At 34.9% G+C, this 72,089-nt stretch overlaps 2 protein-coding genes across 2 annotated transcripts; one reads left to right on the top strand and one right to left on the bottom strand.

Annotated features, from left to right (window-relative positions):
* Positions 1-26,830: 26,830 nt before the first annotated feature.
* LOC150035693 (uncharacterized) lies at positions 26,831-27,289 on the bottom strand. Its single transcript, XM_090314398.1, has one exon. It carries the CDS (start codon positions 27,287-27,289, stop codon positions 26,831-26,833), a length of 459 nt encoding a protein of 152 aa, XP_090170524.1.
* Positions 27,290-29,240: 1,951 nt separating this feature from the next.
* LOC120079783 (zinc finger (Ran-binding) family protein) lies at positions 29,241-39,875 on the top strand. Its single transcript, XM_039034169.2, has 5 exons — positions 29,241-30,055; positions 34,826-34,943; positions 35,441-35,793; positions 37,442-37,540; positions 38,286-39,875. Exons 1-5 carry the CDS (start codon positions 29,385-29,387, stop codon positions 39,526-39,528), a joined length of 2,484 nt encoding a protein of 827 aa, XP_038890097.1. The 5' UTR covers positions 29,241-29,384; the 3' UTR covers positions 39,529-39,875.
* Positions 39,876-72,089: the final 32,214 nt, after the last annotated feature.

Genomic DNA, 72,089 nt, shown 5'->3' with positions numbered 1-72,089 from the left:
ACTACATTAAATAGCCCCAGAACCTTAGTTTATTGGATTCAAGATTACAATTTCAATAACAACTTTATCGAAAAACAAAACAGAATATGTTTATTAATTTATAAACTACGAGTTTTAGGACATAAAATCCAACAAACTCCCACTTGGACTAAAACTCCTAATGAAGTATCACAATGTTGAATTTAAGTGAGAAATATATGAGTACAATAAACATATGAATACAATAAACTAAGGCATATACCCAAAAGTTCTCCCACTTGTCCTATTTTACAAACTTCGTAGACCTAGACTCTGTAGGTGACCTTCAAACACTTTAGCCATGAGGGCCTTTGTAAAAGGATCAGAAATGTTTTGCTCAGAAGATATTTGGGTTACTACAACGTCTCCATGATGTACAATCTTCCGGATCAGATGGTATTTGCTCTCAATATGCTTGCCGCGCTTGTGACTTCTTGGTTCTCTTGAATTTGCAACTGCACCACTATTATCACAATATAAGGTGATAGGCAGATGCATATTTGGAACGACTTCCAAATTTGTCAAGAATTTCTTCAACCATACTGCTTCCTTTGCTACTTTACATGCAGCTACATATTCAGCTTCCATTGTGGAGTCCGCAATACAGTTTTGCTTCACACTTCTCCACACTACTGCTCCTCCATTCAGAATGAACACTGATCCCGATGTAGATTTTCTTGCAGCTTTATCGTTTGAAAATTAGAGTCAGTGTATCCAGTAAGGATCAAATCCTTAGTACCATACACGAGCATGTAGTTCCTTGTTCTCCTAAGATACTTGAGGATATTTTTAACGGCAGTCCAATGATCATATCCAGGATTGGATTGATACCTACTGACTATCCCTACTGCATAGCATATGTCAGGTCTAGTAGATAACATTGCATACATCAGGCTCCCTATTACGGAAGCATAGGAAATGCGTCTTATATCCTCAACCTCTTGAGGTATCTTAGGACATTGATCCTTTGAAAAATGAATTCCATATCTGTAAGGTAATTCTTTTGGAATTCTGCATCTTATAGCTAGACAACATTTTGTCTATATAAGTTGCTTGAGACATGGCTAGTGTTCTGTTCTTGCAGTTCCGAATAATCTGAATCTCGGGAACATAAGGCACATTTCCCAAATCTTTCATTTAGAACTACGTTGCTAGCCATTTCTTGATGTCAATTAGGTAATCTACATCATTCCCAATGAGTAGAATATCGTCAACATATAAAACTAAGAACGCTATAGTAGAATTGACGATCTTCTTGTAAGCACAAGGCTCGTCAACATTCTGTTCAAAGTCATAAGATTTAATCGTAGTATCAAATCTTATATTCCATGATCTAGAAGCTTGTTTCAACCCATAAATAGATTTTTGAAGCTTACAAACCTTTTGTTCTTGACCCTATGCAATAAACCCCTCTGATTGAGTCATATAGATACTCTTCTCAAGATCACTGTTTAGAATGGTTGTCCTGATATCCATCTGCCAAATTTCATAGTCATAAAAGGTGGCAACGGATAAGAGTATTCTAATCAACTTAAGCATGGCAACGGGAGAGAAAGTTTCTTCATAGTCCACTCCCCCTCTCTGGGTATAACCCTTTGCCACAAGTCGAGCCTTAAAAGTATATACTATACCGGCTTTGTCTCGTTTTCTCTTATAGATCCACTTACAACCAATTATTTTTACATCATTTGGTTGATCTACAAGTTCCCAGATAGAATTTAAGTATATAGACTCCATTTCAAGGTCCATGGCTTTGACCCACTGATCACGGTCCACATCTTTTATCGCCTGTTTATAGGTCGATGGATCCTCTATGCCGTCATCAGGTATGACGACTTGTGTTTCTATTAAACCCAAGTAATGGTCAGGCTGATGAACAACCCTCCCACTACGTCGAGGCATTCTCAACTCTTGAGAAGGATGTGACTGACCAGATGTACTAATTTTATCTACTACTTTAGTAGATGAACTAGCTCTATCTGTAGCGTTTTTGGAAATTTCATTCAATACTAATCTACTGTGAGGTTGATGACTTCTTATGTGGTCTTCCTCTAAGAATGTGGCATTTTTCGAGACAAATACCTTATTCTCTTGAAGATCGTAAAAAAGACCACCTTTTGTTTCTTTTGGATAACCTACAAATATGCATAATTTTGAACGACGTTCCAATTTTTTAGGATTTTGCACCAACACGTGTGCTGGGCATCCTCAAATCTTAAAGTGACGTAAACTGCCTTTACGCCCTTTCCATGGCTCATAAAGTTTTTCTGAAACACTTTTAAAGGGAACGTTATTCAAAATAAGATAGTAGTCTCTAATGCATGTCCCCAAAAGGAATCAGGTAACTCAACAAAGCTCATCATTGAGCGAACCTTGTCCAACAAGGTTCTATTTCTTCTTTCAGATACACCGTTCTGCTGAGGCATATTAGGTGCAGAGAGTTGTGACTTGATTCCGTGTTTTATCATATAGTCCTGGAATCTTAAGTCCATGTATTGCTCACCTCGATCTGATCGTAGTGTCTTAATTGTTTTATCTGCAAGTGAAGAGTTGTATTGCTGACTCCACAATGGAAGTTGAGTACGTAGCTGCAAGTGAAGCAGAAAAGAAGTAGTATGGCTCAGAAAGTTCCTGACAGATCTGGAAGTAGTTTCTAATATGCACCTGCCTGTCATTCTCTATTGTGACAACAGTGGAGTAGTTGCAAATTCAAAGGAACCACGAAGCCATAAAAGAGGAAAGCATATGAGTGGAAGTAACATCTCATCAGGGAGATTGTACACAGAGGAGATGTGATTGTCACTCAGATTGTTTCACAAGACAACTTAGCTGATCCGTTTACAAAGACCCTCTCGGCTAAAGTGTTTTAGGGTCACCTAGTAGGAATAGGTCTACGAGTTTTGTATCACTAAGGCAAGTGGGAGAATTTATGGGTATTGTAATGTCCTAGTTTTGTATTCGACATTTTATTCTTTCCATGTAAACTCAACATTGTATATATTTGTATATATTGATCCACTGGAGTTCTAGTCCAAATGGGAGTATTGTTGGGTTTTATGTCCTAAAAACTCGTAGTTTGTAAAATGATAAACATTTTCTATAATCAATAAACTTATTATTGATTTTAATTGTATACATGAAAGTCTAAATCCAATAAACTAAGACCCATGACTATTACAAGAGTACTTGAACTTTATAGGGAGACATAAGAGTGGATCAGGTTCGAGTAAATAGTCAAAATGATCTATAGTACATGAATAAGGTTGGGTACCTTATTCTGGTAACACTATTGGATACGACCTACTCTGTAGTTGTTACAAAGAGTTCTAAAGTGTTACATACGATGTGATACTAATTCGTACATGTTATGACATGAGGTGTGGGGGCGTCCTATGCAATGAGTTTGCATAAGATCGAACCAAGAATTAAATCACTCTTATTTTTTAATGGGTTTACTGTATAAGACTGACTATTTCACCTAGATGGCCTGGGTAACTCGATATTAATTCTAAACTAACTATGAACTTATGTTTATTTGGGATTATCCTTAGATTTACATAGGTGAGAGTTGACTCAACAGCGCTGGCTCAATAAGGCTCCCATTTCAGGGGTAAGGCCTAATAGATAGTTGGGGACATAGGGTACAAGACGGAGTTCATGCCTACCCAATTTAGGGCCAAGAGAAAGGTTGTTCACTCAAGTACTGAATCTAGGTCTTGAACAAAGAGCCTCACCCTCTCACTAGATTAAGAGAGTTTTGGTTTAGTGATGGGATCACAAACCAGTTGTTCATTAGACGATGAGTAGGAACTTGAAGAACAAGAAGTAATCTAGTGGTAAAATAGATATTTGACCCAACCGTTATTACAAACAACCTGTGAAGGGTCGATTTACTAATTATGGTTAAATCATGTGGATATAATATATCTACAGTGAGGGGAGTGCAAGTATGAGCTTTAGTGGAGTGACCCATTAGTTAACGAATGGGGTTAATTTGGTCTAATGAGTTTAGCCAATTAATCTTGGATCGTTGGAGCCCATGATCTGTAGGTCCGCGAGGTCCCCCTACTAGCTCGTAAATGGATTAGCTCTAGAGTAGCATGATAAGTTAATTTGAAACGTTCAAATTAGAATTAAGGAAATTAGTAATTATATGAGATATAATTACGTTTAATTTTAGAAATGAAACGGAATAGAAGAATTTATATTTAAATATGATTTAAATATATGAAGATGAATATGTATAAAAATTAATTTAATATTTGATATTAAATTAATTAGTATTATTTAAAAATTAATTTATATAATTAATTTTATAATATTAATAAAATCTTCAGTTTTAAAATCAAAGTTAAATTTGAAATTGATTTTGATGGAAATTGAAAAATTAATATAATGCACAAATGGAAAAACAAGATCCATCACCATTGCCTTTAATTACTCTAAGCATGAGCTGCAACTCATGCAGCTCTCTTCCTTACATGATGGTCTGCAATATATTGAAGAGATTGGAGTGAATTTGAGGCATGCAATTGAGAGAATTTTAGTTGAAAATTCATGGTGAAGAAGGTGTTCTTCACTCAGATTGCTGCTGTGAGCATTTCTCAATAATCCCTTGATTCAAGCTCGTTTTAAGTCCCACAACTCAATCTAGAACACTAAGAGAATAGTGGAGAAGATCTTGAGGTGGTCTACAACGAGATTTAGAGAAGATTGCAGCTGGAGATCGAGCTTTGAAGAAGTTTTACAAAGGTATGTCATGAAACTCACTTATTTCTGCAAGAGCATGCTTTATATTTTGCAAAAATTAATGAATTAGAGTGCTTAATGATCCATGTTTCTTCCGTTGTTACTGATACATTCCTACAATTTGTATCAGAGCATCATATAAGCATTCAATACAATTTAATTTTGGTGTGGTGGGTGTTTTATATGAGTTATAGGAAACTTATGTACTGATATGGTTTTTTGAGTTTTGACATTTAATTTCTCTTTTATTTCTCATTTAATTTGTAATTGGCTCTTGGTTGATGAGCTTATATATGTTATCAAGAGTCTGTAATTTATTTGGAGTCATTAGAGTTGAAATTAAGTTGTAATTGTAGAAACAAGTGAAGATGGTCGAGCTGTTGTACCAGTTTTTCATCTTCTGCTCAAAATCGTTGTTGAGGTTCAGTTGCTAAACGATCTTCTAGTTCCAGGCATTATACGATCTGAAGAAAAGCTAGACAATTGTATAGTAATGAGCGTTGGCCGTCGTGATGTTGGAGGCTAGACGATCGTGCACCTGCGGGAGCTAAATGATGCGTTGAAATGCTATACAATAGCACTACTCGATTGTTTAGCTTTGCATGGGAACTAAATGATGCGTTGGAGGTGCTATACGATAGCACTACACGATCGTGTAGTTGCGACGCGTGCTGAGCGATGCTATGAAGTGCTATACGATGGCACTAAGTGATTGTCTAACAGCGGTGCTAAGCGATGCGTTCAAGTTCTATGTGATGGAACTAAACGATCGTGTAGTTATGCGTTGAACGATGCGATGAAGTTCTATGTGATGGAACTAAGCGATCGTGTAGCTGCAACGGACACTAAACGATGACAAAAAGCACTGGGCGATGGTGTTATGCGATTGTGTAGTTCTACCCGAGAGCTAAGCGATTGCACTATGCGATAGATAGAAGACACTAAGCGATCATGTACCTCTGCCCAACACAAGGTGATGGCATTAGACGATAGCCTTCAGCCTTACATGATCGGCCTTAGCGAGATTTTAAGTTTGGACCGAGAGCTGTCGATTCGACCAATTTTCTCGAGGTCCAATCTGGTTCAGCCTCAAAGGATTTTTGGCTTGTCCGGTTCAGACTTTGTTGGTCTGAGTCAGACTTATCCAGTTCGGTTCAAGATGCTTGGGTTCGGTTTGGAGTAGTTTGAGCAGTTCAAAGATGGTTTTGAAATTGTTTGTAATAGTTAGGCTTCTGTTTGCTTGTATATGCCAAAACTAAAATCATATCAGTCTGTGTTTAATTATTTATGCATTTCATATATGTTATAATTAAATAAATCTTGTATGTACATACAGTATGCCATTTAGATTTAAAATCCCACCATAGGAAGCATGTTAAATGCATTGAAAGTATATTATAATCTGTTATAATACATAGTATACATGTAGGGGTTTCTAGTATTCAATATAAGTATTATATTAAATATTGAATGCCTTTATGTATGTTATGGATGTTTAGTATGTCTAAAGTTTTATAAGTTGTTATAAAATTGGGTTAGACGTTTAAAATCCATAAAGAACAGTTGCATGCTTACGTAGGTTGACCACTTATATTAATAGTTAAAACCTATAAAACTCAGGTTACAAACTCAATCGATATATAATCCTGTCTAAGGCTGGGGGTACTTAAGTTAACGGTTTACGGAACAACTCCTACTTGGGGATTATGACCGATTTATTGAGCGTTGGTAACTGGTTTTATGAGCATACGTGAGTGATGTGAGGTAATAAAAGGGTTTATCACCTAGACATCGTATGTTAAAATCCAATTATAAGCGTTATCTTGGATAAACCACATAGAATTAGAGTTGTTTTATTAGCCGAAAAGAACCTAAGTATAAATCTACCCAATAGAACACTTCACTGGCAGTTTAATAACTTCTATATGATAAAGTTATTAGAACACTTCAGTAGGAGATTAGTAACATATATAATACGTTATTTTTAGCTCTCACGTCCCTAAGAATTTACAATCAAGATTTAAGCAGTACTTCGTGTCACCTTGGAAGTGACCTCCATTCGGAAAGTATTTTTTAGCTTAAATCTAGATTGCGGTGAATAAAGGGAAGTTGTTCAAACAAAAGTCTATTATATGATATATAGATTTCAACTACCACGTCTCCACGATAGTTTACACTGTGAGATTCATATGACGCTTCGTGTCACCTTGGAAGTGACCTCCATTCGGGAAGTGTTTTGTATGAGTCAATAACAAGGTAAACAGAGGAAGTTGTTTAGAGTAAGGGGGTGAAGAATATGTGTCAATATATGCTGCGGTCTCTACCATTAGTTTGGATGGTGAGATTCCTATGTTGCGCTTGCTGGTTTGCTTTAGGTGGCCCTTGCTAGTCGTTTAACGATGGCTATTCCCTCGGAGGGTTATAACATAGGATTTAGAACAACTTAAACTCTAGATATGGATAGGATTTCTTAGGTCCATTCCCACCTTGACTCTCCATTTCGGTAGCATAGTTGGGGTCAACCTCTGACGTCTGAAAACGGAGGGTTACACTTACAAAATAATTAAGAGTGTTAGTAATTTCTAACCGAAAACGATAACTAAACGACTATAGGAATAAGAATTATTTCGGAGATAGTGTTTGATCGAAATTGTTTGCTTTAGTAAAAGAGTATCTGACTGCCCCTCGATAGCACGTATTCTGACTCACTAAAGTATCATTGCAAATAAATAATGGTTATGGGTACATTATTACTTTTTGCTAAAACTTAATTTTGGATTTAGTTGCAATTTTCTAATTAGAACTTGTTTGAATTTTATCAGCGTGTAGAATTCTTCTAGAATACTCACTTCCGAATTAAATAACAGTAAAATCAAATCAACAAAGAAATTACTAGCAGTTGATAACACCAAAAGAGTTTTAACAGAGAATTGTCCTCTATCTCTCAATTCATCTGAAATTTTGAATTATATAGATGAAAATGCAGAATTCGAACAACAAGTTAAATATGATTTACTTGTTATCGAAGCATGTTTAGTGGAAAACGATAAAATCTGAATAATTGATTCAGGTGCCGCTAATCATGTTTGTACTATCTCACAGGAAACAAGTTCCTGGAGACAGTTGAAAGAAGGTGAAACAATCTTTAAGATAGGGACCGGGGAGGTTGTTTCAGCTAAAGTAGTGAGAGATATGAAGTTATTTATAGGAGATAAGTACATTTATTTAGAAAATGTATATTATATTTCTTCTATGAAAAGGAATCTAATATCTATCTCTTGTTTCCTAGAACAAAATTATAAAGTTTATTTCGAAAATGATGAAGTGTTCATCAATACAAGAAGTAAACAGATTTGCTCTGCAAAATTAGAAAATAACTTGCATATGTTAAAACCAACTGAGGTTAAAGCCGTATTGAATATAAAGATGTTTAAAACTGCTGAGACTCATAAGAAAAGGAATTTTTCTCCAAATTCCTATCTTTGGCACTTGAGACTCGGTCACATAAATCTCAAAAGAATTGAGAGATTGGTTAAGAACGGTCATCTAAATAAGTTAGAAGACAGTTCATTACCACCTTGTGAGTCCTGTCTTGAGGGTAAAATGACATAAAGATCTTTTTCTGGAAAAGGTCTTAGAGCCAAAAAAACCCTTAGAGATGATTTACTCAGACCTTTGTGGGCCTCTAAATATTAGAGCGAATGGAGGGTATGAATATTTCATCAGTTTTATAGATGATTATTCCAGGTATGGGCATATTTACCTAATGCACTAAAAGTCTGAAACTTTTGAAAAGTTCAAAGAGTATAAGACTGAGGTTGAAAACCAATTAGGGAAAAAGATTAAAACGCTCCGATCGGATCGAGGTGGTGAATATGTGGACTTAGAATTCCAAAACTATTTGATAAAACATGAACTTCAGTCTCAACTCACAGTCCCTGGCATACCTCAGCAAAACGATGTGGCAGAAAGGAGAAATAGAACCTTGTTGGACATGGTTCGTTCCATGATGAGTTACGCTTAGTTACCAAATTCTTTTTGGGGACACGCGGTTGGAACTTCGGTGTATATTTTGAACGTGGTTCCCTCAAAAAGTGTTTATGAAATGCCTTACTAGCTCTTGAGAGGACTTAAAGGAAATTTACGTCACTTCAAGATTTGGGGTTGTCCAGCACATGTGTTAGTGCAAAATCCTAAAAAGTTGGAACACCGTTCAAAACTATGCCTATTTGTAGGCTACAAAAACAAAATGTAGTTTCTTTTACGATCCTCAAGAAGACAAGGTAATTGTATCGACAAATGCAACCTTCTTGGAGGAAGACCATGTGAAGAATCATCAACCTTATTGTAAGCTAGTAATAGAAGAAATGTCCAGAGAAACAACAAATGTATCAACAAAAGTTAGGTACCTTGTCCATAGCTACATTTTATGATTATGAAATATGGCAAATAGATGTCAAGACAGCTTTTCTGAATGACTATCTTGAAGAGAGTATCTATATGTCTCAACTAGAAGGGTTATACAGTAGGATCAAGAGCAAAAGATTTACAAACTTAATCGATCCATTTATGGGTTGAAACAAGCTTCTACATTCTAGAATATGAGATTTGATACTACGATTAAATCTTATGGCTTTGAACAAAATGTTGACGAACCCTATGTATATAAGAAAATCTTTAACAAAACTATCGCTTTTCTGATGTTCTATGTTGATGATATTCTACTCATTGGGAATGAGGTAGAATTTCTAGCTGGCGTTAAAAGATGGTTGACTTCGCAATTCTAAATGAGCACAGTATGTTCTTGTGATCCAAATAGTTCGAAATCACAAGAATAGAACATTCGCATTATCTCAAGCATCTTATATAGACAAGATGTTGTCTAGGTATAAAATGCAAAATTCCAAGAAAGGATTGTTACTTTTCAAACATGGAATTCGTCTGTCTAAGGAACAGAGTTCTAAAACACCTCAAGGGGTTGAACACCATAAGAAAAGATCATTAGCATGAGTACTTGAACTTTATGTGAAGACATAAGAGTGGATTAGGTTCGAGTAAATAGTCAAAATGATCTATAGTATACGAATAAGGTTGGGTACTTTATTCTAGTAACACTATTGGATGCGGCCTACTCTGTAGTTGTTACAAAGAGTTGTAAAGTGCTACATACGAAGTGATCCTAATTCATACATGTTATGACATGAGGAGTGGGGGTGTCCTATGCAATAGTTTGCATAAGATCGAATAAAGAAATAAGTCAGTCATACTTTATAACATTGTTTACTGTATAAGACTGACTATTTCACTTAGATGACCTAGGTAACTCAATCTTAATCCTGAGCTAACTATGAACTCCTGATTATTTGGGATTATCCTTAGATTTCATAGGTGAGGGCTGGCTCAACAGCGCCGGCTCAATAAGCCTCCCATTTCAAGGGTAAGACTGAATAGATAGCTGGGGACATAGGGTGCAAGATGGAATTCACGTCTACCCGATTTAAGGATAGAAGAAAGGTTGTTCTCTCAAGTACTGAATCTAGGTCTTGAACAAGGGACCCCACCCTCTTACTGGGCTGAGAGAGTTTTGGTTTGGTGATTGGATCACAAACCAGTTGTTCATTAGAGGATCAGTAGGAACTTGAGTAACAAGACGTAATCTCGAGGGTAAAATAGATATTTGGCCCAGCCGTTATTACGAACAACTTGTGAAGGGTCGACTTACTAATTATGGTTAAATCATGTGGACATAATATATCTATAGTGAGGGGAGTACAACTATGGGCTTTAGTGGAGTGACCTATTAGTTAACGAATGGGGGTTAATTTGGTCTAATGAGTTTAGCCAATTAATCTTGGATCGTTGGAGCCCATGATCTGTAGGTTCGCAAGGTCTCTCTACTAGCTCGTAAATGGATTAGTTCTAGAGTAGCACGATAAGTTAATTGGAAATGTTCAAATTAGAATTAAGGGAATTAGTAATTATATGAAATATAATTACGTGTTTAATTTTAAGAATTAAACAAAATAAGAGAATTAATATTTAAATAAGGCGAATTTGTGTAAAAATTAATTTAATATTTGACATTAAATTAATTAGAATTATTTATTTATTTTATTAGAAAAAATAATTTATAAAATTAATTTTGTAAAATTAATAATTATTCCAATTTCATAAATGAAATTGATTTTTGAAATCAATTTGAAAAGTTGGAAAAAATGAAAAACACATAAATGGAATTTTTGGTTATTCCATTATCACCTTCGTTAGTTGCTCATACAAAATCCATTCATTTGCCTTCAATTACTCCAAGCATGAATTGCATCTCATGCAACTATCTTCCTTGCATGATGGTCTGCAAATATTGAAGAGATTTGAGTGATTTTGAGACATGCAATCGATAGAATTTTGCTGAAAGTTCGTGGTGAAGAAGGTGTTCTTCAACTGGTTTGTTGTTGTGGGCACTTCTCATAGTTCCGTTGATTCAAGCTTGTTTTGAGTCCCACAACTCAATCTAGAGTACCAAGAGAATAGTGGGGAAGATCTTGAGGTGGTATGCGACGAGATTTGGAGAAGTTTGCAGCTGGAGATTGAGTTTTGAAGAAGTTCTACAAAGGTATGTCATAAAACCCACTTGTTTCTGCAAGAGCATGTTTTATATTTTGCCAAAATTAATGAATTAGAATGCTTAATGATTCTTGTTGCTTCCATTGTTGCTAATACAATCCTTCAATTTTTATGATCCTAAAGAAAACAAAGTGTTTGTATCGACAAATGCTACTTTCTTGAGGAGGATCATATAAAGGAGCACGAACCTAGAAACAAAATCGTGTTGAATGAGCTTTCCAAAGAAACTACTGAATCTTCAACAAGAGTTGTTGAAGAACCTGCTGAAGAAAATCAGACACGAGGATTTCCATGAGCAGCGGAAGGATCTTTCCAAATTTCAATCATATATGAACATACACAATTATAGTCACAAATGGAAACAATAGGCTATGCGCAAAACAGAAATTACAGCATGCTTTATTACATATCAAGGGCTAGAATTGACATACCTTTGAAGACTCATCTTCAAGATCCCTCGATCACGAACGCTCAATCACAGTACGAACTCTACATTGCATGATCACAGCAAACTCCAACACCGCGATCTCCAAGATCACGAACACCTCGAACACTACGAACGGCCTCCACAGATCCTCGACTCTGTCAAGTTGAGTATGACACCACCAAAAAGGTTACCTTGGTATTCTCAGTGTGAGAATCCAGAATGTGGTCTCTGTGTGGACTTGGTTAGAGGCAGAGACTGGAGGAGAATAATCGTGTAACCGATTGAGCATGTGGAAGATGACAAAGCCTATGGTATATGACGATGCCCAATCGTTTAACAAAAGCTATGTGATCGTTTAGCTCATCAGTCAGCTGAGAGTCTTCGTATAGAAACTCTCCACAATCGTCTAGTCTCTCCAAGCTGTCATTTAGTAAATCTGATTTACTTGACAGTCTTTTTCGTGAGAACTTTCGAGGTTGGAAATCTCAAATCAACATTAACTAGATTTAGGAAAACATTTTTCCTTTTATCTCATGGTTACCATGAAACCACCAATAACCTCCCACTCAATTGGTTATTAGAGAAAAAGAGATATTATCCAATAATTAATATTATTATATATATAAATGATAATTAACTTACCATACTATATTTATAACATTTAGTTTTAATATTTCATCTCATGAAATATATAAACCATAGCTCTTTTTCTATTCCATGGCACTTAATGTAAATTTCATTTACATTAACCCTCCACTTGATGTATCTCATACACCATACCGATCAAATCATATATAATCGAATTACCTCTTGTTAATTTGTACATTTCAAATCAACACCAAGAACTAATCCTCAGCTTGAATCCATTGAGCTTCCAAGGGACCTTATGGACATGTAGTTCGAATCTCCAACGGTACAAGAATAACTTATTAAACTCTTTAGTCATGGGATCTACCATCCCTTAACTGCCAGGCACTCCACTAAAGACTGACAGCTGAACTTTTCTTGCTACAGATATATTAAGTGTCCATCTTAACCAATCAACAGTGCGACAACCCTTCATAGATTACTCATAAGTACAGCTCGGCCAATAACCGTTATGCCCTTGTAGTTACATCTAACTCTTTAAGTACCACTGATCCCTCTAATGAACATAAGTCATAGTCCTCTCTTCCAAAGAAAAGTTGTGGTCACTATGTTCAAGCTCCAGAATCAACTCTTAAGGGAGCAATCTATCTACTTACCCTTGCTTCGGGGAAGAAGTGAATTCCATCTTGTGTAATTGAGTTCCCAACTCCTAAATCAGACAAGTCCCCAAAAAGGTAGGCATGTTGAGTTGGCAATCTGGCCACTCTCACCCATATTAATCAAAGGACCGCCCTGAAAGGCAGGAGTTCCCAAAACACTAAGGATTAAGGTCATGTCACCTATGGTCGTTTAGGTGAGATGTAAGTCTCCAGTATCAACAACGTTATATACAGAGATGAACCATCTCGTGGTTCGATCTTATACAAACTCTTTGTATAGGACAGCCCCGCTCGCATGTCTCCACATGAATGGTCAGGATCTACCATCTATAGTGATTTACAACACTTACAAACCTCTACACAGCGGGTCGTATCCTTAATGTCACCAGGATCAGGTATCCCACCTTAATCCTTATACTACAGACCTATTTAGGTTATTACTTAAGGCATGATCCACTTGTATATCTCATATATATGCTTAAGTTTACATACAATAACCATGGAACTTTGTTTATTGGATATGAGTAAATGCCAGAATGAAATAACAATTATTTTATTCATAAACAATGTGTATATTACAAACAACGAGACTCTGAGAGATTGATGTAGGTTCATCTAGTAGGTTAAATCTACCTCAAGTATTGAGGGAACTTCGACATAGTGGGAGGATTACGAACCCACCTATTTGCTATATGGGTTTAATTGAAATCCTGGCTATAGTAGTTGATGGTGAGGTTGAGGATCTGTTGTCTTACAAGAAGGCAATGGAGGATGTTGACTGAGATGAATGGATCAAAGCCATGAATCTGAAATCGAGTCTATGTACTTCAATTCAGTTTGGGATCTTGTAAATCAACCTGATGAGGTTAAACCTACAGGTTGTAAATGGATCTATAAGAGGAAACGGGATGCTGATAGGAAGGTGCAAATCTTCAAGGCTTAACTAGTGGCAAAGGGTTATACCTTGGTAGAAGAAGTGGACTATGAGAAGACTTTCTTGCTTGTTGCCATGCTGAAGTTTATCCGCTTCCTTTTATCCATAGCCTTATATTATGACTACGAGATATGGCAAATGGATGTCAAGACTGCTTTTCTGAATGGTAATCTTAAGGATGCCATTTATATAGTGCAACCCGAAGGATTCATAGTCCAAGGTCAAGAGCAAAAGATTTGCGAACTGAATCGGTCCATTTATGGACTGAAACATACATCTCGATCTTGGAACATAAGGTTTGATAATGCGATTAAATCTTATGGCTTTGACAAAAATGTTGATGAGCCTTGTGTCTACAAGAAAATCATTAATAGTTCAGTAGTTTTTCTAGTGTTATATGTAGACGATATCTTACTCATTGGGAATGATGTAGGCTTACCCACTTCAGTTAAGAACTGGCTAGCGACCCAATTCCAAATGAAAGATTTGGGAGAGGCTCAGTTTGTTCTTGGGATTCAGATCTTTTGGTATCGAAAGAACAATAGGCTAGCACTGTCTCAGGCATCGTACATTGACAAGATGTTGATCAAGTACTCGATGCAAAACTCCAAGAGGGGCCTATTGCCTTTCAGACACATAGTTACATTGTCTAAGGAACAGTGTCCTAAGAAACCTCAAGAGGTTGAGGAAATGAGACGGGTTCCCTATGCATCTACCGTAGGCAGTTTGATGTATGTGATGTTATGTACTAGACCTGACATCTACTACACAGTAGGGATAGTCAATAGATATCAGTTTAATCTAAGATATAATCACTGGACCATCAAGAACATCCTAAAGTATCTTTGGAGAACGAGGGACTACATGTTTGTGTATGTTTCTAAGAATTTGATCATTACAGAATACACGGACTTTGATTTTCAGAATGATAGGGATTTTCAGAAATCCACTTCAAGATCAGTGTTCACTCTTAACAGAGGGGCTGGAATATGGCGAAGCACCAAGCAGGGGTGCATCACGGACTCCACCATGGAGGTCGAGTATGTAGCGGCTTGTAAAGTTGCTCAGGAGGAGGTTTGACTTAGGATGTTCCTGACTGATCTGGAAGGTTTTCCAGACATGTCTAGGCTCATCGCCCTTTATTGTGATAATAGTGGTGCTATGGCGAATTCCCGTGAGCCTCAGAGTCATAAGCACTGCAAGCACATTGAGCGGAAATACCATCTCATCCGAGAGATTATGCGTCGAGGGGACGTGATTGTCACGAAGATAGCATCGGAGCACAACGTTGTTGATCCGTTTACGAAGGCTCTCACGGCTACAGTGTTTGAGGGTCACTTGTAGAGTATAAGTCTATGGGACAGGCCACGGCTGAACTAGGGCAAGTGGAAGATCTTGTACTAGGCATTTGTGCCCTAGTTTATTATTTTGTGTACTCATAATTTGATTATCTTGTACACTCCACTAGTTTTAGGATAAGTGGGAGATTGTTGGGGTTGATGCCCTAAATCTCCTAGGGTTCTGTAGTTTGTAAACACTTGTATGAATAAACATTCTGTGATTTATAATATATGATTTTATTCACTTCAGTATATAAAATATTTGATATTTTAGTTGCATTAACGACAAACCAATAAACTAAGATCCATGGTTATCGTTGTAACTTAAACATGTATGTGGAGACATACAAGTGGATCGGGTTTTAAGTGATAACTTAAATGGTCTGTAGTATATGAATAAGGCTGGATACCTTATCCTGGTGACATAACGACTATGACCCACTTTGTAGGTGTTACAAATGTTGTAAAGTGCTATAAATGATCTGATCCTGATCATTCATGTATTAGACATGCAAGCAGGGATATACTATACAAAGGAGTTTGTATAAAATCGGACTACAAAATGTATAGTCTCGTTATATAACGCCATTCATAATTAAGACTTTCATTTCACTAGAACAACCATAGGTAACATGACCTTAATCTTGAGTGAGTTGGGAATTCCTGCTTATGAGGATGGTCCTTGGATTTGCATGGGTGAGAGTGGTCAAATCATTGACTCAACAAGCCAACTATTTTGGGGATTTGTCTGATTGGGGAGCTGGGAACTCAGCTACACAAGATGAAATTCACTCATTCCCCGAAGCAGGGCTAAGTAGATAGATTGCACCCTTAAGGATTGATTCCGAGTCTTGAACAATATGGTGCCACACCCTCTCTTGGCTCGAGAGGGTTTAGTCATAGTGGAACTATGATCTATTATTCACAGAAGAATCAGTGGTACTTAAGGAGTTAGATGTAACTACAGGGGCAAAACGGTAATTTTGCCTAGCTGTACTTACGAGCGATTTGTGAAGGGTCATTGTATTGTTGATTGGTGATATCCAATGGACACAGAAATATATCTATAGTGCGAAAAGTGCAGCAGTCGATCTTTAGTGGAGTGCTTGGCAGTTAACGGATGGTGGATAATGTGATTAAAGAGTTTAATTAGTTATTCACGTATCGTTGGAGCTTCAAGCTACAGGTCCATAAGATCCCCTTGGTAACTCAATGGATTTAAGTTGGGAATCGATTTTTGGGATTAATTTGAAATGTTTAAATTAACAAGAGAGAATTTGATTATATATGATATAATTAAATTAATTCAATTATATATGATATAATTGATATAAGGTATTTGATACAATATTATTTGATTGAAGGAACTAATATTTGAATATGATTCAAATATATTTTCTATGAATAAAATTCATAGTTATTTAAATTTAATATAAATATGATTTATATTAAATGCCATAAAATAAAGAAAAAGAACTATGGTTTATATATTGTATATGATGCAATATTAAAACTATAGGTTATAAATATAATATGATAAGTTAGTTATCATATTTATTTATATTTATTAATTATTTGATAATTAAATTCTTTTTCTCATATAACCACCCTTAGTGGGTAGTTATTAAGTTTTATGGAAAAAGTGGGATAAATGAAATGGTTTTAATCATTCCGCGAGATAAGTGATACTATAGACGTGAGTATCAATTGAGTAAGAAAGTCTTACTAAACGATCACTTGAGAGCCTAAACGATTGAGTGCTTTGTCTATGCGATAGACTTTCATCTACACAATAGAGTTGTTGTTTACTCGATTGTCTTTCTCCTCCACACTAAACCTTCCCTCAAACCAAAATAAGCTAGAGCCCACCATTCCTGGATTCTCACACTGAGAATACCAAAATAACCTAGTGATAGTGTTCGGTTGCTGCTTGTTGCTGTTCGAGGGAGATCAAGTTTTTGCTGTGTTTGTGAGCGAGTTTGATCGAGGGATTATTTTGAAGAAGAGGTTCTTTAAAGTTATAATTTCTTTTCCTTTGTTTTTTTTTATTTTAGAAGCATGCTGTAATTTAAGTTTTGTGTGTAATCTGTTCTGTATAACTGTAAATGTATGTGTTCATTCACAACGGGGTTCGGACGATCTGTTTCCGCTCAAAGGTCCTTTGTAATTAGAGTTCCTTCACTATCAAATAGTTCTAGAATGTTAGATCAATAAACTCTCCACCTCAATCAGATCGAAATATTTTAATTGTTCTGTTTAGTGCATTTTCAACTTCAACCTTGAATTCTTTGAACTTTTCAAAAGACTTAGACTTATGTTGCATTAGATAAACGTACTCATATCTGGAATATCATCAGTAAAGGTGATGAAATATTCAAAACCTCCTTTAACTTTGACATTCATCGGACCATAAAGGTTTGAATGTGCAAGCTCAAGAGGTTCTTTGGCCCTGTGACCTTTTCCAGTAAAAGGTCTTTTATTCATTTTGCCTTCAAGGCATGACTCACATACAGGTAAAGAATTTTCTTCTAACTCGCTTAGAAGTTCGTTCTTTACCAATCTCTCAATCCTACTGAGATTAATGTGTCCTAATCTTAGGTGCCAAAGATGGGCATTTTCTTTAAGAAAAATTTTAAGTCTTTTATGTTGAGTTACTATAGTCTTAAACATCTCAGTGTTATGAAGTGCCTTAGTTTCTAATGGTCTTAGCACATAAAGGTTATTTTCCAATTCAGCTGAACAAATATTGACACGATTTTAGAAATACACTTTATTAGCTAAAAGTTTTGTACAATAAAATACAGAAATTAAGTTCCTCTTCAAACCAGGAACTACATATACATTTTCTAATAAAAGAAATTTATTTTATAAAGTCAACTAGAGACCTCCCACTACCACAACCGAACGACGTGTCCAGTTCCAACCCGCATCTTTATTTCACCAGCATCTAGTTGCCAGAAGGAACTAATTCCCTGAAATGAAGAACAAACATGGTTAGTGGCGCCAGAGTCTATAATCTAGGCAGAATCATCATTCTCCACTAAACAAGTTTCCAAAACAAGTAAATCAAATTTACCTTGCTTGACCTTCTTCTTTTCTGCCAAGTATTTGGGGAAGTTCTTTTTCCAATGACTATCATGGTTGCAATGGAAACAGATTCCCTTTGCAGCCTTGGGTGGTCTTCTGCCTCCTTGTGTAACAACTGCAAGGTTAGCTTTCCCCTTCCTACCTTTCTTCTTTTTCCACTTTTTGGTGTCGGAGGAAGAAGGTACTGACTTAGTTCCAGAGGTCAAACCTTTGTGGAACTTCTTGAAAGATGAAGCAACATTTGCCTCACCCTTCCGTTTCTTGGTTTTCATAAAGGATTGGAAAGTCTGTAGCTCATTAAGTAAAATGGTCAGGTTGTAGTCAATTCTGTTCATAACAACATTGCTATGGAACTGCAGGAAACTTTTAGGTAAAGATTCCAGTATGCAGCAAACCTGATTGGCTTCATCGATGACAAACCCATTCATCTCTGCCATGTTGAAGTGGACCATCATGTTGAGAACGCGTTCTCTAACAGATGCCCCTTCTTGCATATGGACATTGAAGATGTTTTTCAGAGTGTCATGCCTGAGTTGTGTGGACGGTTGTCTGAACATCCCCTATATGGACTCCATGATCTCACAAGCTATAAGCATGGGCTCATGCTTATTGGCTAAGACATCGGCAAGACTAGCCAAGATATACGCTCGAGCCTTTTCATTCGCCCTTGTTCAGCACTCTTATGCCTCTCAAACATTTTGAGGAGCATTTGGAGCAGGAATGGGAGGACAATCCTCCATCAGGACGAATCGAAGATCATCAATGATCAAAATTGTATTGATCGTTTTTTCCAAGATGTATAGTTTTCGCCCATTAATTTGCCAGCGGCGAGCAAGTTTAATGTAGTAGTAGCCATAATATAAATTACTGAAAATGAAAAAATCATTAATTAGATAACTTGCATTAATCACGAGAACAACCAATCAATTTTAGCAAAATTCTAATGTACCCTAAGTGACATCTAATTTTGCAATGATGTTCCAATGAGGCAGGACAAAAGTCATCGTAGAGTGATCAAGTGTCCCTTCACTGAAATAAGACATTCTCAACTAATAGACAAAACAACTCCTTGTTATTGTCACTATTAGTCACCATTGTTCGGTCTAGAATTCTTTAAACTAACTTAACGATTCCTGTAAGTATAACCCTCATTTTAGGTCCTAGAGTTTGTAAGCGCATAAAATGATGATGTAATGATATGCGATACTACTTCTAGATGTATGCGTTAATAATGAAATGCTTGAAGTATGCTATGTATTGTCACAAGTTTCCTTGCGTTGAAACTAAGTATAATTCCACCACAAGTTTCTCGAAGTGATCCGAGGTCGAACACAGAGATTGCGTAGTTAATGCGTTATGTTCATGATATATGCGACCAGGGATTTTTCAATTAATAAAAATTGTGCGTGTACAGGTATTTAAAATTGCGATAAAGTAAAATTATACGATAAAGTAAAGTTGCGATAATAAAATAAAATGCGATAAAAGTAAACCTAAGCTATTATGATACAAGATACAGGATACTGATACATGATACTAAGATTGAGACTGACTATGAAGATTATACAAAAGGTCGTGTTATGCGGTGGCAAGTCTTTATGTATGACACAGAAATAGAAAGGGTAATTAATATAAACATCGCAAGTTCATTAATTGCGTTAAAGATTTAATTACGGTTCCGCTTTCCCTTGGCATACACCTCTCGGTGATCGGCCGCATTCCCACATCTCTGTGGTGAAACAAGGATGAACGTAATGAACTCAAGGTTGCTTCCATCTCTGGAAATACTTCTCATTTTAGTTAATGCATTCTTCTAACCTTCTCTCGACAGGCAGAATGGCATCTTCACTTCTGCTCTCACAGGTGAAAATGTCGTCTAGCATGCTTTAGCTAAACATATTTATTTCTTTAGCACAGATTAATTTACTTGTTAGATTCATACTAATTACTAAGGGATTAAGAAAACATCATGGAGAAAGTGATTTATGGAAGAACGGAAATAGACAGAAAGATGGAGATGAAAATGATCGTGACATTCAATACTAATATTTAGCGTTTGATACATGATGTGAATGATAGAGATTAAGAAGATGAATACAATTTATGATAAGAGATAGAAACAAATACAGAAGAGTGCCAACGTCTTGACACAGATATGGACGGTGAATTTGCTTGTCGGCGAATGGAGTGAATGGAAGGAAGAGCTTCCCTCTCAGGCTTGCTCGTCCGGTAGGAGTGACCTAGGTACAGAGCTTCACGGCGGGGATTGAAAGGATTTGCCCTGAGACTCACTTCTCGACCTTGTCTCTTAAATCTTCCCGGATCTTCTCTGATCAGCACTTAGATCAGTCTCTCTCTCAATATACAAATATCTAAATATGCCCGTGTCAAGTATATTTTCCAATAGAATTTTAGAGGCTATTTATAGGCTCAGCTTTGACTCTCTGCGGTGTGGACCCCACTTCATTGTTATGTCAGCTCCGGAAATGGTGGAATGAATATTCCTTCTGTTACGCAATCAATCTCGTCAAAAATGCACAACGATTAGCTGTACACGTGTTTGAAACATCTACAATTGCGTTGCTCTTTTGCATCTTCGATTGTTTGCCCACATGCGGTGTTGTTTTTTATTATTGCATGCGGTTGAAGTTGCGTTGATCGCAAAGCTCTTGATCGATTGTCACATGCGCCGTCATTGCGTTGATCGTTTATTCATTCCTGAATGATGGGCACGATGCGACGTAGATGCGTTGATCTTTTTCTCTTGAGCCATGAACGCATGCGGTGACTTGATTTCTTGCAAAACAGACTTGAAATATTCTTTTCTACCATTGCGATGGTGTCAGTGGGTGTATTGATGACAATTTATAATTCTTGCATTTCTTAGCCAATTTCCATACAATTGATGCAACTTTCCTCTCTTTTAACCGCAATATCTAAATAAAGTAGTATAAATAACTTGTATTTCTACAAGTTATCAGAGTTCCGCTCCAATGAACCAACCGTAGGAAAAAACCGATTAGGACATGAAACTAAAGTAATCCTATCTAATTCTGGAGATTGAATAAAGAGCCATGCAAAACTGCCATCCTTTAAGGGGACACCTACGATGCCATGAGGCGATGTATGAAACTTTACTTCAACCTAATGAGAGAAACCGAGGGATGTGTTGTCACACGTCCCACTCCCACTTATTATAAATACTCTTTCCATTCACCTTGATATTGATCTTCACAAATGCCACTCGTAGGGGGACGCCCATGGTGCCTCGACGCTGAGTGTAGATCTCACAGTGTGAACTTACAGGGAGAAACGTGTAGAGGATAAAATGAAGTATCATATACCCAATTTTTCTCCCACTGAATGTTTTACCTAGGGTTATTTAACTTAGGAAAAACCCAGCTACTAATTTTTAACTAAGTGAACGTTTAATTTGCTAAAAAACAACACTTGTCTTTTATGATTAACCAATTTTGATTGAAGTCTTATTAAACTGTTAATAAACATTAATCAAACTTGAATGCATGTAACAAATCTATATAATTCACCTTTCCAGGTAGGTTCCCAAGTAGAGGTACGATGTTTCCGTCATCTTAAGTACCCCAACCTAGATAGAACCCACCTTAGACATTGTACTTTTAATCTTTTATTAAGAATCAGTTTAATCCTATTAAACCGATTAAAAGATTAAAGCTAGATTTTTAATCTTATTAGAAATGTGATCTTAGGTCTATCTCAATCATGTTTTAATACATTTTAAAAAAAAATTATTATAACCTAAGGTTCACATGCAACTCTTTATTATTAATTTTAATTCTAATTTCATTTAGTTAAAACAATTATAAATAAATGAAACAATTAAAAATCAATCATTGCAAGCTTGACATACTTTAGTTAATCATAACATTGTAAATTAACCTAAGGTAGTGTCATGCTTCATGCAATCTCAATTTCATTACTAATATATATAACAATTATATATTATAAAGAAATGGAAGACATTAATAACATACTATATAAATATACATTCTTACTTTATATTATAACCCTTATAATATACATGATGCATGTAAATGTTATTAATGCATGCATGTATATAATATAATAATTATACTATATTATGCATGAGAATGCTATATAATTAAATCATGCATATTCAAATATTATAACACTTATAATATAAAATGATGCATGAAAATAAATGCATAACCTATGGTAGAATTTAATTCTATATGACATACAATATGACATATATAATAATAAAACATACATCACATGTATATTTAAAATAAAAGTTAATGGACTGGGATAGGACACTAATAAAGAAATTAAATAGCTAATCATTACATTAATCAAAAGTCATTCGGTTTGAAACAAGGGAACCGTGAAGGAACTCTTATCAAACAGTACCTCTGAGCGGAAGCAAGATCGTTCCAAACTCATTGTGACAGAATTACCACATTCATAATCAAACATACAAGTTATGCATTAACAACAAATTACGACATTCTTTGAAACTATAAACAACAAAAGAGCAAGATACATACCAGTTGAAGAACTCTTCTTCACTTTAAATCTCACTTTTGTCACGGAAGCAAATCTCGCTTTCACTGAGATCGTCCACGGCAATCGTCCACGAAATTGTTGTCGTCTACCTGCGAGTGGACTCCTCACGAACAAGGTAGCAAGGAAGATACCACCACTCAGAACCCTCGGTACTCTCGAAGTGAGAATCTATGAGGTGTGGGCTCTATTGGATTTGGTAGAGGGAAGGAGGAAAGAACAATTGTTTACCACGACCAAGCAAGTGGGAGATATCGAGAGTCTATTGTATAGACAGATGCTTGATCGTTTAGGTAAAGGTACATGATCGTGTAGTAAAAGGGGCAAGATCATATAGACGATCTTTTAATAAAATGCTCAGGCACCCGATCTCTTAGAAAATGCTAAATGATCGTTTAGGTAATTCTATGCGATTGTTTAGTAAATGCGCGCGTGTACATGATCGTTTAGTAAACGCTGAGCTGTCGTGTATGCTTTCGATTTGCTATACGATAGGCAATGTACTCAATCGGTGAGCAAATATCTGATCACTTGCAAAATGAAAACAATTTTCATTTTATCCTTCAGTTGCGAATACTGAATGCAACCTCCCACTAACTCATTCAGTTATGGAGAAAAAACCCACAAACAACTATCCCATAATTGTTTAAATTTAAAAAAATTATAATCATATTATATTTATAACCTATAGTTTAATCACATCATATGCAACATATGAACCATAGTCATTTTCTCCTTCACTAGATATAAATCATATTTATATCATTTTCCTCCAATTAATATATCTCATACATCATGTCAACCATATCATATATATTAACCCGTTTAATTATATCATGTATAATCAAACTCCCTCTTATCAATTTGAACACTTCAAACTGACCCAAAATCTAACTCTCAACTTGAATCCATTGAGCTACCAAGGGGACCTTATGGACCTATGGCTCGAAGCTCCAACAGTACGTGAATAGCTGACTAAACTCTTTAGCCACGAGGTCCATCATTTGTTAACTGCCAGGCATTCCACTAAAGACCGACAATTGCACTCTTCTCACCACAGATATATTTCTGTGTCCATCGGATATAACCAATTAACAGTACGAAAACCCTTCATAGATGCTCATAAGTACAGCTGGGCCAATTTACCATTTTGCCCCCGTAGTTACATTTAACTCTTTAAGTACCACTGATCCCTACTATGTGTGGACACTTATCGGGCCATGAGAAGGTGTGTGGTGCCACATCGTTCAAGCCCCCAGAATCAGCTCTTAAGGAAGCAATCTATCTACTTACCCCTGCTTCGGGGAAGGAGTGAATTTCATCTTGTGTAGCTAAGTTCCTAGCTCCTAAATCAGACGAATCCTCAAAGTGGTAGGTCTGAGTTGACGATCTGGCCACTCGCACCCATGTAAATCAAAGGACCGCCCTCAAAGGCAAGAGTTTCCAACTCATTCAAGATTGAGGTCATGTTACCTATGGTCATCCTAGTGAAGTGAAGTCTCTGTCATGAACAACGTTATATAACGAGACTATAACACTTCGTGGTCTGATCTTATACAAACTCCTTTGTATAGGACACCCCCGCTCACATGTCTCCATATGAATGATCAGGATTAGACCATCTGTAGCAGGATCAGACTATTCTACAAAGCGGGCCGCATCTATAGCGTTACAGGATAAGGTTTCACTCCTATATCCATATACTACAGACCATTTTGGCCCTGTGATCTTTTCCAGTAAAAGATCTTTTAGTCATTTTGCCTTCAAGGCATGACTCACACACAGGTAAAGAATTTTTTTTAACTCGCTTAGAATTTCATTCTTGACCAGTTTATCAATCATATTGAGATTTATGTGTCCTAATCTTAGGTGCTAAAAATGGGTATTTTCCTTATGAGAAGTTTTAAGTCTTTTGTTCTGAGTTACCGCAGTTTTAAATAGTTCAATATTTAGGAGGGTTTTAGTTGTTAACGGTCTTAGCACATAAATATTATCTTCCAGCTTAGCAAAACAAAGTTCTATACCATTCTTATAAATAAACACTTCTTTCAGAGAAAAATGTACATAATATTTTTGTTCAACCAATCACTTTTCAGAAATTAAGTTCCTCTTTAAATCATGAACAAGAAATACATTTTCTAATAAAATATATCCATTCTGTAAAGTAAGCCGGAGTCTTCCCATTGTCACAACTGAGGCGACGTGCCCAGTTCCAACATGCATTGTCATCTCCCTAGCCTCTAGTTTTCACCAGGAACTAATTCTCTGAAATGAAGAATAACATGGTTAGTGGCACCTAAATCTATTATCCAGACTGAATTATCATTCTCCAGTAAACAAGTCTCCAGAACAAGTAAATCACATTTACCTTGCTTAGCCTTCTTCTTTTCTACCAAGTATTTAGGACAATTCCTCTTCCAGTATCATTCATGGTTGCAATGGAAATAGATTCCCTTTGCAGCCTTGGCCTTCTTGCCCTTCTGGGCTGCAAGTGGTGGGTTATTTTTTCCATTTTCACCTTTCTTTTGCTTCCACTTTTTGTTGCCGGAAAAAGAAGACAATACTTAGTTTCAAAGGTCAAACTTCTGTAGAACTTCTTAGAGGATGAAGCAAAATTTGCCTCACCCTTCCTTTTCTTGGTTTTCATAAAAGATTGAAAAGTCTATAGCTCATTGAGCAAAGTGGTCAAGTTGTAGTCAATCCTGTTCATAACAACATTGCTATGGAACTGTAGGAAACTTTCCGGTAAAGATTCCAGTATGAAGCTAACCTAATTGGCTTCATTAATGACAGACCCATTCATCTCCGCCATATTGAAGTGGACCATCATGTTGAGAACGTGTTCTCTAACAGATGCCCCTTATTGCATATGGACATTGAAGATGTTTTTCAGAGCATCATGCCTGAGTTATGCAGACGGTTGTCCGAACATCCCCTGTAGGCACTCCATGATCTCACGGGCAGTGATCATGGGCTCATTTTGGCCAAGACTTCAGAAAGGCTTGCCAAGATGTATGCTCTTTAAAACGTTCAGGAGGGGTGTGAGCTCATATGCCCACCCTCATGGGCTCAAAATGGGTTGTATTCGGTCAAGGCGACCCTCGCTCCTCAGTTGAGGGCACATGCTCGTCAGTAAAGAGCTCGTAAGACTCGTTATGAGAGTGAATCTCGCGTTCGTCAGTAGGGAGCTTGTGAAACTGATGCTCTAGGAGTTCTGGCTCATGAAACCAATGTTCATGACTCTTGTATTCACAGGAGTTACTATGAGCATCCACATCATTGTGTGATCTATGTATCTCTGAGAAGGTTTTCTTGGCATCAATGCGCTCGTATATGTGTCGTTCATCGACCCTAGTGTCCCTATACCGCCTCTCTCTGTCGAACATGATTAATGATGTGGGTGTGATCCTTGTCTGTACAATACAATGAATAATTTGTTAGTTATATGTGACATTCACCTTAAATCCAAGTAAATTGTGATGTAATACACTAACCTCGATGGACTCAAACACGTCTCGCACTATTGTTTTGGTTGGTAATGAGTATGTACACCCCTATATCAGGAATCGAGGTGCGACATGTTCATTCAGTTAGGTTACAACTTTTTCGACAACCGTTGAAATGATCTCTTATGCCCACACCTACCATAATTCATAAACGATTATAAGACAAGCATAAGTAGTAGTTGACATTAACATTACAATGAGTAGATCTTGTAGGGCTAATGAATGGATATTACCTGAAATGCATGAGGAAACCCCAGTAGATTGTACTTGACAATGTAGTTCTTATTATGCTTGAACCTTTTTTTGTAGTTCTCTACCTTACCACTCAATCCTCTTTATAGTCCAAGTAACGTCCTCTCCCATAACACATTTCCCCAATCCATGGAATTGAAGTAATCTAAATCCTCCATAACAATTAATAAGGTCTTGTCGACATTGGCCCTCTTCTCCCTTCCCATTATACCCAATTCAGTGTGATAGACCAATGTCATCTTACAACCATCCATGTCGTTCTCAAACTCCATTTTCTTGTACACTGTCTCTAAGGTACTGATATGAATGTCCCCTGCAAAATCATTCTTGAAGTAACTATTATGTAATGATCTAGTTACTTTAACTCCCTCCACAACTACTGGATTAAGTGACCGCCACAATCCCGTCACCAATAGAAAGTCTTCTTTGGTGAATATTGCAAATGTACCATTCAAATCGAATGCCATTGCATCCTTCCTATTGTCTTCAACCTCTCTTAATAGAATGTGATGGACTAATGAACTGTTGAAGATAATTTTCATGTCCACGAATCACCCAAATACCGTCTTCCTGAAGAGGGAAAGTTGAGTAGGAGTAAGCTTCTCTTCCACTATCTCGTTAGTTGTCCCAATGTGAGAGGATAGGCTGGTCGCTTGGCTTGAAAAACGATCCTGGGGAGGAATCATGAATTGTCTAGCCATATTGCATAGAATAACAAAAAACAGGGGTAAATAAGAATTCTGTTCAATACTCGATACATGATACTCAATGCACGATACAAGATACTTGTTCCTCGCTACTCGATTGCTCGATACCCAGTATTCAATGTCTCAATACCTAATATATGTTATATGGTGTCCCTTACTCACTATATTACAAGTGACTAGATGGTCGATTATCGAGCATTCAGTTTGATTTTCCACCTTCATGCATTATCTAACTCAATCCCTAAGCTCTAGGCGGTCCAAAATAAAAAAAATATGAAAAATGAAACGAAACAAACTCAAAGTCTAGCCAAACATGCAAGAAATGAAACACAGAAATGAAAATCGTGTTGGTCGAGTATCGAGTAACGTGCAAGTGCATATCGAGGAACATGATGCAGAGATAGTCGAGTTTCGAGTGAATGATGCCAAAATACAAATAAGGAGAAGAATGTTACCTAATGTAGAGATAGTCGAGTTTCGAATGTAAAAGTGTTGTCGTCTAAGGATATACAATCGAACGAACAAAGTGAATAGTTTGAGCTTGTCAGAAGTGGTGAAATAATGGACTTCAAACACCTTTAAACGGGTTAAGAATTAAAAAGAATTGAGTATAAAATAATCAAGTATCGAGTATGGCGTGGATATGATCGAGTATACACATGTTGATTGCAGCCGTATCGAGTGACCATGAAGTTGGGTATTGAGTGACGAGCCATTAGATAACGAGTGACGAGCCATCGAGGATCGAGTAAATTGTATTGGCAGGCGCGCGGGGTACATCTCAGGGGCGAATCGATAAAATCACATGTTTATGATGTAAGCAAAATGCTACTTTCCATTACTTTCTCTATAGGTAGTTATTTTTCATTTGGGCCTCCCAAGTGAGGTCAGCCGCACAAAAAACCCCTTTGGTCTTCTCCAAAACCCTAAACAGTGAGTTAGTTTCTTGTGGCAATTAAGAGCATTTTTCACCCAACAAATTTTAATAAAGGGTATTTTTTAAAACAAATTAAAATCCTAATCAAATCAACCATATTTAAGCCACATAAGAGCCACACCAATGGCAATTAAGATGATTTTTTATTTTTTAATTGTACATGTCATTTTTCGTTTGTTTTATCAACGATGAGGGTGTTTTTGAATAGATTTTGAAAGTTTAAGGGTATTCTTGAAACGTTTCAAAGTTCAGGGTATTTTTGACACAAAACCCAAAGTTCAAGGGTACTTTTTATAATGGTTATTTCGGTCATTAAACTTTGAATCTTGTTCTATTTTGGTCCATAAACTTGAAAAAACGATTGTTTTAGTCCCTAAATTTTTAAAAAGTGTTGATTTTGGTCCTTACTATCAAGATTTTGTTAACTCTTTGATGAAATTGCGTTTAGCATGTGTGAGCAAAATGAAGGTGAAATAAAATGTCAACGAACAACCATCATAAAATACTAAACTGCCAAAATCTTGAAGGTAAAATAACTTTTGAGTTTTATAGAAAATTGTTTTACCACCTAATTCAAAATTGAAACCCTAAATTTTTTTAGTGTGACTAACTTATTTACAATCCTAGTCATCTCATCATTTTGTTTTTGCTTAAGAGTTGACAGAATCTTAATACTGAGGATCAAAGTAAAGCACCTTTTAAAAGTGTTTGGACTGGAATAGACGTTTTTAAAAGTTGAGGGACCAAAATAGAACCAATTTCTTTTAAAATTTTAGGACCAAAATAGAATCAGATTCAAAATTCAAAGACGAGAATAAGATTTAAACATTTTACAATTTAGCCAAATGAAAACTAAAGAAATAGTTCCCCGCTCCCCCTCGTTGTTAGTAATTTTGGGACTTTTCAGGGTTTAAGCTCTCCTTGTTCAATGTTCAATCCTCCCATGGAGGGTTTTAGAAAATTTCAGCTCTAACATAGTCCCTCTCTTCAACAATGGCACACTCCCCCTTTTCTCTCCTCTTCCTTAAGCGTCTTCCCTTTTCTTCTAAAACCCCCATTTCACCTCTTTCTTCCCCCCTCCTATCTCATCTCCTCGCAATCGGAACATCCAAGCGATTTGTCACCTCCCAAATCTCTTCAGCTCCCTCTCCACCTTCATCTGATCCCAAACCCAATTCCCTTTCAGCCCGGATGAGCTTCATCTTCGATCAAATCGACGCCATTGAAAAAGAGCGCTCTCAGAAGGACCAAACTCTACAGAGAATTCGAGCCTGGCGGAAATCGAAAACCACTCAGAATCCGCCCCTTGAGAATCTGAAACCGGAATCGGCGTTAGGGAGTGGTCATCTTGGTGATAATGTTAATAATTCGGAGTCTGCTTTGGGAATGGACGAAGGAAATGAGGTGGAAATTATGGGGAAGAAGAGGAATGAAATTGAATTGGTGCATCCATGGCCGGAGTGGATTGAGATGATGGAAAGGTTAGTTCATCAGAATTACTTTGATCATAGGAGGAAAGATGAGGGCAAGATGGTGGAAGAATTGGGATTCAGTGCCTCTGACATTGCTTTGGAAGAGGACGTTGGGTTGGATTTGTCCAAGGATTTTAAGGCAGTTCACACTGCGTGCCTCAATTTTGGTAAGGACCGGTTCGACATTCTGAGGTCAGTAGCTCTGCATTTCGACTTCAGTATGTGATAAAAGTTTGACAATACTTGTTTTGTGATTGCACCTGATTAATGGTGATGCAATAATAATGGTAGTTTGGTATGAGGATGTAGATCTTTAGATAATCTACTTTCAGATTACATTTATTTTAAAATTTGGGTAGTTTTGGACTGGTTTAAGGTTCATGTTTTGAGTGGTATGTTGTTCACACAGTTTCTTGGTGCATTGTACCTCTTTTTGAACTGAATGTCCTGTTTTTTCTTTGGAAAATGTTCTTAGTGGTAATAAAAATCGTCTGTAGTATCATGATCTTCTGTCCTTTTTTTCCCCTCTCTTCCATTTTTGGGATTGTGGGTGTTGATAGTTTTGCTATTTTTCTGGATGAAAGATTTCCAGCAGTCAAAGAAGAAAACTTGAGAGTATCATAAGTGGGTGGGATAAGTGCTACTGGGATTATAGACTTTTAGAATCCCCACTTTTGGCTATGGTTTTGTTTTCTGTGGGGTTTTTGTATTCTTTCATTTGAAAACTAGTTGCTCCTTAGAAATTTGCTTATGAGATTTTATGTGAGGACATCCGTAGAAATTTGCTTCTGAGATTTTATGTGAGGACATTTGTTACTTATAATCAAATATTTGAATTCTATAAATTGAAATGTTAAGATAAATAAGTTATCATCTTTCTTAGCTGATATTCGATAATGAGAGCATGTACGAATGGTTTTGAGATGGCTTGGAGGAAACTGTCAGTTAAAATTGAAAACAAATCCTTTTCGTGTGAGTTTGATAAGCAGAGTAAAGGCAGAATCATCCGGATGCCTTCAGAAGAGTTCTTGTCGATTTTCTGAATGGGAAAGAGAACTATGACTTGAAATGAGTTGTTGGAAGAGAAGATAGATCTTTTGCTGAAGTGACGAAGGGCTCTTTGCCTAGACCTAGCCATCAACCGCTGAGAAAAGAAGTTGATGTCGACAATATCTCTAATGAGCTTACTAGAAGGTCATTTCAAAGAAGAGAGGAGGTGAGGAAAATTTGTTGGAACAACACCATTGCCGTTACAAAGAGGGATTTCCATGATGATTGGAGTAGAATATTGGAGGAGATCCAAAGACAGACAGAACAACACTTCATCATTAATCCTTTCCAAGCCGATAAAGCTCTTCTAAAGTGTCCAGATGGAGAAATGGCCAGCTTGCTTTCTTTGAATTTTGGATGGGTTATGGTTGGCCCCATTACTTTAAAGATGGAGCATTGGGATAGTGCAAAACATGGAAGACTGTCAGTGGTCCCTTCATATGGAGGTTGGGTGAAATTCCGAAATATTCCTCTTTATTTACGGAACTCGAGAATCTTCGAAGTGGTAGGTGATCTGTTTGGCGGCTTTATTTATTACGCCGAGGAAAATTCTAGCCTCATTGATTGCCTTGAAGTGGCTATTAAAGTTAGAGGAAACTATTGTGGATTCGTCCCCTCTGAGTTCAAAATTAAGTTTGATGATGAAGAGTTCCTCACCCAGGTGGTTAGGTTCCAGGAAGAGTTCTTCACCCAGGTGGTTAGGTTCCAGGATGCAAACATGTTGATCGATAGAGTCGTCGGAATTAATGGAACCTTCTCTCCGGAGGAAGCACAACGTTTCTACAGAGGACTCGATAGCTCGGATCCAAACCTGATCGATGTTTGGCACATGGAGAACAAAGGGCTCTGTTCGGTCATCGATGTGACTGATTTAGAGCAAACGACGGGTACGATTTTGCAGATGGAAAAAAAAGCCCTTTTTCTCTCTTAGGTAAGTCAGAATCACGTGGAGAGACCTCCACCTCTCAAGGCCAAGCCACGGTTCAGGCCCACGTTGTGGAAGAACGACTAAAGGCCATTGATAAAGATAAAGGAAAGGCAATTGCCGAATCCCAAGAAGTGGTGGCTCGAAGTGGGCCTCGACCCAAAGGGATATTTATAAAAGAAAAAGCGTAGGTTTCCGATCTAGAGAAGGATGACGGGCTTCGAAATGGACCCCAACCTAAAAGTATTCTTATAAAAGACAGGGTCCATTCTTGTGGTGAAAGGAGGCTGTCTCAAAAACACGTGCGAACAAGGGGATTAAATTTACTGTTGAAGAGAAGAATAATTCTTGCCTAAAAAAGGGGTTATTCATTCTACAACGAAAACAAAACGTGGCTCCCCTTCGAAGTTGAGAGTGGAGTCAAGCATAATGGAGTCTAATCCTCAATTAGACACCTCGTTATTGAGCCCAAGAAGTTTAAGGATGGAAAATCAGTTCACCGCTTTGGAGGAACAGGCCGATGACTTTACTGTGAATAGTAATGATCTCCTTTTTGGGGGTGATATTGAGCAGGAAGTGGAAGATGTCGACAACCAGTTGGTTATCGTTAGTGATGAAGCTCTCCCAATTGAAGCTCGTGTGGGGGAGGCTGAATTTGAGAGCGAAACTAAAATTGAGCCGACCGCGACTCAACAGAAACCATTCCTCTAAGTAAAGAGGTCATCAAAGCTTTGCTTGAACATAACTTATGCATTAGAGCCATCTCTAGGAAAAGCAACGTTCAGAAGAAAAACGAGGCCCAAACAAGAAGCTGAATAGAGAAGTTAAGGCTTTACTAAGTAGTTGGGAAAAAGAAGTTGCAGCAAGTAGAACTAGTAGAGATCATGGGCCTGAGGTTTCTTTATGTTAGTACTTTCGTGGGACATATGAGGCCTTAATGCTCGCCCTAAAAGAGCTCTAGTCAAAGATATATTAGTTAAGTTTAATCCGATCCTGGTCATCCTCCAGGAAACAAAGCTTATCAACGTAGATAGGAAGCTTGTGAAGTCGGTTTGGAGCAGTCGCCGAATTGGGTGGGTGGCTTTAAATGCCATTGGTTTCTCTGGGGGTATTTTGGTTATGTGGAAAGAAGACTCAATTGCAGTGGCCGATTCCATTCAAGGTCAGTTTTCCATGTCCATTCACTTCAACTCCATTATTAACATTGATGGTTGGATCATAGAGTCTACGGGCCTTGTTCTTATAGAAGAAGAAGTGATTTCTGGAAAGAGCTGTCTGATTTATAGGGGTGTTGCAATAGTTTCTGGTTCATCGGAGGTGATTTTAATGTTGTTCGTTGGGTCTCTTAGAAAAGTGTGGGCGGGCAAATCAATAAAAGTATGAATTCGTTCAACTCTCTAATTGAAGAATTGGATCTCATTGACACCCTTATGAGAAATGGTGCTTTCTCTTGGTCTAGGTCAGGTGATGGTTTTGTTGCCTCCAAGACTGATAGATTCTTGCTACCTAAGCCATGGGTGGAGTTCTTCCTCAATGTTACTATTGATGGGCTTCCTCGGGTTACTTTAGACCATTTTCCCATTTTGTTACGCTCAGGTGCTCATTCTTGGGGTCCCATTCCTTTTAGATTTGAAAACATGTGGTTGGGTCATAAATCTTTTTACAAAAAGCTGGAGACTTGGTGGGGGGGCTTGAAGGTTGAAAGGTGGCCTGGTTATGCTTTTATGGAAAAGTTGAAAGGCTTGAAGGGCTTCCTAAAAGCTTGGAACAAGGAGGTCTTTGGCAGTGTGAACTACCAAAAGAAGATCCTTACTGATAAGTTAGAGAAGCTTGATACCTCAGAAGAAGGAAGTGTTTTCTCGGTTGATAATAGAAAGGAAAGGGAAGTGTGCCAGGCAGAGTTAACTGAGATTGTGTTTAGAGAGTAGTGTGCTTGGGCGCAAAAAAGTAAGATTTAGTGGCTTCGAGAAGGGGAAGGGGATGAGAACTCCAGTTTTTTCCATAGATGGACTTCAGCTCGTAAAAGTAAAAATGCTATTTCTATGTTGGAGAACAAAGAGGGGTAGATTCTCCTTAGAGAAGATGAGATTATTGAGGAGATTGGTTGGGTGTTCTAGCGGTTTGTACAAGAAAAACTCTAGCCTGTGCTTTACTTTTGACGGTTTGGAATGGAATGTCCTTTGGTTGTTCCTTTCTTTCTCGGTTTAATGCATTCCTCTTTTTCTTATTAAAAAAAATGTGAGGACATTTGTTTCGATAGTTCTAGTATAGTTGAACTTTTCACTTGATTTAGATTTTTTTCCTTAATCTATGTTTCCTTTTTTATCCAAGCGAAAGTTTGGCATATAACTGACTAAATTTCTAATATTTTATTTTCTTTTCCTTTCCAACCACCTATTGTGTTTATACCATATTCTTTGGCACCGTGAGTTTGCGAGCTTTGTTTGGGTTTCTTTTTTCAAACGTTTGGTATGATGTGGGCTCGTCGTCGAGACGTTAGAGATATGATCGAGGAGGCCATCCTCAATCTGTCGTTTGGGGAGAAAGGCCGTTTTCTCTAGTTGGCTAGTGTTTGTGCTATTGTTTGGGTGTTGTAGGATGAGAGGAATAGAAGGGTATTTAGGGAAGTTGAGAGGGATGCTAGAGATTCGTGGTCTCTTATTCGTTTTCACGTTTCTCATTAGGCTTCGATTTCTAAAGTTTTTTGTAATTATCCTATGAACTTGATCTTGTATAGTTGGAATCCCTTCTTATAGGGGGATTCTCCTTTTTTGTGTACTTGTTTTTTTTTTCTTGTATGCATGTGTATTCTTTCGTTTTTTCTCAATGAAAGTTGTTCTTCTAAAAAAAAAAAAAAAACCATCTATTGTGTTTATTTACTCTTGTATTTAGGTTAATCCTTGTTTTGGAACTGTGTATGTAAATTTCCAGAATAGATGCAATTGTTGTAAATATACTAGTCCAAGATCTAAAAGTTTTTATTGCAGGTCGTTGTCAAGAAAAGACATCCAAATTTTGGTTGGTTTTGGGTGCCCAAGTCCAGACAAGAAGGTTGTTTTCTCTGCAAAACTCTTGAGGAAGCTCGTTCATCTGGATGAAGGAGACGTGAGTACTTCTTTGCTGCTTGTATTTGTTCCTAGCATGTCATGAAGTAATGGAAATGATCATAATACTGAAAATACTTTATTTTGCATTTCATTTGTTTATCGTCACACTGTTTACAGGTTTTTGGCTTCTGTAGTTTTTCCATTACACCTTTAACTTTCAAGTTCAACTAGCTATGTATTGAATTAATTCTATGTTAGGTACAGATCGTGATCTGGGTTTATAGTTCGTTGAGTTTCTACATTGGAGTAAAAGTTTTCTGGTAGTAACAAGCTACCATAATGATAATTCATTAGGATTATTTTCAGATATTATTTCCCTCTTAGAGCACGTATTAATAATAAAATAATATATATATATATTCAATTTATAACATTTAGTGTTAATATGCATTGAAGATGTTATTTTACCCCATACGCTTATTTTCTGCTGCTCATTTGACCTACGTAGTATAATTTCCTTTCTTTTTTATGCTTTGCTTTCTTTTCTGTCTTCAGGTCTGCAGTTCCTGCAGTTTAAGAAATTCTTGTGAAAGAGCATATTTGGTGACTAATAAAGAGGATGAGGCACGCACAATTGATATCATGCGACTTTTATTTACTTTTGGTTTTGATCCCGTGAATGGAGCTGTTGTCAACGATTCCCTTCTGAAGCGAAAAACTGTTAAAACAGTAGTTCGCAAATTACTTCATGAGGTTGTCAAGTTGGGTTCAGTCCCAATAGATCCTACTCTCACTCCTCCTGTAATCAAAAAGCCTCCACCAAAAGTGAAGCAGCCGCCACCTCCTCCAAAGAGGCGAGTAGGACGTGATGATGTTGAGATGAAAAAAGGGGATTGGCTTTGTCCTAAGTACGTATTTCTCACTATCAATTTACTATCCCAAGTGTTTAGTTTTTTTAATCTCTGGAACTGTATTATGCTTTGTTTGAAGTGATGACCATGTGGAAATGGTTTGTTGCTCCATATAAAAGACTCATTTGGTCTAGAAAGCATGGACACCGACATGCGACATGACACGATACGACATGGTGATATGCCAATTTCTAGAAATGTAGGACACGACACGTTGGGGACACGTAATATTTTTTTTACATATTTTTTTTTAAAAAATAATATATGTGATGATACTTGTAGATAAATTAATCATATATATTGAACATACAATACTTCTTTAAAACATAAATATTAGTTGTCTAAGTTCAATAAAAAGTTACAATAAAAATACAAAATCCTAAATAGAGATTACATCTTTCATGCAAAGCAAAATGTCAAAATCTAGAAGCTTAAAACACTATTCTCAAACTTCCATAACATCTCCATCTTCACAATTGTTAGCCTCGTTGCAACTACAATCATCAGTGAAAACTACTGCCTCTAATTCTGGTTCATCTAATGATAAATTAGCCACTTCAAGCATCCCAACTTCTTCAAAAGAATTAAAAGAATTTTCAGCAATATCCCATAATTTCGTCTTTCCATGTGAATATTCTGGGCTTCTTCTTGACAAAAGACGCAAATTACTAGGGATATATACTAGATCATTTGCATGTTGTGGCATCAACTTGTTTCATCTAACTGAATTAATAAATGAGTGCATATTTCGATTCCTCTCACAACATGAAGATGAAGAAGGCTGACCTAGTATCTTAAAGGCAATTGATTGAAGCATTGGTGCATAGACACCATCAATAGCCCACCAATCCTTTGCATTCTCATTGTACCTAGTCGTTATAGAATCAACGTCATTAAAATATTTTCCCATTGTTGAAAACTTAGCAAACTCCAAATTCACTTTGGTCCGATCTTCTGCATCAAGAAAGTATCTCTTGAGGCATTTCATTCTCTCATGAGTTACTTCAATGTCCTTATGTGGAGGTATTCGATTAGGATCTTGCTTAAGCCATTGTTCACTACAGTACCTAAATACAAGTTAACAAATGTTGAACTTTTAGAAACTATAATACAAAGAAAGAAAGAACGACACAATGGAGATGGAAAGAAAATGAAGGGGCTGGCAACTGTAATGTTAAATTAGGATTTTATTTGTGTCTGTTTTCTTATTATTATTTTTTTAATTTTGAAGGTTAAAATAATAAAAAATAAAAAATAAAACAACACTTGTCCCAACGTGTCAGAAATTAAAAAAACACACACACAATTTCACGTATGTGACATGTGTCAGGCGCTTGTCGGTGCATTAGTATTGGACACATGTTCGACACTGACACTTCATCCAAAAGGAAGGGTCCGTGCTTCATAGCATATGGTACTTAGAAAATCAGATCCTAGAAACTTATAATAGTCTAATTGTTGATACTATTATGTTATGGAGGTCATTAATGTTAAACTACTGTATTTTTGCCTCTGCCTTTTGTAAATGCACTGTGCTATGGCAGTTGCCAAAATTTGGGCGTATCTGGAGATTCCCCAATATTCTCTTTTTCAGTTGTCACATTGAGTTTGATGTCTGTAATGCAAATTATCAAACTACTTTCAGGTGTGACTTCATGAACTTTGCAAAAAATACGGTGTGCTTACAGTGTGACGCCAAGCGTCCTAAACGGCAGCTGCTTCCAGGAGAATGGGAATGCCCAGAGTAAGAATTTTCACATCTACTTAATTGTTTCTCCATTTAGATACTTGAACTGTATCAGTATGGATTATAAAAGGATGCCTTAGTTACACTTTCTTTGCAGAGAATCGGTTAGAGGGTGTGATTTTGAGCATTTATTGGTCTGGATAATTACCCCACTTTTTTTTTTCTTTTTTCCTTTTGGGGTAAGTCTGGGTCTGCTGGAGCACTCTTGGGTATAATTAGTGTGGGGACGAATTATTTAGCATAGAAGAATTATTTCTTTATTTTCTGATAGAAGAAATAAAATTAGGAAGAAAAAGGAGGGATCGATGGAAGCATGGTTGAACATTCAATTGTGAGTGCTTGCTTCACTTGACTTTTTGCTAACGTCATTAATTTGTAGTCACTAATCACCAGTGTCATACCAAAACTATCAAGGATATTTAGAATAAGATGCCAGTTGTTTGGTGAGAAATAAAATAGATTATAGAAGATTGAAGTGGTTGTAGCTGCAATAACTATTTTTGAAGTAACGAAAAATCAATGGCCACAATGATTGTGAGAGTTGAAAAGTGCATCCTTGCTTCTTTCTCATTTAAAACCTCGTTACAAGAAACTTTCATCTAACATGGCTTCAAAATATATCTTCTATCTCAGTAGTAACTAGTTTGAACTTTCAAACCACAGCACTAAATGATATTTTGTGTTGAATCAGAAATTGTGATTTTGAGTTATGTTACATCAGTCAGTTTCCTATCTGTGGCAGGTGCAACTTTTTAAATTATAGGAGAAATATGGCATGTTTCCACTGTGAATGCAAGCGACCAGCCGACACATTAGATAATGAAAAGCAAGAAAAACAGCACGTTCCGTCGAGGTTAGAAAAGATTGCTAATAGGCAGGAGGTCTCTAATGCCTGGAATTTTGACTTTGATGATGACGAGTCAGATGGGGCAGATGTTGCAGCTTTTGAGTATGCAGATTCGTCGGTTGCAGTGGAAGGATCTCGTTCAGATAATCAGGCGAGAGGAAGCAAACTTAGCTGGGATCTCCCAGAAAGAGAGCACTCTGACACTGGAAACAGAGGTCCAGGCGTTGGATTTGATGACTTTCTCGATGAGGAGGACGATATTGATAGTTATGAAGTAGATAGCTCAGTGAATAATTCAGCAAGGCAGCCTCATTCGATTCACTTTTCTGACATTGAAGGGCACTCAGGGTCAGAAGATGGTGATGACCTTGACCACAGACCTGGCGCCCGAGCTTATAATAAGCGTCCAAGGCGTCAACAAGCAGCTTTCTCTGGTTCTGAGGATGATGAACTTGATTTTGTCTCTAATGACGATATTTCTGTTCAGCAAAATTGGAAGTCTAGTCATCTGGCCAGTTCAAGGCATAAAAGTAGAGGCAGTGGTTTGACAAGTCGATCAAGGAGGGGATTAAGCTATGGTTCTGATGTAGAACTCGACCTTGATTCCGACCTTGATGAGGATTTAGATGAAAGTTCTCGATCTAGACCGAGTAAAGGAAAGGATTTTGGCTCCAGTAGGAAGCAGTTTCAAAGGAGAGGAAGTTCTCGAATGGAAAGCAGCCTATCTCCTGGATCAAATTTTGGTGATTTTGATAGAGGTATGAACAGACAAAAATTGAGAGGAAATCAGAGAGAAAATAATAGAAGGGGAAGCGAACACCGAGCACGTGGTGATAAATACACGAGAGGGAGTGAGTTTCAATCTAGCAATTTCAGGAATGGTAGAAAGAACACATTTCGCGACGACTTTGATGACTTTGATGACAAGTCCCACCGATCTCGTGGTGCTAATTCAAGATTTCGTGCAAACAATCGTGGCGGGCAAGGAACTTATAGCTCGGGAGCTGGCAAGCCAGACTTTAGGAGTTCTAAGGAAGGTTACAAGAAACATCGACCAGGAAGGTTTAATGAATACGATACAACTGCGGATAAGGATTATGGTGACTTCAAAAACAGTAGACGTGTTATTGAAAGATAGAGTCCAAGAGAAGCTTAATTCGTAATTTGGGTTCAGCTTCGATCGTCAGTGACCCTCTGTATACCCTCTGTAAGAGTTCTATTCAAAAGATTCCATATTCCTGTCATTGCTAACCAAAAGATCTCTTGTGCCATTGCCTGTAAAATCAATCCTGTTTCATTCTGAAGTGTTTCACTTCTAAAATCACATATGATCTCTAGAGAGCAAGGCATTTGAGTTTTTGTATTAATTTTGGTTATATGAGTGGGCTCTTAATCCCTCATTATCGTTTTTGATCTGTTTGTTCTATTTGTACTTTTGTATTTTTTTTAAAAATAATACAAACCAATCTTCAAAATTCGAGGATATATATATAGAGTCAACGGCCGTCTGGAGGCTGCCCATCGCATTTTTGTATATAATATAATTGTATGTTTATACCTTTTATATATAATATGTTGGTATGTTGGGGTTCATTATACCTAGGGGTCGACTCACCAACCAAGGTTAGCCCTAAAAAGTCTCGTACTTCATATGTAGGCTAAATTATAGAAAATATCATTTTACTTTGTATTTTATGTAAAAAAATATTCTTAAATTTTTAAAAGTTTAAAAAATATCTTTAAATTTTTAAAAAATGTTAAAAAAATATCTTTATCATTACTTTCTTCACTATGTTCTAAAAATACCATTGAATTTTTAGAACTTTCAATAATATTTCTAAATTTAAAAAAAGTACAAAAATACCTTAGTACATGAATGGAAATCATTAATATCTTGTTTAAAAAATATTCTTTAAAAAAAAAAAAATTTAAAATTATCTTTCAACTTTTAAAAATTGCATTAATACTCTCAACCTTTTAGAAAAAGTTGAGTTTAAACAGTTAGTATACTAATCAACTTAATCGAAATTATCCTAAGTTGGGAAGCAATCGATTTTAAAACAAATTAACTGTACTTGGTTTTTTTTTTTAATTTTTTTTTTTTTTATATAGATAGTCTCATTCTCATTTATTCAATTCTTACCCCATTTTCTTAGCAACCAAATAGATATTAAAACTTCAAGTTAAAACATATAAAAGTCTCACAAAATTCCGAAATCAAAATCTTCTCTTAAAATTCATCAAAATGATAAATAGTCAAATAAAAAGAAGGATGTATTTGGTTATTATCACACACTCAATAGCATACAACCTTGTTAAAACATTTAACTCATAAGGTCCTTTGGTAGTTCCATTATTCTCTTTCTTCTTGTTATAGTCTATACATCTTAACTTTAGGTGCTTTTTTTTTTGTTTATGTGTAATATTTGTTTTTTTTTTTTTTTTAAATAAACAAAAGTCAAACCATCAACAAAAATAGGGCAAGAGAATATTGAAGAAAAGAGGGGAGGAAAAATAAAGGAAAAATAAAGAAGTACGTCAGGTCATAAGCTCGAAGTAGGGTGAAAGAGAAAATGGAAGGAGGGAGGGGGACGGGGTGTGTAGATAAACAGTAAAGTTATTTTTTCAACTTCTTTTTTTTTTTTTTTTTCTTAAAGGTAAAGGTATTAATGCAACTTTTAAAAGTTTATAGATATTTCTACAATAAAGTATTAACAATTTCTATTCATAACTGTAAGGGTATGTTTTAATTTTTTATTTTATTTTAATTTTAATTTTATTTTTTATTATTTTTTTGAAGTTTAAAAGTATTTTTAAAACTTTTAAAAGTTCAAAAATATTTTTGAAATAAGATACTAAAAATTTCCATACAAACTAATGATAAGGGAATTTTTGAAATTTTTTTAAAGTATAAAAATATTTTTGAAACATTTGAGAGTAGGAGGGTATTTTGATACAAGGTACAAAGTTCAAGAGGTTTTTTTTTAATAATTTTTAAATTTAGCCTCACATATATATAGCTAGAAACTACAATTCCATTATGCTAAAAGGTGAGTTTTCTAAATGATAATTTTTTCATTAACATGTCATATAAATTGATTTATTAAGATAAAATTTTTATTTAAAAAGCAGAGTCAGACAACATTTGAATAATATAGCTACACAAAAAGTACTAAGACTACGTTATATATAAGAGAAATAAGGAATAGGATAAACAAAATAGGTGGTCAAATACGTTAGTAGCTACAATAAAGAAAATATATTCCATGTATATTTTTAATACATGTCTTAAATTTTATAACTAATCATTCGTTAAAATCGTATATTTATTATTTAAACAACATTTTGGAGGGGCCATGGCCACATAAGAGAATTCATAAACTTCTTTGTCTCAAGAATATAAGCTATATAGGCCGTTAGCTCAACTTTTATTCGGGCTGTTTTCAAATGTAATAAAAAAGTCTAAAATATTTAGATGAATAGCAAAATATGAACCCAATCCAAAATGAATTAAACAATACAATAAAATCGATGTAAATTAACGAAAAGTCCAGCCCACGGTAGTGAAATACCAAAAAAATCCCCAGTCCATCCAAAAATCGTGTCCATCCACGCGACCTGTCCACGATTAATCAGCTTACCCATCCAACCCGCCCGATACCCACGTTCACGACCCACGTCTTCTTCCAACGACAATGACTTCTTCTTCTTCATCAAACAGTATGCGATCACCATCTATTGTGCTTTATCTCTTTTATCACTGGCTTCTTCTTTCGCTGCTTCATCTTCTCCTCTTGCTTCTGTTACTGCTTTTTCTTTTTCTTTTTCTTCTTCTTCCTCCCCTATTGTCACTGCTATTAATGCATGTTAATTCTTGCAATCCTTTGAATCGAAGTTACAATTTATCATCAAATCAACTCTTAGGCTATAATCCTTCTATTTTCTTTTCATTTCATCAACTCTTCCATTTAATCATACTTATTAAATCTTATTAAACCTAATTTTATGTAAATAGATGATAAGCAAAAAAACAAAAAGTAGTCAAAGATGAATCATTAACAAGTAAAGGAAGCAAAGGAAAAGGAAAGAAAACAATGAAAGCTGAATCATTAACAAGAAAAGCAAAAGAAAACAAAATAAAATCTGAAGAGAAGAAGAAGGTGAAATCAAAGTAGTTGTGAAAGAGAGTGATGGTGTTCTACCACTGTCTATAACAAATAGACAGTGATAGGACTACTAAACATTGTTAATAAAACCATAAAAAATAAACACAAATACTTGTCTAACTGAGTCTATCTATTGATAGACAGTGATAGTATAGAGTTCTATTACTGTCTATAAGTAGATAGACACAAATAGACATCTATCTGTGTCTACCAAAGTGATAGAAGTTCACCCACCGTTTGCTTCTAATTTATTAATTGTGTTGTTTATTGATTATTGTTGGTAGATAGTGTTAATAATTTGCACTCTATATCTTTTTGTTCACTAAGCGATAGAAAGTGATAGAACCACTAAACAATGTTAATAAACCATCTAACATTGGTAGAATTATCAAAGATAGACACAAACATTTGTCTATCTGAGTCTATCTATTGATAGATAGTAATAGTAGATAGACACATATAGACATCTATATGCGTTTATCAAAGTAATTATTAATTGTTATTGGTAGATAGTGATCTTGTTAATGCTTTGCACTCTATGTTAGTGATAGTGTTTTATTATTTTCAGTTTTTGAAAGTGTGAATCTATTTGGAAGAGACATTAATAGTGGTAATTACTGAAGTATATTTGTTCTATAATGTTATTGCTATTGTTGGACTTTTTTCTAGTTTTCTGTACTTAGTTATTGTGATGGTTTCTGAAATATACTTGTTATATAAAATTATTGCTATTGCTTTGCTCTTTTTCTAGTATTTGGAACTTGTTCTAGCATTTGGTACTTGTACTCTATTTTCTTGTTCACTACGCTAAGTAGATATAAATGATATATAATATTCTATTAATGTCTATCATCGATAGATAGGGGTAGACCATTATCACTATTTATCTACTATAAACATTGATAGTCTATCACTGTCTATCTGTGATAGACGATGATAGACTTATATTGTCTATTTATGATAGACAATGGTAGGCAGATATCACTGTCTATAAATAGATAATAGATCATGATTTTGTTGATAGTTATCCTGCTAGTTGTTGGTGTTATTTAAATAGTTTCTAACATATTATTAAATATATCTTTTCAACAGGTGGAACATGAATTGATTATGAAAAATGAGAATAGAAACTTATAAGTTACTGTCTACTTTAGTGTTGAATTTGATAAGAACAAAATTAGATGAAACAAATTTTCCTCAAGTTTTAAATGGTCCATTTGAACACTTTCTTAATATTAAAATGACCAAAATACCTAACCAATTCCTCAACTACTTAGTAACAAAATAATACTATACAAAGAAGTCGGATGTCCTAGCATTCAACTTTAATGGTCATATAACAGGATTTGGGTTGAAGGAATTTTGTTTAATAACTAGATTGAAAGGCCACAAATTCCCCCAATTAGATTTAGGAGAAAGAAAAGTGTCTAAACTTAGAAATGTTTTTTTTTTTTTTTTTTTTGTTCATGATGATCATATAACTAGGAGAGATATAGAGAGAACTTTCAAAACACTACGCAATGAGGAAGACTCATTGAAAGTTAAATTAGCCAATCTCTACAACATAGAAGCTTTTTTAATCCACAAGCAACAACACAACCATGTCAATTTCAAACATCTAGACATTTTGGATGATGAACAAGTCTTCAAAGACTATCCTTGGGGAAGATTGTCTTACACCCTAACCTATCAATTCTTTAAGAGAGTATCATATATTATGAAACATGATGTCTACCTTCAAGGATTCCCATTAGCATTAGTTTATTGGGATTTTGAGACAATCTCAAAACTTTCTGATTTAGATGTTGGATTTGAAGAAAACTTGGAATCGAAGATCCAAGAGTCATCACTGGGAGTGCTTGGAGTCAAATGAGTGGAGGACTCTAAATGAGAGAATTTTCGAAACAAAAGTTGTAAGTAATTCCTTAAATGAGAACATTTTCATTGTCTATCACTTTAAAGATAGATAGTGATAGAATTCTATCTCTGTCTATCACTAATGGTGCTAGTTTTTTTCCTCTAATAATTTAACATCTGTTTACTTGTAGTTTTGTATACACCATTGCGTCAAATAGAAGAAGATCTCAATCAACTTTCAAATATTTTTTAGAACTTGAGGCAGATGAGGAGAGAGAGAGGAAAAAAAGCGAGGGAGAAAGAGAGACAAATGAACCAAGAAAAAAAATGAATAAATTGAAGAAGGAGAAGAAAATTAAAAAATGAAAGAAATTAGTGAACTAAAGAAAGACCAACAGAAAATAGTAGAAGAACAAAATCTTTTGAAACAAGACCAAAAAGAAATCAAAAAAATGTTGAGGTCAATTATGGAAAGCCTGAATGGTAGACTTCCATTAGAAAATCTTTCACAACAACAAAAGCAGAAGAAAAAGAGCATGAAAAAGGTGTGAAGAAAAATAAACCGCCTTCTTGTAGCTTTCAAATTTTGGAAGACAGTGATGATATTGATATAATGGTTGACTATGCAACAACATATTTATCCGGGGTAAGTATTTGCTTTGATATATACTATTCTATTTTTGTTTAAATATAACCATACATTTACTAACTAAAATTGCTTTTCCTTGTAGATTTAAGTTGAAAATGAGACATAAGTCTTATTAGTGTCTATCCCAGTTAGACAGTGAAAGTTCTCTATCACTATCTATCTTAATATTATGCTTTTTAGGTTTCTTACTTTCTTTCTTTCATACATTTAAATAAATGTAACCATACATTTACTAACTAAAATTTCTTTTCCTTCTAGATCCAAGTTGAAAATGAGAGACAAAAGGAGAGGTTTGTATGTATGATAGACAGTGATAATCTTCTATCACTGTCTATCTTAATATTATGTTTTTTAAGTTTCTTACTTTCTTAAATAGAAAACAATAGATTCTTAGATAGAAAATAATAACAAATTGTTTTCTTGTAGGAAACTAAGATCCAAGCACAACAACTTCAAACACAAGGTGATTTGGATGGAACTACAACTATAGTTTTGGAAACACCCAAGACACAAGAGTTGCTTGAGGTTTAATTCTTTTCTTAAGCTACTTTTTGTTCAAACACAAGAGTTGGTAGACAAAGATAGATTACTGTCAGTGTCTATAGACACTGATAATATAGCCTATCAGTGTCTATTTGGGATAGATAGTGATAGTCCTCTATCACTTTCTATCTTGAGTAAATAGTGATAGATCTGAGATAGACTCTGATGTCTATCTCTATTTATCTGGAGGACTATCAATGTCTATTTAGGATAGACAGTGATACAAGATTATCACTATCTATCCCAGATAAACAGTGATAGTCCTTTATCAGTGTCTATCTGAGATAGACAGTAATAGTCATGTATCACTGTTTCTCTGAGATAAATAGTGATAATCGTCCATGACTGTCTATCTGAGATAGATAGTGATAGTAGCCCTCTATAATAGCCTATCAAAATATTAAGTTTTTTTTAAGTTTTTTTATTTTCTATCATATGTTTGCAGGTAGATAAAGTTAAAGAAGACGCTGAAACAGAAACAGAAACAGAAAAGGTAGAAGATGAAGTCGAAGAAGATGCTGAAATTGATAAAGAAGCTGAAGTAGAAGAATTTGAAGTTCAAGAAGAAGAAGTTGAACAAAAAGAGAATAAAAAAAGAAAAGGAAGATCAAAACATAGAAATGAGAAAAAGGTAAATATCATTGTCTATATACATGATGATAGACAATGATAGTAGCCTATCATTGTCTATTATTCAGTGTTCTTCTTATGTACTCCAATATTTTCTTACAGAAAATCAATGAAGAAGAGCAAATTGAGAAAGAGAAAGAAGATGAAGAGCAAGTAGAAGAAGAGCAAGAGAAAGTAGATGAAGAGAAAGTAGAAGAAGACTAAGAGAAAGTAACAGATCAAGTAGAAGAGGAGCAAAATGAGGAGGAAGAAGTTCAAGAAAAGCACAATGAAGAGGAAGATACTGATAAAGAAGAGAATGAAAAACACTGAATGATAGAATCTGCACTACCTTGAATCTTCTATGATTTTTGGCATCAATTCGTTGAATGTTTCTTTCAGCAGCCCTGTATTTTATTCTTCACTCATTTAGCTTTCAGATAGCTCTGAGATCATTTCTTTTGGCTGAGTAAAAATGGCCAAATCAATCCTCTTTCCATAATTCACATTTATAGAGAATTTTGCATGAATTCCAGCTTCCTCAATTTTGCCAAGCAGCCTCCCTAACTGGCCTTTTCGTCATATTTGGCCAACTCTCATGAAGCCACCTTATGCTTCAGCCATGTTAATATGTCTTTCACCACCCAACACGTCGCTTTCAATGTATAGGATCTTGCTTCAATGCATGGATCTTCCTTTACTGCCAACGCATCACTAGGTTTCAAGCTTCTTAACACATGACGTATCTCCAAGCCCATCTAACCTCTATGAAGGGCCAACCAGCACATGGTTTTCCTCCCTCAAGTTAAATCCATCGATGTGAAATTCCTTACCTTATGTCATAGTTTATTTCCTTTCCTTTCAACGTATGGTTGTCTTCAACGCACGGTTGTTGCATAATTCTCAATGCATGAAGCTTGTTTGAGGTGTCTTGCATGTTCTACTTGGACCTACTCCTTAGGTATCCTTTACTCAACGCATTATGCATCAATTTTACCCTTTCTAAGGCTTATTTGGACGCATGGCAGCCCTTATCATGCGTTCAACTTCCTCTCTTTTTGTAACGACCCGACCGTTCAAGTACTCTGATAAGGGCCGTTACAATAAATACACATTTAAAACCCATATATTGACCATAAAAATTCACTAAAACAATAAGGATAGTTTTTTTCAAAATAAACTAGAAAATAAATAAATAATAAATAAAATAAAAATTTTATTTAGGGTCCCCTAAAAGTAATACTTATAAAGAAAACATTCAAAACATTAAAATTTGTTGTCTCACATTAAATTATAGTTTCAAAACATTCAAATAACAAAAACATAGATTGAGCGAAAGCGATTTCTCTTGTCCTCATATGGCTCTGTCACGAGTCCCATATGTCACTCGCCTACCTATTTTAGTCATTCCCTGAAAAACATAAAGGAAGAAAGGATGAGTATAACAATACCGAATAAGTGATCCGCTACTGGGCCCTCTAAGTTATCTGTTAGTTAGTGTATCTAGGCACCGATGTATACCAATCATATCTGTCGTAGTGATCTCGAAGGAACATGCATCAGTCACAATGTGTAGCCCGAAGGTCCACCAATCAGTCATATACATGAACCCAAAGGTACATGAATCAGTCATAGTGTATAACCCGAAGATCCACAAATCAGCCATAGATATGAACCCGGAGGAGCATGAATCAATTGTAGTGTGTAACCCGAAGGTCCACAAACTAGTCGTAGTATGCACATGTATAGTAATATGTGTACACCTGCCCAGATAAAAAAAACTAACAAGAACCCTATAACTTAGCATGCATCAGTTTTCGTATAAATCTTATGTTATATTTTACTGTCGTTTATCTTAGGGGTAATACGGTACAATCATCATCGACAAGAAAGTTCAATCCAATCATTCTATGCCATTAAGTCATGTAGTTCAATCAGTCATAAATTATCAATCCAAACAATCTAGAATAACCAGTCAAATCAGTCGGAATAGTCTCAAGAAATAGTCTAAGTACTCTTAACTAAACAGTCCAAGTGGTAGGGATGACTTGTTCGAAGGTGAACCAGTAGAAAGACACTTACCTCAAATTTTAGTCAATACGACCTTAAACAACCTTAACTTTTGTTTGCCCAAAAGGTCACCAATCAAGTCCTAAGTGATAAACTAGAAATTCGGATTTCCAAAATAAGGCCAAAATTCCTAATAATCCAATTTACATCATCTATTAAGGCCAAATATTTACAGTTGCAATGTCCAATTACTTACCCAAATTGTCTCGAAATTGATCTCAAATTTGGTGAACAACACCTCAAAATCCTTCGATTCTTGAATCAAACCCTATACCAAAAATCAAAATTAATTCCATCATTTAGGACATAATTCCAATCACAACTTAACTCGAATGTCTCCAAACAACTTACCCAACACATGGTTTAATTCCAAAACCACTTCGAAGCTTCAAAATCAATACAATCCAATAATTATATCACTAAAATCAACCTTTAACTTTAATGGACAACAACTTTAGACCTTTTAATCCAACCTCCAAAAATCACAATTAAAACGAAAGTTAAGATGATACTTAATGGGTATTCAAAAATTCTCAACAAAGACCCCAAACCTTACAAAAAAAAAAAAAAAGATGCCTAATTTTAATCTAATAGGAAAGCACCTTGAGTGTCTATAAAACCCAATTTCAACATCAAAACAATATGGGTGAGCCAAAACTCAAACCAAAATTTGATGGGTATTCAAGATCTTCCAAGAAAACCTATAAAACACCAAATAACTTACTCAAGATATCAATTCCGGTGACAATGGTGCCAGTGGCGGTGGCAACCATAGACAGGCGGCGGGTGTTACTGTCGGATGGTACAAATTGTCTAGGCTAACGGCTGGTAGTGAGAGTCTTGTATGAGAAGGGTTTGCGAGAGTGAAAGAGAAGGGGAATTTCCAGTTTTGTAGATTTTATTCAGCAGCGATTACAAAAAAACCAGACGTTTAAACAATGATCCTACCGTTCAAATGAAATCCTATATGTCCCGAACAGACTGACCAAATTTTAGTACGATCCAACGGTTTAAACATCGGCAATCGACAATTTTGTGAAAGTTGTCATTGAAAAATCGAATTGCTTTCTCTCCGATTTTCTACTTCTTTTCACTCTCCTTAAATTTCAAAAAAAATCCCAATTCTTTCATTTTTTTTTTTCAAATTTTAAAAAGATAAATAAAATATTTTATCACAATATCTCTAAAATCTCTAAAGATTCTACTAAATTTATAAATCAATTAACTTCTTAAATTACCTTAATATGGCTTCAAAAATCAAAATTAAATGCCATAAAATCAATAAATTTGATACAAATTAAACTCTTTCAAATATTTAAATCAATTTAAAACCACATAAAATTAATTATCTCCTTAATTGTTTTAAGTTGGCTCCAAAATCCAAAATCAAAGGGAGGCAAAATTCAATATTTTCAAGATAATGAGTTCGAATATCTAATCAATTAAATTCAATTTAACCAATAAAAGCTTTTCAATTATTTCAATTTAATCCCAGTTTCCAAAAATGAAAGGAAAATTAAAACTCAATAATTTTAGATAACTAACTTGAATTTTCCTAAAATTCGGGATGTTACATTCTTCCCTCCTTAAGAAACTTTTGCCTTTGAAAGTCCAAGTATTTAAAGGCTCGTGATACTTAGTTCTTGTCTCATCCGCATGTTTCCAAATTACTTCTTCGGACCGATAATTCTGCCAGAGAACTTCTAATAGCATTATCTCCAAGTTTAAAAAAGTCTTCACCACTCTAGCAAGAATTTTTCCTAGATTGCTCCTCGCCCTCATGTTCTCATTCAAATGCAAGCACTCATAGTCCAACACATGAGACCTATTTTTCATATATCTCCTTAACCTACAAAACTTCTGCCTAAGACAAACATTAGGCATATGAAAATTGCCTTTTTTTTTTTTATATATATTTATGACTTGGCTACTTCAACTCTCGTATCACTTGTATTTTGCTTGGAGCTAAAATAATTTCTCCTTTAAAAGTCAAATTAATGGCATCATTTGTTTCTCGTTCTAACTTTGTGCCCAAAATCACGATCACCTAAACCTTGATAACACTAGCAACAACGTACCTTTATAACTAATAAAGCCTCATTATTTCATGTCAATAGTTCTCGAACAACTATTGCTACTAATATCTCCACTTACAATATTTCCTCCAACTCCACTATAATTTGAAAAATCTTGTCAAGCACTCTTCCAACTCGTGATTGTTTAGCTTAATCAAATTCTCATGCTAAAACTTAGTTTTAGGACCAATAGCTTCAGCAGGATATCCATTCAACCAACAAATACTAAGATCTAAAGTTCCAAGTAGTAATGGGATTGTTCATACCAATTCCAAATGTTCACAAACACATACACCCTATCTTAAACACCTATGTTCTTAATCTCAAAACATTAGTTCTCTTACCTTCTCAAAACCACAAAATATTTCTCAAATACTTTTGTTTTCCCTTACGCTTATATTTTTCAAGACCAATAAATTCAAGATGCTCTTTTCCACTTTCCTAGTGAAATATATATATATCAAAGCATATGGCTATTTGAATCCCTTTCCATAGTCTACAATCCAACAACCTAAAAAAGCTATATATATATATTTTTTTTTTGAACGATGCCTACTGGAGTCTAAAATTCTAAATGGTAATGAAACATTCCTCCTTTACACTAAAACCAACGCTTTGTATCCACCCATATCATATCTTAAAATCCAAACCACACTTAACTATTTGAGAGTCTTGAACTGATTAATTTCCATTTACCTCTCCAAGTAATAAAACCATTCCTTAAATACTTTTATTTTTCTTTACATTTATCCTTGCTTAACCCAACAACTTGAAGGTGCACTTTTCACTTTCCGAGTGAAACATAATCTCTAAACCAAGACATATGACCCTCTATAACATTTTCTAGAAATCTAAAATTCCATTTCAAACTTGGAACTTTAGTAGGGTATCCCCACAAGATAACATTGCTTTTAAATTTTAAAACATTTATCCTTCCTCTTGATATGGTTAATTAAACTTGAACCTTTTCATTGCAACAAACACATAGTTCAAACCCAAGCACCTTAAGAATTTTTCAATCCAACAACTCGTTTTTTTCCATTTAAAGGCAATTATAATTTCAACCATCTTGGCCTTCTTTGACCAATTCATCTTACCTGGGTCTTATGAAGAGTTCTTCATACTATCACTTTATGCTACAACTAGTAATTCTTCTTCCTTTTAGGCACGTTACATGAAGAACCAAAACACCATACCTTGCTCGGTCCACCAACTTTGATACCATGAAAGTGATCATGACCTATTAATCCTTTCAAATTTCTCTTGAAACATTTTGACTCTAATTTCTAGTCATTTTTAATAGAATTAAAGTCTCTTCTTCACCTCTTTTGTATCTTATAAAGCAAATTTAATCTCGTACCTAAGAATGTGCACCTTGTGATAAGGCTTCTTGTAGCACCACAAACTTTATTCTCTTATTGCAAACCGTAATATTATTTCAAATTGCATTCCCAATTCATCTACCTTATTCTATGATTTAACCAAATCCATCCTTTTCTTTCTTTCCTGTTATAAGTCCATAACACTTCATAGTTCTATCAAGTTTCAATATCTATGAACGAAAATATATGTCTGTTTCTATCATTCATTCCATTAATTAAACTAATGCCATATGACCTTATTATGATCCTTCTTTGTTTCCATAATACCAAGACAAAATAGTTATCTCATATTAACTTCTTTCAGGTCACTAAACTAGAAATGACATTCTATCGGTACATAAAGCTTAGACATGAAGGCCTTTAAACACATTTTCTATAAAACATTTAATGAAAAAACATACCTGGCGAGGACGAAGGATTCGTAGTTAGCCATAATGGACATAAAACCAAGACTTAAATCGTAAGTCAGTCTACAGAACCTAAAACCAAGCTCTGATACCAACTATAACAACCCGACCTTTCGAGTACTCTGGCATGGGGCCGTTACAACTAAATACACATTTAAAACCCATATATTTTGACCATAAAAATTCATTAAAACAATAAGGATAGTTTTTTTTCAAAATAAACTAGAAAATAAATAAATAAAACTTTTATTCGAGGTCCCCTGAAAATAATATTTATAAAGGAAACATTCAAAACATTAAAATTTCTTGTCTCACATTAAATTCTAGTTTTAAAACATTCAAATGACAAAAACATAGAAGCGATTTCTCTTGTCCCTATATGCTCTGTCATGGATCTCGTTTATCACTCGCCAACCTATTCCTTTCATTTCCTGAAAAACATAAAGGAAGAAAGGATGAGTATAACAATACTCGGTAAGTGACCCACTACTCGACCCTCTAGGTTATCTGTTAGCTAGTTTATCTAGGTACCGGTATACACCCATTATATCAATTGTAGTAATCCTAGAGGAACACGTATCAGTCACAGTATGTAACCTGAAGGTCCAACAATCAATCATAGACATGAACCCGAAGGTACATGAATCAGTCATAGACATGGACCCGAAGGAACATGAATCAGTCATAGACATGAACCCAAAGGAATATGAATAAGTCGTAGTGTGTAACTCGAAGGTCCACAGATCAATCATAGACATGAACCCAAAGGAACATGAATCGGTCATAGATATGAACTTGAAGGAACATGAATCAGTCATAGAAATGAACCTGAAGGAACATGAATCAGTCATAATGTGTAACCCGAAGGTCCATAAATCAGTCATAATGTGCACATATACAATCATATGTGTACACCTGCCCAGATAAGAAAAACTAACAAGAACCCCATAACTTAGCATGCATCAGTTTTCATATAACTCTTGTTTATATTTTACAGTTATTTATCTTAGGAGTAATACGGTACAATCATCATCGACAAAACAATCCAATCCAATCAGTCAATGGCATTAAGTCATGTAGTTTAATCATTTATAAATTATCAATCCAAACAGTCTAGAATAATTAGTCAAATAAGTCTGAACAGTCTTAAGAAATAGTTCAAGTATTCTTAAGTAAACAGTCCAAGTGGTAGGGATGATTGGTTTGAAGGTGAACCAGTAGAAAGACACTTACCTCAAAATTTAGTCAATACGAGCTAAAACAACCTTAACTTTTATTTGCCCAAAAAGTCACGAACCAAGTCCTAAGTGATAAACCAAAAATTAGGATTTCCAAAATAAGGCCAAAATTCCTAATCATCTAATTTACATCATCCATTAAGATCAAATATTTACAGTTCCAAGGTCTAATTACTTACCCAAATTGTCTCGAAATTGATCTCAAATTTGGTGAACAACACCTCAAAATCCTTCAATTTTTGAATCAAACCCTATACCAAAAATCAAAATTAATTCCATCATTTAGGACATATTTCAATCACAACTTAACTCCAATGTCTCCAAACAACTTACCCAACATGTGGTTTGATCCCAAAACCACTTTAAAGCTTCAAAATCAACACAATTCAACAACTATATCACCAAAATCAATCTTTAACTTTACTAGATAGCAACTTTAGACCTTTTAATCCAACCTGTAAAATCACAATTAAAACAAAAGTTAAATCGATACTTAGTGGGTATCCAAAAATTCTCAACAAAGACCCCAAATCTTACAAAAAAAAAAAAAGACGCCTAATAATTTTAATCTTATAAGAAAGCATCTTAAGTGTCTATAAAACCCAATTTCAACATCAAAACAATATGGGTGAGCCAAATATTAAACCAAATTTTGATAGGTATTCAAGATCTTCCAAGAAAATCCATAAAACACCAAATAACTTACCGAAGATATCAATTCTAGTGACAATGGTGCCAGTGCCAGTGGCAACCGTAGATAGGCGGCGGGTGTTGCATTTGGACGATACAAATTGTTTAAGCTAGTGGCTAGTAGTGAGAGTCTTGCATGAAGAGGGCTTGAGAGAGTGAGAGAGAAGGGGAATTTCCAGTTTTATAGATTCTATTCAACAGCGATTACAGAAAAACTGTAGCTTCAAACTCCGATTTTCTGCCTCTTTTCACTCTCCTTAAATTTCAAAAAAAAAATCTCAATTTTTTCGTTTTTTTTAATTTTAAAAATATAAATAAAATATTTTATTACAATATCTCCAAAATCTACAGAGATTCTATTAAATTAATAAATCAATTAACTTCTCAAATAACATTAATTTAGGTTTCAAAAACCAAAATTAAATGCCATAAAATCCATCAATTTGATATAAATTAAATTCTTTCAAATATTTAAATCAATTTAAAACCACATAAAATTAATTCTCTCTTTAATTGTCTTAAGTTGGTTCCAAAACCAAAATCAAAGAGAGACAAAATTCAATAATTTCAAGATAATTAGTTCAAATATCTAATCAATTAAACTCAATTTAACCAATAAAAGTTTTTCAATTATTTCAATTTAATCCCAATTTCCAAAAATGAAAGGGAAATTAAAACTCAATAATTTTAGATAACTAACTTGAATTTTCCTGAAACTCGGGTGTCACACTTTTCCTCCTTCCGTAGTTTTTAAACTCTTCCTCAAAGCATGGTTTCTCTACTTGAGTTCAAAGCATAGTTCTTGTGTTTCTCATTGTATTATGTGTCAAATTAGGCTATTTTTCCTAGGGTATGCGTCCACTTGGCCTTCCTTAGGGTTCCTTAGTGTAACTCCTTCCCAACCGATTGTCTCTGTTAGGGTTGATGCCCTTAATCTCGTAGGGTCTTATAGTTTGTATTTATAATGTACAAATTTTCTATTTATGTAATAAAATATTTGATGTTTTATTTAAAAAATTAGTTGCATTAACCACAAACCAATAAACTAACATCCAGGGTTATCTTGTAACTTAAACATGTATGTAGAGACATACGAGCTGATCATGTTTAATTGACGACTTAAATGGTCTATAGTAGATAGATAAGGCTGGATATTTTATCTTGGTGACACTACAAGTATGGCCTGCTTTGTAGGTATTACAATTGTTGTAAAATACTACAAATGATACGATCCTGATCATTCATGTAGGGACATGTGAGTTGGGATATTTTATATGAAGGAGTTTGTATAAGACCGGACCATGAAATGTTTAGTTTCATTATATAATACCGTTCATAATAGGGACTTACATTTCACCAGGATGACCATAGGTAACATGACTTGAATCCTAAGTGAGTTGTGAACTGAACCTATGAGAGTGATCCTTTGATTTATATGGGTGAGAGTGCTTAGATCGCTGACTCAACAAGCCTACTATTTTAGGGATTCGTCTGATTGAGGAGTTGGAAACACAACTACACAAGATGAAATTTACTCCTTCCCCAATGTCGGGCAAGTAGAAATCAAAACATTGGTTTTAATTAATTAAATCAATATAAGTATTATATTAATTTAATTAATTCTTAGGAGTGCCAATTTTTTTTTCCAATTTTTGTTGTTTAGTTAATTTTACATGTGATCTATGGTTATTTTTATTATATACCACATGTATGCCATATAGTTTAAAATCCCACCATAGGATAAACATTTTGTATCGTGCATCATATTTAATATAATTGTTATATTATAAAGTGGCATGATATATCATAAGCATGTTCATGTATCATATTAAATATAATGGGCTATTTGAGGCGCAGAGTTGAGATAGGATGTCTGAAGTTCATATGTCTGTGGAGTTCATATGTCTGTGTTTGGGGTGCATAATTGAATTCATATGTCTAGGATATCTGATGTAGTTTTTTGGACTCTAAATAATATGTTTTTACTATTTTTGTTTTGTAAATTTTTTATTCAATAATTTTACACATCTTTGTTTGAATAAAATATAGATTGCAACTTTTTCCTTTTAATTGTTAAAACTTTTCTTTCTTTCTTTCTTTCTTTCTTGGGCAATGAACAATAATTAACCCATTACATTTCTTGTAGAAATATGGTTAAATAAAATGAAAAACCAAAGAGAAATCAAAACTTTTGATTCTTAATTTTTCTCCATGAATTTCATCATCATCTTCTTTTTTTTCTTCTTCTTTCTGTTGTTGCTCTATACATTTACTATGTAATGAATTTTTTTAATTAAATCTCTCTCATCATCTTAGCAGCCAATAGAATGTCACCACATTTCTTCAACAGTTTTATTTTCAATTCCTCTAAATTTTGAGGATCATCAGAGAACAAATCTCTATTTTTCACTAATTCTTGTTGGAAAATATTTCAATTTTTTTTTTCATATGTTTTTTTTATATGTTACATACTTTTCAACTACATACTTACTTTTCATCTAAATATTCTTAACACTCATTTGATATGTGAATTCAATTAAATAAAAATATTTTTTACAATTTTTACGTATAAATATTGCATTTAATGTAGACAAGATAATATTTTTTATATAATCAACAACTCTACAACATACTTTTAACATCATCAGTCTTATAATAGTCGGAGGTGGTTATCGAAGTTGATTATCGAAGATGTTTTCACTGGAGTTTGTAGTCGGAGGTGGTTGTCAAAGCTTGAAGTTGGTTGCATGAAGGTGGTATTGGAGTTGGTTGTCGAAGTTCGTCATCGGAGGTGGTTTTGAAATCTCGGTGTTGATCGGGCGAAGGTGGTCGTCGAAGTTGACCATCGAAGATGATTTTTGTCGGAGATTATAGTCGAAGGTGGCTGTTAGAGCCTGAATATTAATTGCATGAACGTGATGTTAGAGTTGGTTGTCAAAGTTTGTCATCAGAAGTGGTTGTCGAAGCCTTGAGTGGGTCGTTGAAGTTGCTTGTTCAAAGGTGGTCATTGAAGGTGTTTTTCATTGGAGTTTGTAGTCGGAGGTGGTTGTCGGAGGTGGTCATCAAAGTTTGTTGTCGGAGCCTAACATTGGTCATTGGAGTTGGTAGCGCGAAGGTGGTCGTCGGAGTTGAGTCAACGGAGGTGTTTGCCATAGCTCAGAATTAGTTGTCGGAGTTGGTCTCGTGAAAGTTGTCAAAGCCCGGAGTTGATCGTTTGAACTGTCATCGGTTATCAAAGCGCAGATTCATCGTCGAAGTTGTCATCGGAGGTGGTTGTTGGAGCCCGAAGTTGGTCGTCGAAGTCGGAGGTGGTTGTCAGAGCCCAGAGTTAGTTCCCATAATGTGACAGTGGTCGATGGGTGAAGCCGTTGAAAACATTAGAAGAAGGGAGAGTTGAGGTGAGTTGATAAAATATACCAACTCAACTCCTCCGACATTTAAAGTTGGTGGGCCAAACAATGAGTTGGTATATTATACCAACTTAACTCAACTCATGTTGGTGAGCCAAACACCCTCTAAATGTTATATTATATGGTAGCATGCATAATTAACATGTCTATGTATCATACTATAGTATAAAAGTTATATTATATAATTTGTATGATGGATGTGTTTATTTTTCATTAGTATATAATATAATTGTTAAATTATATAATGAAAATGGAATTGTATTAAGCATGATATTATTTAGTAAATAAAAGTGTTATATTTGATTAATGTTTGTAGATGCATGATTATAGGTTTTAATTATTTCAGTATTTTTATAAATGTTATAAGTTTAATGATTAGAATTAAAATCTATAATCATGAGTTTTAATTGATTGTTTACAAATCTTTGACTATCTAAGTGATTGATTGATTACTTTCTTAGACTGTTGAGACTCGAGATTAGAATTACATGATTGAACATATCAAAAGATTGAGTTAAACTATTGAGTGAATTATATAATTGAATAAATCAAATGATTGATTGAATAAGATGAACAAAGCCTTTTTGCTTGAATGTCTACTTTGATTTTTCCTTGCTCGAGACGATCAAGAGTTAAGTTCGGGATGTTTGATAACTTTAAAAAAGCGCTAGTTTTCTATCCCTATTTCTATCTATTTTTTACAATTCTTATGCATAAAATATTTATTTTATAGGTAAATTCGTCTCGAATAGTCATTTAGGAGAAATTTGAGCTAAATTGGAGTTAAAATACACTTTGGAGTCAACTAGTTTGAAGAAGATACAAGAATTACCAAAATGCCACTTAATTGAAGCATCTGGCATCCTAGCAGTATCACAATCCTATCCCAACGCTACCCAAGCGCCACGGCGCTACAAAGTTTGGCGAAAAAATAAAAAATGTGAACACGCCTCCGAATCCGCCCAGCGCCCAGCGCCAAAATGCTCATGTTGCATCCAAGGCCAAAAAGAGTTGTAATGCTCTTTGGAGAGTTGCAATGTTGCGGCAATCATATAAAAGCTATTTTTTTTCTAGATTTTGCGAGAGAGAATACTATTTTACTCGATTTCTTTCCAGATTTCTTGATATTCTCTACCTTTTCTTTGATTTTCTTCATATCTTTGAGGCATCCATGCTTATCTTTCATCAAATATTGTAAGAAAGGCTTAATTAAGGTGTGTAATTCTAGTTTAGTTTAGGTTAAATCTTAATCTTTTTGGTATGAGATTGTAAAATTCTATAATTTCTCATTCAATTTCTTGATATTTATGTGATGAATACTTGCTGAAAATTCATTCTTGATTGTGGAATTAATTTCCATACATTGGATTTTACAATCTTGGCCAAAATTCTTTAATTCAATGAATACTTGAAATTGGGCATGTCAATGTGTTTGATTTCTAGGGCAAGAACTAATTCATGTTGTTGTATGGATTTAGGGTTATCTTGAATAATCTTTCCATAATCTTGCATGTTTAGTTAAAAATCAAGAAGAATCAAATTTGTAAACTTGGACTTTCCAAGTTACTTGTTTGATCTTAGTCAATAAAATCACTTCTTAATCTTACATGGACTAGGTACATTATTAGCAAGAATCATTAATTGTTCAATTTAACAAAATCGAGTCTCTATTTTGAATTTTTCAATTACTTCTTGTTTTTCTTAATTTTCTTTACAAAGATAAAACCCCCATTTCGGTTACCCTTCCGAGTTCGGAATTTTGTTAAACGAACATAGATTCCTTGTGGACTAATCCATGCTTTCCACTTTTACTACCTTTTTAAGTACCAGTTAAAGGAACGGAGCATTACAAATTTAATTGTTTAGGTTCGGGGTTCATTAACGATGTAGATCCCACCTAACAAAAACATAGATCAAAATGTTTGGGATGCTTATGAAAGGTGGGTAAAGGCAAATGAAAAGGCCCAAGCGTATATATTTTCCAGCTTATCTAAAGTCTTGGCAAAGAAGCATGAATCTATGGTCAATGCACGCGAGATCATGGAATCATTGTGAGAGATGTTTAGACAACCGTCCTCATAGCTCAAACATGGCGCTCTTAAATACATTTCAATGCTCGTGGGAAAGAAGGGACATATGTCAAAGAACACGTTCTCAACATGACGGTGCACTTTAACGTGGCTAAAATGAATGGAGTCGTCATCAATGAGGCCATTCAAGTCACCTTTATTTTAGAGACTCTACCAGAGATTTTTCTATAGTTCCGTAGTAACGCTGTTATGAACAAGCTAGACTACAACCTGGCAACCCTTCTCAACGAATTACAAACTTACCAATCCTTGATGAAAGTAAAGGAGCAGAAGGGAGAGCCAAATGTCGCCACTTCCTCAAAGAAGTTCTATAGAGGTTTGACCTTTGAAACTAAGTTTATACATTCTTCATCTGGCACAAACTGGAGAAGAAGAAGGGAGGTCAGGGAAATAAAGCTAACCTTACTGCAACATAGAGGGACAGGAAGGCCAAGGTTACTGAAGGAACCTGCTTCCATTGCAACCAAAAGGGATGTTGGAAACAGAACTGTCCTAAGTACGTGGTACAAAAAAAGAAGGCCAAACAAGGTAAATATGATTACTAGTTTTGGAAACCTATTTAGTGAAGAATGATGATTTAGCCTGAATAATTGATAAAGGGGCCACTTAAGCATGTTTGTTCTTTTCAAGGAATTAGTTCCTGGTAGCAACTCAGGACTGTCGAGATGACTATATAGATTGGAACCGGCAAGTGGTCTCAGCAGTGGCAGTAGGAGGCCTTAGATTGCAGTTACAAAAATCTTTTTTTTATTGTTAAACAATGTTTATGTAGTTCCCAATTTGAAGAGAAATTTGATTTCTGTAAAATGTTAGTTGTAACAACATTATTCTATTAATTTTATTATATATAAAGTGTTTATTTACAGGAATGGTGTTCATATTTGTTATGCAAACTTAGAAAGTAATCTATATATGCGTAGGTCGTTAATAACAAAGGTACTTCTTAATATTGAAATGTTTAAAACTACAACAACTCAACATAAAAAACAAAAGATTTCTCCTTAAGAAAATGTCTAACTTTGATACCTAAGATCAGGTCACATAAATCTCAATAGGATTGAGAGGTTGGTTAAAAGTGGACTTCTAAGCGAGTTAAAATTAAAAAAGACTCTTTACTAGTATGTGAGTAATATCTTGAAGGCAACATGACTAAAAGACCTTTTACTGGAAAACGTCAGAGAGACAAGAAACCCTTGAAACTTGTACTTTCAGACCTCTGTGGTCTTATGAATATTAAGGAAAGAGAATGGTTTCAATGTTTCATATCTTTCATAGATTATTATTCTAGATATGGGTATGTTTACATAATGCAGCATAATTATGAAGCTCTTGAAAAGTTCGAAGAGTATAAGGCGAAGGTTGAGAATTCATTAGGTAAAACAATTAAGAAACTTCGAACAGATTGAGGTGGAAAGTATATAGATTTAAGATTCCAGGATTATTTGATGAACATGGAATCACATCCCAACTCTCAGCACCTAGTATACCTCAGCATAATGGTATATTAAAAAGGAGAAATAGAACCTTGTTAGACATGGTTTGGTCTATGATGAGTTATGCTCATTTGCCTGATTCATTTTGGGACTATGCAGTAATAACTGGAATTTATATTTTGAACTGTGTTTTGTCCAAAAGTTTTTTTGAAACATCTTTCCAGTTATGGAATGGTCGTAAAGGTAGTTTATGTCACTTGAAAATTGGAGGTTGCCTAGCAAATGTGCTTAAGATAAAATCCAAAAAATTGGAACCTCGTTCAAAATTATGTCTATTTGTAGGCTATCCCAAGGGAACGAGTTGTAGTTACTTCTATGATCCTAAACAAAATAAAGCATTTGTGTCGAAAAATGCTACATTTTTAGAAGAGGACTACATCAGGGAGCATAAGCCCCACAGTAAAATTGTGCCAAGTGAGCTTTTCGACGAAACTACTGACACATCAACAAGAGTTGTTGACGAAGCTAGTACATCAACAAGTGTTGTTGATATTGGTTTATCTAGTAAAGCACATCCACCTCAATAGTTGATGAAGTCTTGATGGGTCTTGAAAAGAGCTATGTTTATAATATTAGTTCCCTCAATTCTACTTCATTTATTTGATTAAAGTGTCCAATTTAAAGATAAAATCCAATCCCAACACCTTTGAAGTCATTATGAGAAATTTCGAGCTAAATGAAGTCAAATTAGGGAAAATAATCAACTAAGAAGAAAAAAGTTAGCAAATTACCATCCTGCCCTCAGCTAAGTCAAATCAGCATGCCTCAAATTACACTCGGAGCGTTGTAACACTCCCAACACAACATGGTCTAATGCTACTCCAACGCTACTTCAACGCTATAAGACAGAAAGCTTCAAAATGCTACAAAACAGGGCAGTGCCGCAACGCTGCAGAGATTGAAGGAAAACTAAAAAGCGCACACATGCCTCGCACACAACACAATGTCAGATCAACGTCAGCCTAGGGTTGCAACGCTGCGACCCTCAATAGATGTAATCTTTAAATTTTCTAGATTTAAGCAATAGAGAGATATCAATTTTGACGAACTTGAGAGCTTTGCTTTGTAATTCTTGAGAGATTCTGTCAAATTTTGTTCAATCTTTGTAAATTTCATTGCAAAACTCAATGGATTTCTTGAAGAATTTCACTCTCCATGAGTAGGTAATTTCTTTCTTGGGGATTATATAGATCAACAAATTCTTGAGACTTTTCTTCAATTTTTTTATGCAATTTGTTATTCTTGAATGTTCTTGCTGAGATTTTTAATAAAATCAATTAAAAATGAACTGACAAATCAGATTTAATTGATTTCTGTATGCAAAATTACATGGCTCTATAAGAAAATTGTAATGAGGTTGCAAGAATTAGTGATCTTGATTGAAAGTTTGAACTTCGTTTTCTATTTTTTTTTCTTTTTTTTTTTTTTTTGAAGAATCCACTAATTTACAACATTCACATAATCATACTTGATTTTTCAGTCTTTTGAGTTTCAAGAATGTCATAGTTAAGAATGTTGGGGATGTTCTAAAACTCACAGTTCGTAATTAATGTTAAACATTCTATTTATCAATAAATTATTATTGAGTAAATAATTCAATAAAGTTATTGATATTGCATTCTATTATGAAAATCCAATAAACAAATTTATGGCTATAGTATGTATACTTTAAATTTATGTGGTGATATAAACATGATCAAGTTATAGTATATAGCCTAAATGGTCTATAAGTATATAGATGAAGTTGGGTATTTCATCCTGGTAACACTATTGGATGTGACCCATTTTGTATACTGATATAAATGATGTGATCTGCAAATCATTCATGTAGAGACATGTGAGTGAGGGCATCCTATGCAATGAGTTTGCATAAGACTGGACCTCGAAAGAGTCACTTTTCTTTATAACGACCATTTACTGTTAAAACTAACTATTTCAAACTAAAATGACCTACAGTAACACGATCTTAATCTTGAGCTAACTATGAACTCCTGTTTATTTTAGGATTATCCTTTGATCTGCATAGGTAAAAGTAGTCCAACAACACTGTTCAATAAGCCTTCTATTTTGGGGATAAGACCAGATAGATAGCTGGGGACATAGCTATGCAAGATGGAATTCACTCCTACCCGACTTAGGATTAGCAAATAGGTTGTTCTCTTAAGTGCTGATGCCTAGTCCTGAAAAATGGGACCACACCCTCTCTTGGTAGAGAGGGATATGATTTATAAATGGTATTATAAATAAATTGTTCAATAGAGGGTCAATGGGAGCTTAAGGTGCAAGATGTATTTACAGGGGTAAAATGGTAATTTTGACCTAGCTGTAAACACGAACGACCTGTGAAGGATCGACTTACTGACTATGGTTGAAATGGAAAGAAACACATCTACAATGAGGAGAGTGCAACTATCAAGCTATAGTGGTGTGACTTGATAGTTAACGAATAGTAATTAATTCGGTTTAAAGAGTTTAACCAATTAATTACAAATCATTGGAGGTCATGATCTGTAGGTCGATTAGGTCCCTTTACTAGCTTGTAAATTGGATTAATAAATTGAGTATTGTTGGATGAAATTTGAAATTAGGGTTATTAATTTGAAATATTCAAATTCAATTTAGGGTTTTTGATTAATTATATACGATATAATTGAAACGTTTAATTTTTTCGAAATTAAACGAAATAGGAGAATCAATTAATATTAAATTTTGATTTAAATATTAATTATATGAAATTGAATCATATTAGTGGCATTGGTTTTATTAATTTAATATTAAGATATTAAATTAATATTTTAATTTAAAAGTTTAATTAAAATTAAAATTAGTTTTATTTAAAATTAATTATTTTGAATTAATTTTGTAAAACTAAATATTTAAATAATTAATTTTATTTAAATAGAAAATCATTTTTTAATCAAATTGGTTAAAAAATGATTAAATTGGATTGAGTGGATTTTTCCAATTTTGGAAAAATCCACTTTGTGATTAAGTGGTTAATCACCAAATCCCACTTGAGTTTCATTAAATTGGTGAAGCTCGAGCTAGCCTCCATGCAAACACCATCTCCATGCATTTTTTCATCTTATAAATTGTAGCTCCATGTTGAGAATTTGGGAGACATGCTGTGATTTTGAACCAAAATACTACTGCAGTCAAAACCTACAAAACCCACTTAAGTTCATCCAAAATTCAGCTCAATTTGAGTGTTTCCACCATACAATCCTCCTTGAGATTAGTAGAGAAGATCTTGATGGTGGTCTACTTGAAGATTCAAGCTCAAATTTCTGGATTTCTTGCTGAATTCGTGAAGTTTTCTTCAAAGGTAAAGTTTGCTTCAAACCTTCTATGAATATCACTTGAATATCATGTTTAAAACTCAAATTATGAGTAGTGAGAGTGCTTATTAAGTCTGATTTGTTCTGTTGCATGTTATATTACTCCTTCAAAGAAAACCCAAGAGACTAATGCAATTTAATGATTAATTATGGAATGTCTTTAGGAAGCAATTAAGAACTAAATTAGGGCTAATTGTTTAATTGGCTAATTAGGGCATTAAGGGTAATCTTTAATGAACTATAGAATAATTAATTACATGAATTTTATTAAGTCTATGATAAGTTGGCTCAATCTACATATATTCTCCAAGATTCTTTCCATTAAATTTTATTACATAATCTCTCTCTTTTCTCTCATTACTAAAATTTGCTATCAAATCTTTTTTACTTTTACTTAGTTTCTTTAAAACAAACAAACCCCCCATTTGTTAAAATTTGGAATTCAAAAACTCAATTTTGCCAATTAATAAAGGTTCTAAGTGGATCGACCTCTTACTTCCACTATAACTATTTGTTACTTTTAGTTGTAGTTTGAGGTTTATCAATTTCATTTGTCTAGGGTTAGATTGAACATAGGACACCTATTTTGGCCCAAATAAGACTCGATGTAGTGGGAGGGTTACGAGCCCACCTGCTCATTATATGGTATCAGAAACCCTGACCATTATATCAGATGATGACATTGAGGATCCATTATCCTATAAACAGGCAATGGATAACATGGACAAAGATGAATGGGTTAAAGCTATAGATCTTGAAATGAAGTATATGTATTTCAATTCAGTCTCGAATCTTGTTAATCAGCCTGATGGAGTAAAACTTATAGGTTGCAAATGGATCTACAATAGAAAATGGGTGTAAATGGGAAGGTACAGACCTTTAAGGCTAGACTAGTAGTAAAGGGTTATAGCCATATTGAAGAAGTGGACTATGAGCAAACTTTCTCACCCATTGCCATGCTAAAGTTTGTCCATATTTTTCTGTCCATTGCCACATATTATGACTATGAGATATGGCAAATAGATGTCAAGACTATCTTTCTGAATGACAATCTTGAGGATACCATCTATATGCAACAACCATAGGGATTCTTTCAACTAGGTCAAGAGAAAATTGTTTGCAAGCTTAATCGTTTCATTTATGAATTGAAATAAGCATCTCAATCTTGGAATATAAGATTTGATACTATGATCAAATCTTATGGCTTTGACCAGAATATTGATGAGCCTTGTGTCTACAAAAAGATCATCAATGATTCATTAGTAGTGTTTTACGTGAACGATATCCTACTTATTGGGAATGATGTAGGTACACTGACAAATGTTAAAGAGTGGTTAGCTATCCAATTCCAAATGAAATATTTTGGAGAGATTCAGTTTTTTCAGGGATCCAAATTATTAGGGATCATAAGAAAAAAAAATGCTAGTTTTGTCTTAGGTATCTTGTATTGACATGATTCTTGTCAAATATTCGATGCACAATTCCAAGAGGCATTTATTACCTTTTAGGCATGGAATTGTAGAATTGTATTGTCTAAGGAACAACATCCTAAGACACTTCAAGAAGTTGAGGAAATGAGATGGATCCCCTATACATCAGTTGTTGGCAGTTTGATGTATGCAATTATGTAGTAGACCTTACATTTCCTATGCAGTGGGGATTGTCAGTAGATATCAGTCTAATCCAGGATTAGATCACTGGAAACCATTAAAACCATCCTCAAGTATCTTCATAGAACGAGAGTCTACATGCTTTTGTATGAAGCCCAGGATTTGATCTTATAGGATACATTTACTCTGAATTTCAAACTGATAAAGATTCTAGGGAATCCACATCAAGATCATTGTTCACTCTTAATGGAAGAGCAATAGTCTGGAGAAGCCCAACATGAGATTGCATTGCTGACTCTACCATGGAGGGAGAGTATGTAGCAGCTTGAGAAACTGCCAAAGAGGTTGTATAACTCATGATGATTTTGATAGATCTGGTAGTTGTTCCAGACATTCAAAGACCATCACTCTTTACTGTGATAATAGCGGTGTTGTGGCTACTAAGAAGCCTAGGAGCCACAAGAGAAGGAAGTACATTGAGCGCAAATATCATCTCATCCAGGAGATTGTGCATTGAGAGGACGTGATTGTCATGAAGATTGCTTCGGAGCATAATGTTGTTGATCCACTTACAAAGGCTCTCATGGCTAAAGTGTTTGAAGGTCACCTGGAGAGTTTGGTTCTACGAGACATGTATAATCTAGTCTAAGGCAAGTGGGAGATGTTACTAGACACGTATTGTATGCTTTAGTTTTTTGTTTTGTATGTTGTACTCTGTGTTATTCTTTGTATTTGTACACCACTAGCTTTAGGACAAGTGAGAGAGTGTTGAGATTGATGCCCCAAATCTCGTGGTTTCACAATTTGTAAGTTTATTTGTACAAATAAATTATTTATTTGATAAAATAAAGTGTTATTTTATTTGACATTTAGTTGCATTAACTCAAAACCAATAAATTAAGATCCTAGGCTATTTAATGTAACACAAACATGTATGTGGTGACTATTGGGGTTGATGCCCTAAATCTCATGGGTCTTGTAGTTTAGAATTGTAATGTACAAATAATTTATTTAATAAATAAAATAAGTAGTATTTTATTTGACATTTAGTAGCATTAACCCACAAAACCAATAAACTAAGATCTAAGGTTCTCTCTTGTAACTTAAACATGCATGTGAAGACATACAGATGGATCATGTTTAAGAGACAACCTAAACAGTTTGTAGTAAATGGATAAGGCTAGACACCTTATCCTAGTGACACTATGAATACGACCTGTTTTGTAGATATTACAATTGTTGTAAAGTGCTACAATGATCTGATCTTGATCATTCATGTGGAGACATGAGAGAAAGGGTGTTCTATACAAAGAGTTTGTATAAGACCGGACCACAAATAAATAGTCTCACTACATAACATCATTGATAGAAGAGGCTTACTTTCACCAGGATGACCATAGGTGACTTAACTTGAATCCTGAGTGAGTTGTGAACTCCTGCTCATGAAGGTGGTCCTTTAATCTGCATGGGTGAGAGTGACTAGTGTCACCGACTCAATATGCCTACCATTTTGGGAATTAATCTGATTGGGAACTGGGAACGTAGCTACACAGAAAGGAATTTCCTCCTTCTTTATAGTTAGATAAAGTAGAGAAATTTCTTCCATAAGAGTTTATTCTGCAGCTTGAACAATGTGATGTCACACCCTCTTCTGGCCCGAGAGGACTTTAGTCATAGCTAGACTATGACTTATTGTTCATTAAAAGGATCAGTGGTACCTAAAGAGTTAGATGTAACTATAGGGGAAAACGTTATTTTTGACCCAATTGTACATACGAGCAATTACTGAAGGTTCAACGCACCATTGATTGGTTATATTCAACGGACACAGAAATACATATATAGTGCGAAGAGTACAGCTGTCAGTCGTTAGTGAAGTGACCGACGGTTAATGGAAGTTGGGTTATTTAATTAAAGAGTTTAATTAATTATCCAAGTACTATTAGAGCTTCAGTCTATAGGTCCATAAGGTCCCCTCAGTATCTCAACTGGGATTTTTTAGAATCAAATTAGTTTTGGGTTAATTTGAATTGTTCAATTAATTGAGGGAATTAATTATATATGATATAATTAATATAATGTATTTGATACATTATAATATAAAATTTATTTTGAGAGAAAATAAATATTTGAATATGATTCAAATATTAATTATATGAATTTGATTCATGTAAAAACTATAGATTAATTTAATATGAATTTGATTTATATTAAATTCTAAAGGTTTAATTAGAGAATTACAAACTATATGTTATATTATATTTAATATAATATAAACTATAGGTTATATGTTATATTAGATATAACACATAGTATAATATGTGCATTATATAATAAGGTGGTTATTATATAATTATATATTATTAATTATATTAAAATTTATTTTAATTAATATTATTTATTTTTTCTATTTTATTTAAGAGGGAGGAGTTGCATAACTCCCTCCCCTTAATTCTCTCATAGATATATGTGGGAGTGGGTTATTTTTACATAGAGATCGTCTGTTGGATTGTATCAACTAGCAGTGGAAGTAATAAGGATCAGTAAGCATTTTAATTCATTAATTTTGGCAAAAACTAAAGCATGCTATTGCAGAAATAAATGGGTTTCAAGTCATACCTTTATAGAACTCTTGAAATCTCGATTTTCAGCTGCAAATCTCTCCAAGTCTCGTTGTAGACCACCTCAAGATCTTCCTCACTATTCTCTTGGTGCTCTAGATTGAGTTGTGGAACTCAAAATAAGCTTGAATTAAGGGAACTTGGAGAAGTACTCACAGCAGCAACCCACTTGAAGAACACCTTCTTCACACGAATTTTTCAACAAAAATTCTACAGATTGCATGCCTCAAATTCACTCCAATTTTCTCATTATATTGCAGACAATCATGCAAAAAAGATGGGTGCATGAGATGTGTTGGAATTAGTGTCCTAATTCTCCTGGAGTCTTGTTGTTTGTAATTATACACATTGTTTTATAAATAAAATAATTGTTATTTCATTATGGCATTTACTCATATCAAATAAACAAAGCTCCATGGTTATCTTATGTAAATTTAAGCATGTATATATGATATACAAGTGGATCATGTCTTAAGTGATAACCTAAATAGGTCTATAGTATAAGGATTAAGGTGGCATACCTGATCCTGATGACACTACGGATACGACCCGCTTTGTAGAGGTTTGAAAGTATTGTAAACTACTGCAGATGGTAGATCCTGACCATTCATGTGGAGACATACGAGTGGGGATGTCCTATACAAAGAGTTTGTATAAGACCAGACCATAAAATGACTAGACTCTGTATATAACGTCGTTGTTACTAGAGACTTACATCTCACCTAAACGACCATAGGTGACATGACCTCAATCCTTAGTGTTTTGGGAACACCTGCCTTTGAGGGCGGTCCTTTGATTAGTATAGGTGAGAGTGGCTAGATTGCCAACTCAACATGCCTACTTTTTTTAGAACTTGTCTGATTTGGAGCTGGGAACTCAATTACACAAGATGGAATTCACTCCTTCCTCGAAGCAGAGGTAAGTAGATAGATTGCTCCCTTAAAGGCTGATTCCAGGACTTGAACATAGTGGCCACAGCTTCTCTTTGGAAGAGAGGACTCAGTCATAGTAGGATTCAATGGTACTTAAGGAGTTAGATATAACTACAGGGGCATGATGGTTAATGGCCAAGCTGTACTTACGAGCTATCTAAGAAGGGTTGTCGCACAGTTGATTGGTTAAGATGGACATATAATATATTTGTAGTAAGAAGAGATCAGTTGACGGTCTTTAGTGGAGTGCCTGGCAGTTAATGGATGGTGGATCTTGTGACTAAAGAGTTTAGTCAGTTATTCAAGTACCGTTGGAGCTTCGAGCTACAGGTCCATAAGGTCCCCTTAGTAGTTTAATGGATTCAAGTTGAGGATCAGTTCTTGGCATTGATTTGAAATGTTCAAATTGACCCGAGGTAATTCGATTATATATGGTATGATCGGTATGGTGTATAAGATACATCAAATGGAGGATTAATGTAAATGAGATTTACATTAATTGCCATGGAATAGAAAAAGAGCTATGGTTTATATGTTTCATGAGATGAAATATTAAAACTATAGGTTATAAATATATTATGGTAAGTTAGTTATCATTAATATTTATAACAATATTAATTATTGGATAATTATCTCTTTTTCTCTAATAACCAATTGAGTGGGAGGTTATTGGTGGTTTCATGGTAACTGTGAGATAAAAGGAAAAATGTTTTCCTAATTTTAGCAATGTTGTTTTGAGATTTCCAATCTCGAAAAATACTCACAGAAACGTTGTCAAGTAAATCAGATTTACCAAGTGACAACTTGGAGTTAGCTAAACCATCGTGGAGTGTTAGTAGAGGATAGACACTCGGCTAGACGATGAGCTAAACGATCGCATAGCTTTTCCTAAAGGATTGGGCATCAACCTATATGATAGGTTATTCCATCTCCCACTTGCTCAATCGTTTACACGATTTTGGTTCCTCCGGTTTTTTGCCTCTAACCAAATCCACACAGAGGCCACCCTCTGGATTCTCACACTGAGAATACAAAGGTAACCTTCTTGGTGGTGTCATACTCAACTCGACACAGTCGAGGTTCTGTGGAGGCCGTTCACGGTGTTCGTGACCTTGGCGATCACTTAGTTCGAGTGCGCTGTGTTTGTGCAATGTAGCGGTCGTGTTGGACAAACGTTCGTGTGTTGCTGTGTTGCTGTGATCGAGCGTTTGTGATCAAGGAATGTGAAGATGAGTATACAAAGGTTTGTTGATTCTCCCCTTGATCTGTAGTAAAACATGTCGTAATTTTTATTTTATGCATGACCGCACATTTTCGTTTGTGATTGTAATTGTAATTGTAATGTCCTTATATGATTGAAATTTGAAAAGATCATTCTGTTGCTCTTGAAAATCCTTGTGTCTGATTTCCTTCAAGATGCAACTCATGCTTGGAGTAATTGAAGTCTAAAGATGGTGGGTTATGGATGAGCAACTATGAAGATGTGATGAAAAATACCATTTTTCCATTTTGTGTATTTTTCAATTTTCAAATTCCAAATTTTATTTTAGAAAAACAATTTAATTTCAAAAATAAAAAAATATTAATTTTACAAATTAATTTTTCTAATAAAATTAATAAATAATTATTTAAACAATTTAAATAATTCTAATTAATTTAATATTAGATATTCAATTAATTTTACACAAAATCACCTTCATATATCATATTTAAATATTAATTCTCCAATTTCGTTTAATTCTTAAAATTAAACGTGTAATTATATCTCATATAATTATTAATTCCTTTAATTCTAATTTCCACGTTTCAAATTATCTTATCACGCTACTCTAAAGCTAATCCATTAACGAGCTAATAAGAGGACATCGCGGACCTACAGATCATGGACTCTAACGATCTGAGATTAATTGGCTAAACTCATTAGACCGAATTAACCCACATTCGTTAACTAATGGGTCACTCCACTCAAGCCCATAATTGAACTCCCCTCACTGTAGATATATTATGTCCACTCGATATAACAATGATTAGAAAGTTAACCCTTCACAGGTTGTTCGTTATAACGGCTGAGTCAAATCTCTCAACTTTTTGAGTAAGACGCGTCTAACCTGTCTTAACAACTCTTGTTAACAATCATATCTAGAAATTTTTAAACTTTCTATACTTTGATCTAGCCATTTTTAAATATCTAAATATTTGCAAATGGCTTTTAAACAATTTGATTATTAACAGAAGTTGCTAAAAAAAATATAATTTCTGAAAATGAACATTTCATTTACAAAAAATTATATACATTTTGTTCTTTACAAAATAACAAAAGCAAGTAAGGTTATCATCAAGCAGCAACATCTCCCAATGGTCAAGTTGAGCAAGCGGTCCTTAGGAACTAGTTTGTCTGTTTAGCTTTCTCTGCTTTCTTCTCGACAAGGCACTGAGGGCAGTTTTTCTTCCAGTGCCCTTCTTCGTTGCAGTGGAAACACTTCCCTTTATCTGCAACGTTTTTCTTGCCTTTCTTTCCA

Source organism: Benincasa hispida, chromosome 6 (genome assembly GCF_027475165.1).
Source record: "Benincasa hispida cultivar pf3 chromosome 6, pf3_genome.v1.1, whole genome shotgun sequence".
NCBI lineage: Eukaryota > Viridiplantae > Streptophyta > Magnoliopsida > Cucurbitales > Cucurbitaceae > Benincasa > Benincasa hispida.
Note: the sequence above shows the minus strand (reverse complement) of the source record. Positions and strands in the feature narration are given on the sequence as shown.

Excerpts from the sequence above, each read along its gene's own strand:
- LOC150035693 (XM_090314398.1), bottom strand. The coding sequence starts at position 27,289 with ATGAAAATTATCTTCAACAGTTCATTAGTCCATCACATTCTATTAAGA.
- LOC120079783 (XM_039034169.2), top strand. The coding sequence starts at position 29,385 with ATGGCACACTCCCCCTTTTCTCTCCTCTTCCTTAAGCGTCTTCCCTTT. Across the intron at positions 30,056-34,825 it reads GACCGGTTCGACATTCTGAG|GTCGTTGTCAAGAAAAGACA; the intron begins GTCAGTAGCTCT and ends TTTTTATTGCAG. Across the intron at positions 34,944-35,440 it reads TTCATCTGGATGAAGGAGAC|GTCTGCAGTTCCTGCAGTTT; the intron begins GTGAGTACTTCT and ends TTCTGTCTTCAG.